Below are 72,089 nucleotides of genomic sequence, written 5' to 3'. Positions count from 1 at the left end.
CGACAACATGTGTATGTGTCGCGTTGGCGTAACGACCAATGGGTTGTCCATGAGGAAATCCCGGAGGTCGAAGAAACCAAGAAAGTTGAACGGGCGGCGAAACGGCTGGTGACAGAGGTGCAGGTAAGCTTCGCTTCATCCCCTAATCTTGCTGTCTAGTCGCAGCTGTCTTACTTAGCTATCTGCACACAGGACTTAATGAAGACTGCAAGGTACCGCAAGAAATGCTTCGACCAGATCGAGGGGATTGCTGCGAGCAACAAGGAGCTGACGGTGGAGGTGGAACGCTTGCGCCAGTGACTTGAAGCCACCAACCATGAAAAGATGGTGCAAGAGTCCCAGAACCAGAACTTGGTCGTCCAGCTCAGTAATAGAGAGCGGGAAAGAACAAGTAAGTAGCCGCTTTATCACAACGACTACTGACAAGTGTTGTTGCGTTGTTGGTAGTTACAGCTGTAGTGCAGGCTTAGAAGCCGAAGTGGTCCGTCTCCGAGAGGAGAATAGTCATGCGGTCGTGGAGTGTGATCGCCTGAAAGAGGACAACAGAAAACTGGCACAAGACCAGACGCAGCTCCAAGACCACACGACCAAGATGACAGAGGAGCTGAAAGGTAAGTTTTCCAAACCCCTTTGCTCATTTTTGTTGCCTACCGTAGTTTGGCGTAATATAGCGTCTTAACAGCATATGTGGTTTGTAGTTATAAAAATCAATGCGAAGAAGCATTTGGAGGCCGTTATAAAAGACCGTGATGGCTGGAAGGCACAATGCCAAGAGATCACCAAGGATCGTGACACCTGGAAAAACCGGTGCTAGGAGGTGGCAACAGGCATTTTGTCGGTCCTTAACCTCGTCGATCCGACGCTAGGAGAAGACGTGCCAAGGACGCCGCAGCTGGGATTGATCGAGAGATGCCAAAGGGCATGGGGATGGTTCTAGGAGTTCGTGAAGGAGGCAGGAGAGTACGTAGGCACACATGTGCTGAGCATGGTACGTGCTCACTACCCCCTGATCGATCTCAAGCGCCTGGAGGCTGGATACCCGAAGGAGATAGATCCAGACAAGGCCGAGGAGCTACGGATGACCCAGCTGGACTTGTTGGCGAAAATAATTGGCGATATTAACCTATGTGGAGGTGCGACACCACCCATACAGGGAACGCCATCAACAAGTCACCTGGGAGCACCGTCATTTTCAAGCCAACCGGCGAAGCCTGCGGTCTCAACCAGCCAGGCATCGGTGGGGCCATCTTCTTTAGCTCAATCAATGCTAGAGTCCTCGAGACCCTTGCACGATGTCAGGCCCAGTGAGCAGCAGGTGTCACATACCCTGACCAGCCAATAATATAGGCTATAGCTGTAGAAGAAGATGTAGTTGTGTTATTGTAAACTTGGACCTTTTCAGGTAAGCTTGTAATAACGTAACTGTATATCAGCATAAGCTTGTTTGTTTTGTAGAAAACGTGTTCAAGCTCGGATATCATGTTGGTGTAACTAAGTTAGAACGTGTTAGCATTCTGTTTAGTTGTACCAGTTTAGTCGACACGTCATCCTGAAAGGTTTGTATGGCCTTGGTTTGTCTTGTGGTCGGGTTGTGAGGTGCGTAGCTTGTGCACACGTAGAAACACACAAGTCAAACCAGAGAGCACCTGCCGATCACCCATAGCGTAGAGAGCGGATCCCATGCACGCGTTGGGAGGAACAGGAGACAGGGCCTGCTCCAAAAACCCGAGAAAGAATGGTGGTCGGTTTTAACTGGTTGAGTTAGAATAACAATAGACTTTGAAGTGACACATTAGAGTGGTCGGAGAAATCATAATAGCTTTATTGAATTGAATCGAGAGTACAAGAGGGGTACATATCTTAGTAGTTAAGCATAGAAATGCCTAAGCTTGTCGATGTGCCATGAATTGGGTATGTCCATACCGTCTAGGTGAGCTAACCTATAAGATGTTGGGTGTGCAACCTCTTTGATCATGAAGGGCCCTTCCCATGGGGTTGCGAGTTTGTGGATGCCGGCCTGATTCGTCTTCCACTTCAGGACCAGGTCCCCAACCACAAAGAACCACTCCTTGACGTTCTTGTTGTAGTACCTGCGCAAAACAGTAAGGTATTTGGCTGTACGTACGCAAGAATCGAGCCGCTTCTCTTCTACACTATTCACTTCTAGCTCCCGTGCTTCATTGGCCTTGTCTTCGTCGAAGTTCTCTACCCGTGCTGATCGGAAGGCTATATCTGCTGGGAGCACTGCCTCAGCACCATAAACCATAAAGTATGGTGATACGCTGGTATTGCGACTGGGCTAGGTTCTGAGACCCCAGACCACGACTGGTAACTCTTTGAGCCATCTTCCGGGAGCTTTGTTATTTTCTCTGTACATCCTCTTCTTAAGTGCGTCCAAGATCATACCATTTGCCTGCTCGACCTATCCATTAGCTCTAGGGTGCGCCACCGAGACGTATTTTACTACTTATGCTCCTTTCATCGCAGAAGTCCCAGAAAGCGTTCCCGGTGAACTGAGTACCCAGATCAGTGATGATGCTGTTGGGTATGCCGAAGCAGTGGATGACTTGGTCGATGAACGTGATGGCCTTTTCTAAAGATGCCTTGACCAGGGGCATGTACTCTATCCACTTGGAAAATTTGTCGATCAGCACGAAGACGCATATAAATTTCCTAGGGGCCGGTTTGAAAGGCCCGATCATATCCAGTCCCCAGCATGTGAAGGGCCAAGAGGCTGGTATTGTCTAAATCTCATGTGCTGGTACATGGATTCTCTTGGCGAAGAACTGACAACCTTCATAATGGCGGACTAGCTTCTCTGCATCGGCTATGGCTGACGGCCAATAGAACCCTGCTCGGAAAGCCTTGCCAACCAGTGTTCTTGAGGCCGCGTGGTTGCCACAGGAGCCAGAGTGGATTTGGTCTAGGAGACATTCACCATCCTCCTAGGTTATACACTTCATCAAGATTTCCTCCTTTGCGTTCTTGCGCCACAATTTGCCATCGACGAGCAGATACTGCTTACTACAACGCATCAGGCGTTCGTTTTCTGTCCGATCAGTGTAACCACTACCATCTGTTAGGTACTTGATGAAAGGTACTCTCCAGTCAGGCTCCTTAGTGGTCAGAGGTGGTTTGGTGGTGTTTGATGCCAGAACCGTAGCCACCAATAGCTGGTCTAGAGGCTTGTCGACCGTGGGATCTTCTTCTTTGATGGAAGGCGTGAGCAGGTCTTGAACAAATATGCCATGTGGGACTTTGGCTCGAGATGATCCTAACTTTGACAGCGCATTTGCTGCTTGATTTTTGTCCTGGACCACATGTGTGTACTTGATGCCATAGAACTTGCCTTCCAGCTTTCTGATCGATTTGCAGTACGTGTCCATCTTTTCGTTGGCCGTATCCCAGTCCTTGTTGAGTTGGTTAATGACCAGCGCTGAGTCTCCGTAGACATAGAGATGTTTGACACCGAGCTCGACCGCAATGCGTAGACCATGTAGGCATGCTTCGTACTCGGCGGCGTTATTAGATGCCGGGAAATAAATCCTGAGGACATATCGGAGCTGCTCCTTGGATGGTGATACGAAAAGGACTCCTGCTCCTGCACCGTCGATGTTGAGAGAGCCATCGAAGTACATCTTCCAATACTCGGTGGGCCCCTGAGAGGTAGGTGTGCTTAAGTCTGTCCACTCGATGATGAAATCGACAAGTGCCTGAGACTTGATTGTAGTACGGCTTGCAAATTCCAAGGAGAAAGGGCATAGCTCCATTGCCCATTTGACGATGCACCCATTTGCATCCTTGTTGCGAATGATGTCTCCTAGAGGGCACTCAGTCATGACCACCACGCGATATCCGTCGAAGTAGTGTTTCAACTTTCGGGATGTGATTAGTATGGCATAGATCAGTTTCTGAATCTGTGGGTACCTGGTCTTGGATTCATTGAGCACCTCATTGACGAAATAAATTGGTCACTGTACCTTATAGACGTGGTCGGGCTCATCGCACTCGACCACCATGGCAGTGGAGACCACTCGATTAGTTGCCGCAATGTAAAGCAGGAGGGTTTCATCTTCTCTGGGAGCAGTGAGGATCGGAGGTGATGTAAGAAATTGTTTCAGCTGTGTAAAGGTAGTGTCTGCTTCCTTCGACCACTCAAACTTCTTGGATGCCTTGAGTAGCTTGAAAAACGGTAGTACTTTTTCGCCTAATCTTGATATGAAACGACTGAGTGCAGCCATGCATCCGGTAAGCTTCTGAACATCCTTCACCTTTTTGGGCGGCTTCATGTCCAAGACAGCTTTTACCTTCTCTGGGTTAGGGCATATGCCATCGTGACTGACGATGTTGCTGAGTAATATACCAGATGGAACACCAAAAATACACTTCTTTGGGTTTAATTTCCATTGGAATGTGTTAAGAGCTGCAAAGGTACGCTTGAGGTTGTCAACAAGGGTGTATGTTTCCTTGGTTTTAATAACTACATCGTCAACATAAGCCTCGATGAGGTCGTCTTTTATCTTGTCTTTGAGGCAGGCCTGTATGGCGCGTTGGTAGGTAGCCCTGGCGTTCTTGAGCCCAAATGACATGGTCATGTAGCAGTAGGCGCCGAAGGGCATGATGAAGGATGTCTTGATCTGGTCGTCCTTTTTGAGAGCGATCTAGTGATAACCAGAGTAGCAATCGAGAAAGGAAACCAACTCGCAACTGGCAGTTGAATCTATGACCTCGTCTATGTGAGGTAAGCCAAAAGGGTCTTTAGGGTAGTGTTTGTTGAGATTAGTGTAATCAACACACATTCTCCATTCATTATTCTTTTTGCGTACAAGAACCAGGTTGGCTAACCACTCCGGATGATACACTTCTTTGATAAATCTAGTTGCCAAAAGCTGTGTAACTTCTACCCTAATAGCCTCCTTTTTGTCGCAAGCGAACCATCGTAGCTTCTGCTTTATAGGTTTGGCCTTGCCATCGACATTTAAGGAGTGCTCGATCAAGTTCTGAGGTACACCGGGCATGTCAGTGGGTTTCCATGTGAACACACTCACGTTGCTCCTCAAGAACCTGATGAGCACGTCTTCCTATTTAGGATCCAGGTTGGCCCCGATAAGGGCCATTTTGCTGGGATCACCGTCGACCAGCTGGATCGCTTTGTGCTCTTTGGACTTGATGTTCTTGCATGGGGCCTCGAGCTCTAGGATCTCTAGGTGGTCGGCTGGGGTCTTCTTGGCGTCGAGCGTGGTCTCAGCCATGTGAATAGAGAGGTCGTGAGCCTCTGCTATTTTGAAGCTGTCATCCTCGTAGGTATAAGCTGCGTATACGTTGCCCCTGAGAGTTAGAACCCCTTTCTCAGTAGGCATCTTGAGCACCAAATACCTATAGTGAGGTATGGCCATGAACTTGGTGAGCACTAGTCGACCAAGGATAGCGTGGTAGGTGCCTTCGAAGTCAGCGACGACGAAGTTGACATAGTCGGTGCGGAAGTGGTCTGGGGTACCAAATTGCACAGGTAGCGTGATCTACCCAAGAGGTGTGGAGCTCTGTCCGGGGAGAACACCCTAGAACTGTGTCTCGTATGGCTTGAGATCGGCCTGGGTTATCTTCAGGGCTGGCAAACTGTTCTTGAACAGTATATCGATGGAACTGCCGCTGTCAATCAGCACTCTGTCGAACTGGACCTTATTGATACAGGGATCGAGAACCAAAGGAAAACATCCTAGCTTAGGTATTGTAGCCCATTGGTCCTTTCTGCTGAAGGAGATCTCACGGTGAGACCAAGGAGGGAGCCATGGATCGGCGATGAGGTTGTCGGCGTTGGCAACGTTCAAGCAAGCACGGGCTAGCAGCTTGCGTTCTCGTTTGGTCTCGATGGACACTTTGCCCCCAATGATGGTGTGGACACGATCAGTTGGCTTGACGTACTTTGTGATGGGGATCTACGTCTTCATCATCGTTATTCTCGTTACGCTGTTCCCCTGCGTCGTTAGGCTTGTCGAATGTATCCGGTGCCTGTTGGCGTGTGTAGATAGATTTGAGAACATGGCAATTCTCCATGGTATGGTTTGACTTGGGATGGAGCTGGCAGGGTCCTTCAATGCTTTGGCGTAGTCTTCTTCGTAGTTGCGACGTCTGCCACCTTTTTTAATGGCGTTGACCTCACCGTCGTCTTCCCAAGTACGCTTGCCCCTATAATCGTCACGGCGATTACGCCGCTGATTATGCTGGTCACGGTGGTCGCGGGAATCATTGCGCTGGTTGCGGCGATCAAAATTGTCGTTCCAACCACGGTTGCCGTGGTAGTCATCGCGGTGTGGGGGGTGGTCGGAGCGCGGAACTCTTGCTACTTCTTCGATGATTATCTTTTCAGCATCATCAGATCCGCATATTTTTTAGCAGTGGCTAGGAGCGCTATGACTGATTCAGGTCTCTTGCGGAGGAGCTTGTCCCTTATGGCATCATGGAAGTGGAGACCAGTGATGAAAGCCTCGATTGCCTCATTGTCAGAGATTGATGGGACCTTGATGCGCATCTCCAAGAAGCATCGGACGTACTCGCGCAGTGGCTCATCTTTGTGATCTCGAATCCGCTGTAGATCATATTTGTTGCCGGGTTGCTCGCAAGTAGCAATGAAGTTGTCGATGAATGCTTGCTTGAGCTCTTGCCAAGAATCAAAATAGTTCGCCGGCATGCTGACCAGCCATTGGTGGTCTACGTGGCCGATGGCGACTGGGAAGTAATTAGACATGACATGCTCGTCAGCCATGGCTGATCTGCACGCGGTTTCATAGAGCATGACCCATAATTCGGGGTTCTCCTTGCCGTCGTACTTCTAAAGTTTTTCGAGCTTGAAGTTCTTAGGCCATATGACTTGGCGAAGGTGTGGAGTAAACTGCTTCAAACCCGGAGGGCCGTGGGTAGTATAATATTCCATACGGCAATAGCTTTCGTGGGATGCACGATCGTTGGCTCTTTGGTTAATGCGATCGCACAGATCGCGTTCTCCGAGGGAATGGCGGAGATCGTTATTGCCATCATGGTGATCCCGATTGCCACCCTAGTTAACCCTGTGACCACGGTTATCACGGCGATTGTCGTGGTTGTCTCGGCGGTTGTCGTTCCGGTGGTCGTGGCGGTTATCGTCTTGGTAGTCGCGGCGGTTGTCGTCCGGACCACCATCATGACCACCATTTCTGCCTTGATGGTTGTCTGATGGGTCATTGTTGCGTGAGCCACGTTGGTTGGGTGGCTTTGAGCGACTTGAGTACTGGCGGCTGTGGCTTGATTCGACTGAGATGGATGGAGTCCGGGCTTGATTTACAATCTCTGCGGTCTGGGCCATAGCAGCCGTCAGGTAAGCTTGTATATCATCATGAACTGCCTGGATTTCTAGGGTATTGGGTAGTCGTTGCATTGTCGCCACAGCAACAGCTATGTTGGCGCTTGGAGTCCTGAAGACCTGCTTGTCCCCCACCCTATCAAAGGCATTGTGAAGGTTGCGTGGCTGGACCCTTATGCGTCATGCCTCCTCTTCTGCCTTGGCTTCGACTTGTCGGTGATTAAACCGGTCAATATTGCGTGCTTCGTGTGCTAGCCTTTCTTGTTCTGTTTCGCCAACTGCCGGTGGTTCATCATTACTGATGACATCGATCAAGTCTCCTCACCTTGGTGGGAAGGATGGGAATTGTGGGAACCCTAGGGCGTGGTCTGGGATATCCAGATTGTATTCAACGCCTTCATTGTCATGATGCTGGAGCTCAATGTGGATGGAGCCATTAGATGCGATGCCGGACGGGGAGCTTGAGCCACCCTCTTGAACTGTGTGGACCGAACCTTCTTGATACTCCTCAATCCAAACCATGTTGATGAAGTTGCGTAGGTCGTAGGGCTGAGCCTGGTAGTTCTCCATTGAGGCTTCGCACTCGGAGAGCCAGAGACCCGTCGCGGGGGCTGGCCGGTGATGAACGGAGCGCCCTTCAGGAGTAGATGTGACCACGAGATCCGTATTGAGTCATGCGGGATGACTGGCCTGAGCTGGTCGGGTAGATCTATTGTGGGTAGTGGTTACCTGCTCATTAGGTTGGCTTTGAATTGAACTTACCAGAGCTAGGGTTTCAGCAAGTTTGGTGCCGACCCGATCGATAGAGTCGAGCAAGTTGGTGTTGTCGATCTGCCTCCCTTTGTAGCGAGGAAGCGGACGACGGGTTGTTGGTGTGGCTGAAGACGATGTTGGCATGGCTGGAGCCAAATCCACCATGGTCAGAGCCATAGCCGATGCAGGTGAAGCAGCGGTCGATGCAGATTGAATCCGTGCTTCCTCCATGGTCATGGCGATGAAGTCGTCGAAGCCAGTGGTCTAGGTGATCTGGCCGATGGTGAACGTGAGACCGTTCGATGTAGCCATGGAACCGGGGATGATGACCATCTTGTTCATCTAGAGAGCAGTACGCACACCCCCTACCTGGCGCGCCACTATCGACGAAATATGGTCGGCAGTCTACCTAGGGGTATGCCCAAGGTAGTAGATTATCGGCAGACAGATACGCAAGCTACAAACAAGATGGTGACGCAAGATAGACACGAGGTTTTATCCAGGTTCGGCTACCGTGAAGGCGTAATACCGATGTCCTACGTCTGATTGTATTGTTGTATGTCAATGAGAGATGTTTTTTAGAGGGGTCCCCTGCCCGCCTTATATAGTCTGGGGGGCAGGGTTATAGATCTAGAAACTAATCCTAACCAGTTACAATTGCCATAAGTAGCCGGATAAGGATCCCTATTCTAACTGACCAGGATCTTGCTTGATCTCCAAATCTGCCTTGATTCCTTGCGTGGGACTCCGAGCAGATTGGCCGGGCTGCACATCATCTTCTAGTGGGCCAGACCCCCTGGTCCGGGCCGGCCCAAGGCTAGCCGTAAGGGTATAGGGGTTAATACCCCCACATGGACCAAATTGGCTATGTCCCTCTCGAGCATTGGTAGCATGTCTTTTAGCCTATTTTGCTCTCATCTGATAAGATTTCTTGAGAACAAATGGCTGACGAGCTTATCTCGCTTTCATCTATATATTCCTTAAAGTTGAAAGAATAGCTTAAAGCTGGAGAGTTAAGTGCCTATATGTGAACAAAAGGAGTCTTATTAGAAGTAGTAAATGAGTTGACAATGAGATGGATGGCGAGAGAGAGAGAGTACCTTTTTTGAAAGAGATCCTGGCTGAGGAGAAGGAACAACCGATGATGTGTCAACATCCTTTTCAACATCCGGTTGAATCGGCTCTGGGTTTTCGATGCTAGTGTCTGCAGGCATCAAGAAGCTTTTCAGTTTATAATTGCTATAGAAGGATAAAGTGAGCATATGAATTTCTTACCATCAATTGTTTGCCAAGCTGGAGAATCGATAGTTTGAGTATCAGTGTCAATAGGGTTCTCTTCAACTGGTGAGTTGTCAGATCTTTGCTCTTGTGGAGACATTTTTCTAGGTGGTGTCTGATAAAAGAAAAGGATCAGAGAAGAGTGAGGACTGCATAAGATTGAAGGCTTGAGGAGATACCTTGGTAGTATTAGGTGGTGAAGTAGAAAGGTTCTCATCTTCTATCGTCTGGGATCTATCAGGGACATCAGTTCCTTCAATTGTAATCGGCTCCTTAGGAGGATTAGCCGATGAGAGATTAGCAGATGCTGACTTAAGTGCCTAGGGTAGCAGTTTGGCACCCAATGAAGATTGAGATGCAATAGTCGATGACTGCAAGAAAGGAATTGAATTAGAAGTTGAATATCATCTTAAGAGGGAAGATAAGTTAATTTACCTGAGCAATTGATGATTTTGTTCTGCAAAGTCACTTCCTAGTGGTGGTTTTTTGAGTTACACCTTGGGTTACCTTGCGTTATGAAGACTGATATGTGAGTATTGTTGGGGCAGATGGGGTTTTCATCAACTTTTTTAGAATGGGTGCAGTTGATCCCATTCTTAAAGCTAGACATGGTGGATAATATTCCATGGGATGCCCTTTCCTGTCCACACTTGGGGGATCAAATTCGGTATCCTGCAAAAAAATTGTTAGATGAACTAATGGAACAACTTGATAATCCTTCTAAAAGGAAAGTGGTGAGTTACCTCACTATCAGAAGCAAAGTCGTCATCTAGGGCTAAACAGTTAGGTTGAATTGAGTGGTAGAAAGAGGTGAGAGTGCCATTCTTGCCACCAGGAGTCCAACAAGTTTGAAGAGAAGGTGGCTATTGTCCATTCATGCAGACAAAGAGAAGGAAGATCTGACCCAATTGAAAGACTCTGGAAGCTTCAATTATTTCACTGATATCTTCTCTTAGCTTTAGAGTATTCCTAAAGAATAGCCAAGGGGCTAGTTGACCAAGGCCAAATTGATGGGCCACAAAAGAGGGGTTATAGAATTCATAAGTTGGAAGATTATCTGGGAGACAAGCACCAGTAGCCATTTTGCCACGACCATGGTGAAATTCGGCAGGCAGCACGCGGGGTTTGATGATGCAACCAAAAATTGCAGCAGCTATTTCATTTGAATAGTATGATTTAAACCGGAATTTAACTAGCAAAACTAGCTCATTATCTTCATCTTCATCATAAGTCAGCCAGGCCAAGATGTTTGCATCAAACCCTCTGTAATTTTTTTTGAAAAGGTGGCTTACATCAACAACAATTGTTATGGCCAATGCAGCTTCACCATAATTCATACACTGTCAAGTTCTTCCTTCTTTTCCTTTATAATCTTCAGCAAAGTTGGAAGAAGGGAAGCTCAGATTTCTGAGATTGGGTCTTACAATGTTATGCATGTATAGATTTAGCCATAATTGTATCAACCACCAAGGGCCACTGATGGTGTGCACTAGTTCATTTTTAGAAATTGGACAACTACTTGGTGCATCAGATGATAAGCAGATCCCAGTAGATATTTTCCAAGGGGGATTTCATTACCGATTGCTAAACGCTCTGCCATGTATTTATGATTATAGGTTGGACCACAGGATGACCCACAAAAGATGAATTTTTCTAGCCACATATTCAAGAAAGTTACATGTTCTCTATCATCAACAGTCGATCCATCTCCAATATGATTCAAAATGTAACTCGCCCATCCTGTGCAGTCTGATATTTTGGCTAATTTCTTGGATCTAGCACTTAAGAAATCATAAGGTTGCATTGATCCTATTATTCTAAGGCCGGTTAACATGTAGATATTGGCCAAATTAATGGTCATTGGACCGTGACCAAAAACAAAAGCATTCAAAGTGTTGGACCAAAAATAAGATGCAGAGATCAAAAGTGAATCATTTCTCTCCATTCCAGATAGTGAGAGTGTCAAGCATTGGTTTAAATCAGAAATTTCCCAATCTCTAGCTTTGTTTTCTGACACCCAGCCCAAGGAAGATAAATCTATTATAGATTGTTTAAAGGGGATTCGATTGGTTTCTTGGTTGATAAAATCAGATGGATCAGGATCGCCCATAAGTCCAAGATAATAGGTATTAGGAACAATAGCTGATGGAATCAAAATTTCATTCCTCATTTCCTAGAAACTAGTTGGGATGAATTTAAGAAGAAAGGAAAATACAGGGTAGTAGCTAATACTTAAAAGATAGAACTCTAAAGGCATACCTCAGGAACGTGATTGTTCATCGCCATTGCAACCAAAATGGATCTGAATCTGAGGAAGGTTGTAGAAAGGTGGCTTGAACAACAGTTTAGCAGAGCAGAAGATCAGCTAGGGTTAAGGCTTTGGTGGTGGCAGTTTTGACTGTTGAAGCTTGCTCAAGAGAAAAGGGAAAAGTAAGCAGACCGAGCAAGTTGGAAATGATACTATTGGAGTATTATATAGAATTTGGCCTGAGAAATTAGGAGTCACGCGTATATTTCAGAATGAGCAGTTGCAACACGGTGAGAAGATAAATAGAATTTTTGGAATAAAATTATTTTTATTCCAAAATTGGGGGGCATGTGTTTGCACCAAAATTTAGGAAGAAGAACGCGGTAACTCGAAGCTTTTAGGATTGTATTATCAAGAAATCGATTAGATATGAATCGATATCAGCTGATTTAGATGCGATGTCAGAATCGTCTATTTTATAGATGACGTCAGCAGAGAGCGTCAATGGGCTATACTTGAATTGCGCCAGGAAGATGTGTCGGACTCTACGAATAAGGAAAATTAGGGTCCAAGTTATTATTAAGTTATGAAGTTTTCTTTTATTCTAAGAATTGTAATGAGTCGTATTTGAGTAGGATTCATATTTGGGTTCTGGTATAAATATTAGACCCTAGTTATTGTATAAAAAAGGAACACTCAATCAATACAATTTTTTCGGCTTTCGCCATCGCATTAAGAGTAGGAATACTATAGATCTCGGCGAGTTCTTCAGCAAACAGGGTTGCATCGACTGATCGACCTCCAGCTTGCTTGTGAGTACCGTCATGACTTGTATTGTGCTTGTAAAGCTGCATTAGCTGATTGATCTTTTATGAGCCATAATATAATTTAGTTATCGATCTATATTGTAGTTTGTAAGGCTACATCAGCTGATTGATCTCTTACGAATCATAATATAGATCAAAGTTATCGATCTTGTGTTAAATAACTTGTTGATTAATACAATATCACAAGTTATCGAATCTACTAAGATTAGTAATATTTTCCTTGCTATTTTTTGGTTGATTCACCAGTTATAGATCTTGTTATAATTAATGTTTTATTAATTATAACAAAATCACATGATTGGGATAGAGATAGAGATAGATCGACATCATATCATCTTAATTGGTCGTTCTTTGATCTGGTCACGTTTTTAAATCTTATAATTGATGGCTTAATTCTGCTAGATCGGCTATTTTATCTCTATTCCAATCAAAGTATGCATCCAAAGATATATTTCAATCTTGAATAAACTCACTAGTTAATGAGATCTAATCTAGTGACACTACCATAGCTGTATTGATCCGGTCGAAACTCACTGGTAAGACTTTAGATTAGAAATTATCGATTAGTGGTCGTGTTCGTGATCAAGATATGTACTATGTTTGTTTGCTATGACTGCATCGGCTATTTTTGCTGATTTGCCTATACTCTCACGCATATAGCATGTTTTCATGAATCTGTCAATATATAGATGATTTTATAGATTCTTTGGCTTTAGTTTGTTATCATTATCATCCTTGCATCGATCCGATCAAACGTCACTGTTGATGATAATAGATTAGATTCAAATATTTGTAGATTCATTTATATTAGACAATCGATTTGTTTGTATGTTATACTCTTTTCATCAAACTCATCGGCTCGACGCTTTATATCGATCATGTTCCATTTAGCCGATGATGCTTTATGATGTTCCATGAGCATCAGTTATTTTGATTCATATCATTATCATATAATATTAGCTGATAATCCTTGATTTATAGATCTTCATTTCATGGATACGCCGAATATCGACTATTTAGTCGATAGCCGTATTTAATCGGCTATCTAGCCGTACATTTGGAACTGTCTGGTGCAACACCGACATGTTCCACTTTAAATTACTGAAAAGATTTTCTCTCCTTGTCAATTGCAGGTCAAATTAACTAGCACGTCGTTGGGTTTTTAGAATCAGCTGGTTCTGTGTTGAAGCCAAGCAGATCTCTAGTCACGTTCCATTCAGATCATCTGGGTTGCTATGTGTTGATCACATCGCCACATTTTTGTGTCAACAAGTTTCTATACCTATCACGTGAGCAAGACACAACCACTTGGAACTCCAAATCTCATGTTTTTATGCATAGGCCCATGATAAATTCAATCAATAACTTCATTTCCCTAGTCATCTCTTCTCCATCAGACTCATAGATGCATTGTCCTTTCCTTCTATTGACAACCAAAATTATCCATTTTGTGAAGTTGTCAAAATGTGAAATGGACCTCACCATTGCGCTCCTCTCGTCGAGATGGTCAAAATATATATGGAACGTCCAATTCAGAGTGTCTAGATGAAGGAGTTACGCTCTCGGGAAGATGCTCCGGCGTAAGCAGTTCCAACGGACGTCAAAACTTTTGAGAAACCTAAGAAACCTGCTTGGGTGCCTGGGGTCATCCCCATGTTGGAAGTTCCAGCAATCGGTGGAATTTCGACAAACCTAAAAAAGACCTGGTTCTATTCTGCCCTTTTGGATTATGATCCGAGCTGTTCCAGACTCGTGGGAAACTTAGAAAATACGTCTTGGAAGGATTTCCTGCTAGGATAATACTACCCCATTTATATATTAGATCATAATGGCCAATTGAGTTATCCAATATCCGATTGAACTTTCACTACTAGGAATATCCACTTCTATGACGAACAACTTTCATCACTGAAGGAGCCAAATTTGTTATAATTTTAGTTTTATGACGAATTTATGACGAAAAATAGTTCGTCATAGAAATTGCGTCATACTTAAACTTCTATGATGAATCTAGAAATTTGTCAGAGAAGTGGATAGATCTATGACAAAAAATTGATCATCATAGAACTGCTTTATCATGCAAGATAGGGTGCTTCCGTTGGAGATGTTTTTCCACGTGTACATGCTATAGCCGGTTGCATTGGAGATGGTTTGAGTACATGTCACCTTCTTACTGCACAATGTAGCCATCTTTGGTTCTTGCACATTTTAGGTTCTTACTGGACCACGTGTTGGCCCCCTGTTGTTCCACATGTCAGTTTTCTATTGGCACACGTGTCGTGTTGTAGTTGGGTCATGTGTCACTTCTTCATTGGACCATGTGTCATATTTTTATTGGTCCACGTGGCGTGACCACAATACCCCGCATGTCTTTCTTTTACTCGACCACGTGTCTCGATGTTGTACATCCACATGTTAATATTTTATTGGGCCACGTGTCGCGCCCTGAGCTACCAAGGTGTCTTTTCTGATTCAACCACATGGCAGGATAGATTTGTACCATGTATTTGGTTTGTATTGGCCCAAGTGTATTGTCCTGGTTGTTACACGTGTCATTCACTAGTTCGTCCATGTTTTAGATTCTTATTTAACAACGTGCCTATGCTGGATCTATCCTATACACACCAATCATTACATAAAAAATGATTTCAGATCTACACTGCTGCACAAAATGAATACTTGCTTAATTATATTGAACCTAAATCAAATAACAACAGTTCAGCTCAGCAGCAAACCACTGACAGAGTTCACATATCAAGCCACCAAAAGTTCACATCAAAACAGCAAACAAACCACATGTTCACTACATGAACAAGACTGAGAGTTACCCGTGCTTAAGAGCATGATATGCTTACGGAGCTTATTGTACTCCTTCTATTGCTATTTCTCAAACTCCTCAAACTCTCTATCAGTGTTTTCTGCCTTTCTCTTTAGTTGATCCACTTGTTTGGCGAGGACAGCTGAACTTTCTTGTTGAGCAGCAAGCCGTTCCTGAAGTCTAGAGTAGCTTGTCTTGCTACCAGCATTCTTCAAAGAAAAGGTGTTGCAGGTGGCCTAGGAGAGGATCTTGGAAACAACATTAGCAACATGTTCTGCCCATAAAGTTTCTATAGCTTCCTACGAAAACAATGGAGTAAACATTAGGAAGAGGACTTAAATTACATAACCAAGAGATTATTTCATTACAAGTAATGCATAGGTCTTCCTCAGCCTACTATCGACAGAGATTCATAAGCACAATGCATAGGTAACATATTAACTATTGTAATATTACAACTTCAAAATGATGGTGCCACTTTAGGCTCCTACTTTTCCTTCTTTTATGCCAATGGCTTCTGCAGATTTCAAGGAAAGCAAATGAAGGTACTTACCACTGCTTCTCTTGCAGCATCGCTCAGTCCTATGTTGCTATTGGTATAGAAGTTGTTGAAGATTCCCACTGCATCAACATCATCATGAGGTCGATCATGTTCTTCAACGAGCACATCTTGTTCGTGTCCTACGTCCTTCCTGTTTTTGTCCTTCTGTTAAAATTGCACATGCATTTCTGTTGATACAAAAGGCATTGCATATTTGATATAAAAAGGGTGACACAACCATCACTTACATATGCATGTAGGTGGGCAACATAGGAGCGAGATCCTGTAACCTGACAGTACTTGACTTTTGCACGGTTTCGCTTGTTCTGCTCTGAGACTGCCTATAACCACAATTGTGTTATACTATAGCACAAGTAGACCACATAAAGACTAGACAAGAAATAAATGAGTTCACACACACACCTTGTTCTTGGAACTTAACCAGTTGTGGACAAGTGCACACCACTGTGTGTTATTCATGCAAGACATAGGAGAGGTCTTTCTGATTTGATCAGCGGGGACGCCATTGAAGTAGGATCGCTTGAACCTATACCATGTCTGCCGTATAATAGACTAGAAAACACTTGCACATGCTTCTTTTGTTGCTTCATCATTGTTATCAATGGCTAGCCTCAACTACAGAAGTGTGAATGCAAATTAAATCCATTACTAAGTTGCTCAAGGCAGAGTTGAATGTCAATAGAGGATATACATACTTACAGATAGCTTGGCCACAAATTCATTAAGATGTTTGATCTGTCGCTCGTAATGTTTCTAGTGTGAAAAATTTGGTACTTGAGACCTGACTACTACACCTACCTCTGAGGCAAACTTCATAGCTTGAAATGGATCATGTGGCCTTCTGTTCCCCTTAACAACCGAGGTGGGCATCCTCATTCCCATTGATTGGGTGGTTTTGTGAAGCCCAACCCCCTTAGTTGCCTACCTTGACTTCCTCGCTTTTCTTTGCAATGGTACTACACAGTTTTCATACATTCAAATTGTTAGAAAAGTAACATGGATATCAAATAGTGTGACTTGATTTATAGACATGTCTAAGGTAGTACCAACCTTCGCAAGTTTGGTCATTCTATGGGTGGGGAGGTGGAGTCTCCTCTTCGGCATGGCTAAGGTCATCTTCTTGTGATTAGTCCCTCATAGGGCTTTGTTCGCCTTGTGCGTGCTGAATTTTGGTCCTATAGTTGGAACTACAAGATGCTACAACTCTGCTGGACTAGTTGGCTTCACTCTCTTGGATTGCCATCCCCTAGGACCCATATCGGTGCTGCATTTTGCCCTGCTGGCAGCGACTTCTCTATGGCTTGTTCAACCCATAGCTTGAAATTAGAGAAACAAACTTAAGCGGCAAGCATGTAAAAATTGCATTGCTATCCACACGGCGAAGAATTGAGTTGCACTGCAACCTAAACCAACCCCCTCCCATCCTAACATGACAAGATAGAACAAACACCTCAATTGCAAGGGGTACTGGCTCTTCTAAATCTATATCTGTATCACCATATCCCTGAACACGCTCCCCTGCTTGAGGGAGATATTTCGGATGTTAACATGTAGATTACAAAGGCATTTATTGAGTTAACCTTGTACCAAATGTCAACAAAATAGAGCAAGAGCGTGCAAATTAGGTGCCTAAACTACAGCTTATATGGAAGCCATTACTTGAATAAAGCACATGTGAACTACAGCTTATACAGAAGCTATTACTCGAATAAAGCACATGTGAACTACAATCAACTAAGAAACATGTAACCCTGTCACTATATATCTACATGTCCTAGGTTCAACCACTAGAAAAAAGAAATTTGGGTACCTCTTCTTATTCCTGGTTACGCTGTGTCATCGGCACTGCCCTCTTACCATCCTGGTCGCAGAAGTGGTGCGGCCGGTATCGACGAAGGGGTAGCAGATCCAGTATGGCAGTCATCAACGATGATGTTGGGGCTCAGTTGTGACTGGTGCCAACATAGGGGGTTTGGATCTGGCGTGTACCGTTGTTGACGGCGGTCCTTCCATCATTAGTGGACCTGCTATTGACGAAGGGGATCAGATCTAGATCTAGTAAGAGTTTGGAAAGGTATGGCTAGAGAGTGGAGAGGGAGTCAAGCTGCTATGTCGATGTGCCTAGCTAGGGTTTGGACCAGGGTGGCAGAGGGGGCTAGGCTTTGGAGCGAGAGGAGAGATGGTGCGGCCAGTCTGGCTGGAGATTGGAGATGGAGGCGGAGACGATGACTCCTTGCGCTTTTATGTGACCATCACAATATCACAAATACCCTTGTCTAAAATTGATGGCGTGGTAAACCAATTTTCCGCAAGGAGGGCAAAAGAGAGAGAGAGAGATCTAATTTTTGGTTCGTGTTGGCGGCACTGTTAGGCGCGGGGATTTTATTTTCGCCCAAAATCAAATTTTTGCGTGGGCAGATTGCCGCCCCATCTGGCGTCTGGTGAGCAAAGACCAAATTTTATATGATGAATGATGATCATATATACATAATAGTATTTCTTTATGTGTACTTTACTTTATTGTGTACAGAAAATACAGTCCTACAATCATAGAAGAAGGTACTCATACCTTTGTTCTATGAACTGGCACGACTCGGCTGCAAGCCGCCTCTGCCGTGGCACACACCTGATCACGCGGATGCCAATGCCACCACGCTCCACCGGGAGAGCCCCGCCATGCCACCAAAAGGATGCCTAAGCCACCATAGTAGACCGGGGATCCTCTGCCTCTGCCTCCTCCGCCGCCACAAGTCCAGCAAGCATAGATTTGTTTCCACTTGTAGGGGATATCCAATTTAGGTCAACATGTAGGGCATTCACATAGCCAATAGGATACTATAGCGACTCCAAAGAGACATTAGCTCAGCCAGGCATCTAATGCAATGGTAAAACGTCCCATTCCTAGATCCAGATCCCAGGTTCGACTCCTAGGTATCAGACCTTTTTTGAGAAATTGAACCCCGACGGCACACATGGTACAAGTGACACGCAAGTCGTCGAGTCCCACAGGTCGGATGGAGATGGAGAAAGGTCCCACAGGTACATGTGACACGTAAGTCATTGGGTCCCACAGGTCAGATGCAAAAGGGTCCCATAGGTACACGTCGGATGGAGAACGGAACGAGTAGAGACTTTTATGACGAATTGCAAGCATCAAGTGACACGTAAGCCGTCGGGTCCCATAGGTCAGATGGAGATGGAGAATGGTCCCATAGGTACACGTGACACGTAAGTCATCGGCTCCCATAGGTCAAATGCAGAAGGGTCCCGTAGGTACATGTCGGATGGAGAAAGGACCGAGCGAAGACTTTTATGATGAATTGCAAGCATCACAGATGAGTAACTGTAGGTCCCACAAGTACATGTCAGATGGATAATGGTCCCACAGGTACACGTCGAGCGGAGAAAGGACCGAGCGGGACTCTTTATGACGAATTGCAAGCGTCATGGATGAATAACTGTAGGTCCCACAGGTACACGTCAGATGGAGAAAGGACCATGTGGAGATTTATGATGAAGTGTCATTCATTATAGATCAAAAACTTCATCACAGATGTGTAATCAGTTCAATGATGAAGCCATGGTCATCATAGTTCTAAAGAGGATCATCACAGATGAGTAGGAACAATAGCGCGAGATTTTGGTAACGAACCCCGTACTGTTCTATGATGTTTTTGCATGACGATGCCTGATTTCATCATAAATTGGGAGGGTTGGAGGATCATCACCACTGATCTATGATGAAACATAAATATTCATCATAAAAAGCGATGTTCTATGATAGTTTTGGATTCGTCATTAAGATTTTCATCATCGAAGTGGATATTTCTAGTAGTGTTTTTTACATCTAATATCTCTTTTACCCTACTTTTCCAATCCCCTAATGTTTAGCGCATCTCTCCATGAGATTCGACAGCATTCTAGGTGGCCTTGTCGATCCTAGGACAACCTCAGTGTGCATCTCCCTGACAGGACTTCGTAGAGGTGTTCTCAAGATTTTGCGGTGAAGGACAAGATCTAAATTGGCCTAGTTGATCTCTAGATCGAATTTGCAAATCTTGGAGTTGCTTGCTACGTGTGATAGGTCGTGTGCGGCCTCAGACATTCTAGCCCTAACTGGTGTGTGATCTGAGATCCAACTCGGCGTCAACACACTTTTTGGGGACTCTGCTGGGGAAGACAGATGAAGAGTTTAAGATGCCTAGAGAACAAGACAACAGTGGGACGAGTGATGTCACTAGCGTGTCTAATAAGAACAATATCATTCATCTCACTACTATTGATCAACTCCTAGAGAATCTTCACAAGGATTTGGAGACAAAGGACATTGCCAACGTGGCGGCTACTCCAACAGGGGTTGCTCATTGAAGTAGCGATCAAGTACTGTGGCTACACAATACAAGGCCATCAACATCTCCACCTACACCTATGAGACTCCATATAGTTCTTCATCTAAGGTAACACCGTGTGTCAGTGAATCATCTGTTGTGATTACTTTGGAAAGTGAATCAATTGATGGATGAGTAGGAGGCAAGATTGGTTAATCATGTTTCTACTTTGTTTCATAATGCTAATCTTAAGAAACTGGCTTAATGTTGCATATGTCATGCCTAGTTTTCCTATGCCGATGTCATCGACTCTGATCCTAAGACCATGGATTTTGCCTATTGCATGCTGATGAATTTCCCTAAGGGTGAAGTAGTCCTTCGGCCGGTGTTGTGGATACTAATGCTTTATCTATTAATTCTACATATACAAACCCATCACTAGTGTTCCTCAAACATGGAATGTGGAAGACTGGGTCAATGATGACCTTAGTGAAATGACAGGTTTCAAGGCTCCTTTTATCGCCATAGCTTATTATGGGCCTAGTATAACTCCTGAGGGCACTGTTGAGCCAAACCCTGTTCCTCCATATGTATTTAATCAACGGTGGAATGGCTAGCAAGAAAAAACAAAACTATGAAAGGCCGGTTTAAGAAATTGGCCAACATAATATGGGGTCATCGGCTAGACGACTTTTCAAGTCAGACATGTCGATCATCCTCAAGGTAGGGTGAACTTGCCGGAAGTAAAAGAGATTCTTGCTGGTCACAAAGCCTCTATGGTTAAGAGGATAAAACAGAATCTTGGTGTTGATATCCGGGGCCAAACATTGATTTATCAAAAGCCCTATCCATCTCATTTTGATTGGACTTCGTCTCCTAATTTTTTATTGTCTATTTTTGTGAAATTTAATGAGGAGTATAGTGTAACACCCTAGGTGTTAAGCTTGCATAATTTGACTTGCATTGCATGAGCATGAGCATGAGCATCAAGCATTCATATTTAAGCTTTTACATTTGAAGCATGTGATTGAAACATATGAAACATGCTTGATATTTTATGTTTCTTGGTACATATGCATATGATCATGAGTGAATACATGTAAATGGCCGATGTGAGTCACTAAAACATATTAGCTACACTTAGGATGACTAATGGAACATGGTTTATGAAGATCACTTTGCATGATCAAGTACTTAAGTGATGCTAGGATGTTGATCTAGAAATCTTTCTGTGTAACCCATGTATGAAATGATTGTGTGACCTTATCAATAGCTTAAACATGTTTAGAGTGTCATTATGAACATCTTTGGTATTGGTCACTAAGTCATAGTTCAAGTACAAGTCATCATTTGAATGTAATGGGTTTGACCAAGTTTGAACTATATGATAGAGACCTTGCATGGATGTGGTCACTAAAGCAAAGTTGTAGTATATGATGAGAGGAGCAACTTTTATGTTTGGGTCATAGACTAGTTTAGCTCCTAACATGTTTGAAATTGGCTCACAAAAATCAGTTTTTCACTGTTTCCTACACTTAGCAAATTTTTTCTAAGTCAGTTAACTGACAGTGTTGACGCAGCTAGCTTTGAGATGATTTTACTCATTAACCATTTAGAATTAGGCCATGATCCTTAAATAAGAATTTTAGCTGGTACATAGGGCTACAACTTTGGTTTAGATCGTTGGTGTTAATTCTTCACAGTTTAGAAGATCAAGCTTCACGAAATACCGCTGTTAGGCTCAGGTTCAGGCGCTGATGGACGCCGTGCCGCGCTCTGTCATGGCCGACCATGGACAGAGCATGGCCGCCGCCATCGGCTGATGCCTGGCTCTCGACACCGCGCGCTGGCAGCTAACATCTGCATGCCTCGTGCTCCATTTCCACTCACTCCCACCCGCTCTCTCACTCTCCAGTGCACTCCCTTGCTCTCGCCGTGGAACCAAGCAACGCCTCCAAGCACAGCACCACCTCCACCGTCGCCTCGCGTGCGCTCCGCCGCACCGCCATTGCCTCCATCTCGCCCATAGCTGCGCCACATCCACCTCCACCGCCTTGACATAATTGTAGCGGTAGAAGCGCTTCGGTGAGGGCGTATTCGCCAGTTCCCTCTCACTAGAAATCTTAGCTGCCATGGCCGCCTCTACGGCAAGCTCGCCGCTGCACTGCTTGCTCAAGCTTTTGCCTTGTTTACTTGTGTTAGGGCTTGGTTAGGGTTCATGCTAGCTAGTTGCATGAGGTTACTGTGTTTGGTCGCCTCGCCGGCATGGAACACGGCAACCCGCGCCACCGCGCTCTCACCTCCGTGCCACCGCGCACGTGGCCGGAGCATGTTGGAGCACCTCGCGTCACCTAGGTAGTCATAATAGATCCGTGTAGTCACCATGGTTCTTATGCGCCTCTTGCTGAGCTTCGCCGTGGCCTTCCAGGGCCGACGCACCGTAGCACCACGCCACCGTGCCACCATGGCCGACGGCGAGCACTCTCCTGTGCACGCACACCTTCACCACCTTGGTCACCTGACGCGCCTTGGTCTGTAGGACACGTCAGTGCACTTCGTTCCGCCGGCGAGCTCACCGGCGACGAACTTTGGCCGAGCCGCGTCAATCCAGCGCCGCTGCCCTATTGTCTCGCTGACATGTGGGGTCGACTGACCAGCGGGTCCCGTCTGTCAGTGACTGTAGAGTTGTAGGATAGCTCAATTAATTCCAGATTTCGTGCTGTTTTGTAAAATCTATATCTGGAGCTTGGTAGATCCAAATTTGGTGGTTCAAATTTTGTTAGGATCTTGGTGAAGTGTAGTATTTAGGAAAAATATAATATTAGCAATTGTAGTAGGGTTTCTAGAAGAATTAAATTGAAACTTGAAATGTGTTTTTAAATGCATGCAAACTTGTTTATTTTATATCTAGAGTTCCTGTGCTCCAAAAATTATGAAATTTATATGGTGAGCTTTTCTTGATAATTATAAGCTCTGGTAAAAATTTGAGGGTCAGTGCATGAATAGTTTTTGAGTTATAGATTTTCCTTTTATAATTAGGTGATCCTTGTGTGAATTGTTATAAATTATCTATGAATCCAATGCTCATAAAATTTATTAGAGGTTGTCCTAGTATTTTATGGATGCTAAGAAAAATATAAAATCTGTTGCTTGACACTTTTCACAAGGGTTTCCTATTTATGTTATTTTAATCCTTTATACCTTGTCATTTTTGCATAGGATGTTTTACTTGGTAAAATGGCATAAAAACTTTACAGTAGTCTATTGGTAGCAATAGTAAGCCACTGTAAATTTCTAAGAATTTATGATGTACATTTGGTATATGTTTATTATTTAACCTAACTATCTTAGTAAATTGATAAAGGCATTTAAATAAATAGTTTGGTCATGGTCATTATGTTTTCTTGAGTGTATTTGATGTCCTTGTACTGTTGGTATGAGTGGTGAGGTCAAATTTGGAATGTTTATATGCAATAGAAATATCGTTGCTTTATAATTCGGGTGAGAAGCGTTTTCGGACAGATTCTGTGGTTTGGTATGTAGCATAGCAAGAATGATGTTTGCTGTAAAAATGGTTAATAACAAAGTTGTAGGTGACTTCTTCATATATCATCTTGTGTCAAAATTTCTGGACAATAGGCCAAAGGGTTTAGGAGTTATAGCTGTTTAAAGTTAGTATTCCAAAATGCTCGCTCTCTAGAATTTCTGGACAGCACTGGATTAATTGTCTGTTTTGGTTAAGATAGATTGCGAATTAGCTTTTGGTGATTAAATAAGAGTTGTAGACAATTTTATAATATTTCCAGAAAGTCCAAGATCACAACATTTGGATAAGTAGAACTTCAGTTGTGAGTAAAACAAGTAGCTGCTGTTTGTGGTATAGTAAATGAATTGTTGAAGTGTTTGATTAAGTAATCAGGAAGAGATATGCACATACTTAGTAAAATGTGATACACTTGTTATTACATTAATACCATGCTATTAAGAATACTTACATGAATGCATTCATCATGTATCATCATACTATACTTGTCAACATGTATGCATTCGCAATATCTCATGCCATACTCATGCATCTAGGATCGACAGAGGAGATAACGTTGCTGGAGTTCAACGAAGGAGAAGAAGGGGACCAGCAGGAGATTCCTCAAGCCGCAGCTCCCGAAGAAGAGGAGCAGACCCCAGAAGAGCTTCCAGAGTGCCCTGACCACCGCCCCACTTCCTTTCTGAAAGGCAAGCCCCGGAGCATTCTAAGTCTCCCAGTATTTTATAAAATATTACTCGAGTCCTTTATGATTGATGCATTAGGTTATAAGAGTTGATTGGAACCCCTCGATGCATATATTTTCATTGTCCAGAAATATACCTTTAACCCTATGTAGGTCCAGGATCGAATATAAGCTTAGCCATGCTTAGACCGGTAGAAGTCGGGTGATTTCCTGTCACCTGCGAGATATAGGTGGATACCGAAGCACGGTTGACTATATTTTTGCTATCATGGAAAAGAACCATGGGGTAATATAAATCAAGGCCGAGCGGAGTCTATGGTAGGTTAACTCATGTGATTTCGTCTGTGCCAATTAAGGACCGTACCGTTGTTGGACCTTTTGACAAGATTGAACGCATGCCTATCACTTAGCTGGTCGGATAACTCATTCTGACCACGAAGCCAAGTAGCTCAACTCAGGCCGGGCCCCGCTCTGTAAGAGTGCACACTCTGGATGGTAGTAAGGATGTGCGGGGAGCCAGACTGAGCCCAAGGGCAGGCTGGCCCTAAATGTCCTGGCATTTGGTGTCCCTGATTGTGCGGCGCTGGGCGAACCCGCGAAATGTGTACTTGAGTTTTACCAAAGGTGACCTAAGGCTACCGTGGCTGGTAGATCCGGGTTTGTGTTAGGAATAAATTCCCAACTGGTTGAAATCGATTCGAATCGCCGTCTCTCCCGGATAGTGAGAAACTTGGCTAGCTCCAAACTCGTAGTAATTGTATTATGGAATATGATGGTTCAGATGAACATGGAATTACTATACCTGCTATGGTTACTATTATATGCTCTTAAAATGATTTACCACATGTTTGGCACAGAATAGTTGCTAATTTAGAGATGGATAGTCATGATGAACATGATAACGGGGTCATAATTGTATAACTAAGTTAATCGCTTTTTACGCAAAATGTTGTCAAGCTACAACCACTTATATAGCCTTGCATAATCCTTGGAGTCAATTCATTTTTGGTTTATGATGGGTAAGTCTAGCTGAGTACCTTCTCGTACTCAGGGTTTTATTTCCTATTATTGCAGATGGCATAGTATATCATGGTTATTGCAAGAGTTGCTTCTATCCCGCTATGGATGAGGTGTAAGCCTTGGGCAGGCTTCTTTATTAATCCTTCTATATGCTTTTGTGGATTGTGATCGTATGTAGGCACTGTACTAAACTATGTTGGAAAATGCTACTTTCAAACTTAATTTGCTTCCGCTATTATCTATCAAACTTGGTTTGTAATAACTTTATTTTCATACTCTGATGATGGAAATGTATCTGCGAACTTTATGTAATATGTGACATGTATGTTGAATCATGTACGATCTTGGTTGTTTGTGGATCGTTTATCGAGACCCATCGTGGTACTCGACAGACTACCGGGTTTATATGGGCTCAAGCATGACAGTGCGACCGCTTGCGGGCTGCCATTGTACTTGTGCTCTTATAAATTGGTCGGTTCTGTGACATATAGTAGGAGCACTTGGGAGCATATGTAAGTCAATACTCACGTGGCTAGCATATACCTACGGTGCACCACTTAACAAGTTTAGAGCCAAGAAATGTATTTTTAAAGTTCATGGACCTATATAACACACCCTTACAAGTTTGAGTTCCGCTGGTGCATTTAACTCAAAAGTTATTGTCAAGTGTTGGGTTGTAAGAGAATATCCAATAGTTTTTCAAAATCGCTAAGTAAAGTAATGAGTCTTCCAAGTGACCAAAAAAAGTTAGGAGCATATTTGTTGGCTTCCTCCAACAGTTTTCAAAATCTCGCTTCTAAAAGATAGAAGGTAATTTTATATTAGAAATTATGAACTATTTCTAAATCGCTCACAACCACTTTAATACTTTCTTTCTCTTTTATACATTTGCATCAGGAACCCTATCCTACTTCTTATTCTTCTCCACGTCCTTCGACCTTCGGATTGGCGCGATGGATCCATGCGCGTATTATATATGTGCGACGAGATCGATTTTTCCAAGTATAGGAAAATTGGGAGTTGAGATAGTGAGTTTTTGGAGAGCAGTTTTTTTTTCAAAAAATCTAGATTGCGAATGGGTTTTGGAAACTCTTGGAGATGCTCTAATAAGTTCATTTGATTTCTCTTTGAGAGGACGAAACCGAATACTTCTTTCCATTATCTAAAAAACGATTAAGTGCTAGAAACATGAGAACACCCCAAACCCAACACACAACCCCACCCCACACACACAACCCAAAAAAATTACACTAAACTTCAGCAGCCAACTTAGAACGAAGACATAAAACATTTAACTATAGGACGAGCCAACCAGATCCATAAAGCGACCAATTATTTTTATTTCGTTGCCAAGAAATTCTATTAGAGAAACTAATAATAAACTAAATATATATGTATGCAGAAGACACTAGTGAATCTCCGGTTCTCTAAAACAAGTCATTTTGGACATCGACACGGTCTTTAAGAAACGACTTTGACTGCAACTTTTTGCTATAAAATATTTATAAAATATAGTCAATATATACTTTTATGAAACTACATTTCGAGATGAATCTACTTACATCACTTTCATATTCCCAAACTCAACCCAAAAGAAGTTATTTGTAGTCAAAGTTTAAAATGTTTGACTTAAGACAACCTCAAAACGACTTGCTTTAGCGAACCGGAGCGAGTAAACCGGAGGGAGTACGTAGCAAGACAATTAATAAAAATAGAAATAATCCTGGATTCTGTGTGGGAGTGCCTTTTGTCGAGGATACTGTGTATACAAGCGGAGCGGCATGCCTGTCCACTCTCAATATCAAAGAGACACGATCCACTATGGGAAACACGTGATTTGCCGTGTGCAAAAATCTTTGCCGAGTGCCAAATTTTGGGCACTCGGCAAAGACCTGCTTTGCTGAGCGCCGCACTCGGCAAAATATGACACAAGGCAAAGAGGCTTTTGCCGAGTGCCTAGCACTCGGCAAAGGCTGTATTTGCCGAGTGCCTGGCACTCGGCAAAGGCAGACACTCGGCAAAGATTGGTAGGGGCTTAACGGCATCCAGCGGCGTCCTCTTTGCTGAGTGCCCCCCGTTTGGCACTCAGCAAAGAATTTATTTTGCCGAGTGCCAAAACTTGGCACTCGGCAAAATAAAATTTTTTTGGTTTTTTGCCACCAATTTTTTTTTGAAGCTTTAGTACACTACCACAAACAATATGTTTAAATTTGGGACATTTTCATTGCCTTTTGGCATATTTCTATAGTTTATTTTGTTTTGTTGAATTTTTCCAGAAAATGTAAGTTTGAACTACAGGTGCATCGAATAATGGATTACATTCGTTCAAAAAAGGGGCTCTTGTGTTCTTGCCCCTACTTTGTTGTGAAATTGTGATTTTGCCCTTGTTTTTCTAACTTTGTGATTTTGCCCTTAACTGTTCACAAGTCAACGTGATTTTGCCCCTGGTCAACGCGAATTTGCCCCTGTTTTTACCGTTGACAAGGGGAAAAATCGCGTTGACTTGTGAACAGTTAAGGGCAAAATCACAAAGTTAGAAAAACGAGGGCAAAATCACAATTGCACATCTGTGTAAGGGGCAAGAACACCATTTTCCCTTCAAAAAATGTTATCCTTGTTTCTTAGTGTACATTTAGGCTAAATCCAGGAACTATCTCAAAATTTCGATCAACGTGCTCACGGGGCAACGCCGCCAACTTGCGTGGGAGTGGTTTTTTAATTGTATAAAATGTGAACGAATTCTGAAAATCATGAAACTTGTCGAGTTGTCGCCGTATCGTATGCGTATGCCGTGGAAAAAATTTGAAAATGTTTCGAGCACGTTGTCACGTACGATGCTCACAAACTAGGACATTTCCACCATGCCTCCCTGCCCCGGCCACCGTGCCTCCCCGCCTCGGCCACCGCGCCACTGCAGAAGAGAGGAGGAGGAGGTAGGGGAGAAGAGAGGAGAAGGGGAGAAGAGAGGAGGAGGGGAGAAGAGAGGAGGAGAAGGAGAAGGAGAGGAGAAGGAAGGTGCCGGCCTAGGCCCGTCGACCCTCATGCCGCTGCGGTCGTCCCCGCCGTCGTCGCCGACCCTCGTTGTTGCCATTCTCGTCGTGAAGGTATGCCCTACACCTGTAGTAGTTAGTAGTAGTACTTAGTAGTGTTAGTAGTAGTTAGTAAGTAGTAGTAGTTAGTAGTATTGTTAGTAGTAAGTAGTGATAGTAGTAGTGTTAGTGTTAGTAGTAGTTGTAGTGGTAGTAGTACTTGTTGTTGTACTACTTCGATACTTTCATCTGCATGGAAAAAGAACTAAAGTACATGGTTTGTCTTGGTATATATATATGTTTGTTGGCCTTCGTGCCTATGTTTGGTATATATGTGGTTGTTGGCCATCGCGCCTACGTTTCTTGCAGGTTTTGGAAACCTCCCCGTGCAGGGGAGGTGCTGCCAAAATTTTCAATGGATTCTAACCTATTGCCTTTTTATGTAGGAGAAGGACTCGTGGGAGCGACTCGGTGACCCCGATCATCTTTGTCAGTGCTGCTGGTCTGCCTGCACCGCATCGCCTCGCCACTGCACCGACATGCCACTGCCCCGCTAGCCTGACTCCACCGCCACCCTAGGTATAACCCCCTCCTCCTTTGCATGCATGTTTTATATGGTCACGTAGCCCAGTTAGGCATCTCCCGTTCGAAAGAGATATGGTCAGAGGTATGCAAATCTTTGCATATCTACGACCGTATCTCTTTCGGATTCTCCACGTATTTTGGACAGCCCGCAGATGCATAGATGAGGTTAGTTTCCATGGTTCGCTCTGGTCCGAGACAGACTTTCGGCATCACCTCCCTGTTGTTCTCCAGATACACACTCTCCCTTGCAGGACGTGTATCGGGAGAACAGCAGGGAGGTGCTGCCAAAATTCTATCTCAGATAGGAGCGGAGCATTGAAACTGACCTCATCTACGCATCTGCGGGTGGGATTAGGACCTATCCTCACCTATTAGATGGTAGGAACGCCGTGCAGATGCAATTGCTAGTTATATTACTTGCTTACATATGTATATGCCAGAGGATGGAGAACCGTGATTGGATGTACACGGGCCACGCAAGTATGACCCCAGAATGGATGACTAAGACTAATGCTTTCTTGGAGCATTCATTTGGCGAGGCTGCTAGAGGGTCGAGTCGGATGTCGTATCCTTGCAGCAAATGTGACAACCGTGTAAGAAAGAATAGGAAGAACGTGGGGGAAGATCTTTGCAAGTATGGATTCACGCCAAACTATACCTACTGGATCCACCATGGTGAAGCCGATCGTATTAGAGAGGAGGTGGTGAGACCACGCCTCGAGGCTTTTGATGGAGATGCCGGGGTAGCAGACTGGATGGATGACTTTCAGGAGGCACGATTCGGTGAAGGATTAGAGGATGAGCCAGAGGAATCCGCAAAGGCGTACTACGATATGTTGTCTTCGGCATAGAAGCCCCTTCACGAAAAGACAATGGTTTCGCAACTAGATGCCATTGGACGCCTAATGGCGTTCAAGTCGTAGTGTAGCATGAGTCGAGACAACTTCGATGGTATGTTGGTAGTTGTTGGATCCCTGCTTCCGGAGGGTCACATTCTGCCGAAGAACTTGTACGAGTCACAGAAACTTCTTCGTGCCCTTAAGATGTCGTATGAGCACATCCATGCTTGTCCAAATGGTTGCATCCTATTTAGGAAAGATCACGAGAAAGCAACACACTATCCAAAGTGCAAATCCTCTAGGTATCTGGAGGTCGACACTAGTGATGGCAAGAAGGAACAGCTTGGTATCCCCGCGAAGGTCCTACGGTACCTTCCTGTCATACCGAGTATCCAACGGCTGTACATGACAAAGGAGTCCGCGAAACAGATGACATGGCACAAACATGGCAAAAGATACAATGCTGACAAGATGGTACACCCATCAGATGGTGATGCATGGACCCATTTCGATGGCATACATCATGGTAAAGCTGAAGAGGCTCGAAATGTACGTGTAGCGCTGGCAACAGATGGGTTCAACCCCTATGGATTGCTGGTGGCCCTGTACACTTGTTGGCCCATGTTCGTGATCCCCCTCAATCTCCCCCCCCCCCCCGGCATCATGTTTCAACCCAAGATCGTATTCTTGTCACTGATAATTCCTGGACACCCGGGGAACAAGATGGGTTTGTTCATGGAGCCTCTCATTGATGAATTGATCCTTGCTTGGGAAAAGGGGGTACTAACATACGACCGAGCTACAAAGAAGAACTTCACAATGCATGTGTGGTACCACTACTCCCTGCATGACTTCCTAGCATATGGCATATTCTGCGCGTGGTGTGTTCACAGGAAGTTCCCATGCCCAATATGCAAGACAGCTGTGAGGTTCACTTGGCTGAAGAGGTGTGGCAAGTTTTCTTCGTTTGACCAACATCGTCAATTCCTCCCTCTTGACCATCCATTCAGACGAGACGTCAAGAACTTCAGGAAAGGGGTTCAAGTCACCGACCCTGCACCTCAGATGATGACCGATGTCGAGGTCCATGCTGAGATAAAGGCTCTCAAAGATGATAAAGAGAAAGGTGGTTTTATTGAATATGGTGAGGAACACCAGTGGACTCATAAATCAGGCTTGACAAGGCTCCCCTATTTCAATGACCTTCTTCTTCCACACAACATTGATATAATGCACACAGAAAAGAATATCGTCGAGGCGCTTTTTGCAACACTCATGGACATTCCTAATAAGTCAAAGGACAACGTTAAGGCTAGACTAGACCTGGCAACGATGTGCGATAGGCCAAAGCAAGTGATGAAGCCTCCCGTGCCTGGCAAGAAATGGAGAAGGACTCCGATCGATTTCGTCTTGAAAAAGGACAAAAGGAAGGAAGTACTGCAGTGGATCCAGACGTTAATGTTCCCTGATGGGCATGCAACGAATTTGAGTAGGGGAGTGAACTTGTCCACTATGCGAGTCTTAGGGATGAAGAGTCATGACTACCACATATGGATTGAGTGGCTCCTTCCTGCGATGACCCGAGGATACGTCCCTGAACATGTGTGGCGCGTGCTGGCAGAGTTGAGCTATTTCTTCCGCCAGCTTTGTACCAAGGAGTTATCTCAGGACGTGATTGATGACTTGGAGAAAGTGGCACCTGTGTTGCTCTACAAGTTGGAGAAGATCTTCCCACCCGGCTTCTTCCTAGCGATGCAGCATCTAATTTTGCACCTATCGTACGAGGCACGAATGGGGGGGGGCGTGCAGGCCCGTTGGTGCTATACAATTGAGAGATGTCTAAAGATTCTTTGGAAAAAGTGTAGAAATAAAGCCAAAATTGAGGCTTCTGTGGCAGAGGCATTCATTCTGGAGGAGGTGTCAAACTTTACAACAGCATACTATAAGGATGGCCTTCCCAGCGTGCACAATCATCCCCCTCGTTACAACATGGATGAGAGTTCATCGAACCTCAGCCTTTTCAAAGGGCAACTCGGAAAGGCAAGCGCGTCGGGCACCAAGACCTTGCGGCATGATGAGTGGTGCACTATCATGCTGTATGTGTTGTTGAACCTTGACGAAGTCAAGCCTTATGTGCAGTAAGTTCTCAATGAGCTTGTTACATACGCCCTTGTCACTATCCTCCATCTATCGAACCCCCTTATCTCTTGTTTTTTCAGGAAATTTCTGAATAAATACTGGAGAGGGAATAGGGCTCCTTCCCCTCAAGAAGAAGATAGTCTTCTCAAAGATGGTGTGCCTGATTTCATATCCTGGATCGATACGAAGGCACCGTCCAATTTACCTCGTTCAATCTTTGACATCCCACTTTGCTCCTACGAGCGAGTAATGTAACGATCTATCTGGCCTCACCTTGCAGGCCCGTAAGGATGCGGAAATGGATGCTGAGTTGAAAGGGCTCGCCAAAGGCTTCGCCTACAAGGTCAAGTCATTCACCATTTATGATGTGAATGGCTATCGCTTTCACACAAGAAACTACGAGCGGAGTCGGCCCAATCAGAAAACCACGAATACCGGAGTTCGTACGCCCGGCACCGATGAGCGCGACTACTATGGCATAGTAGAAGAAATATACAAGCTCAATTTTGAGTGTCGCAAAGCTCCTAATCAAGTCATATTCAAATGTCATTGGTTCGATCCTAATGTCACGAGAATAGCCCCTGAGATTGGACAAGTCGAAATTCAACAGGATTCTATCTATCAAGGAGAGGATGTCTATATTGTGGCTCAACAGGCCACGCAAGTTTATTATCTCCCATGGGTGTGCCAAAAAGACCCCAATCTTATCGGTTGGTACCTTGTGCAGTTGGTATCGCCGCACGGTAAACTGCCTGTCCCAAACGATGAGGATTACAACTTTGACCCAAACACACGGGAGTTCTATCAACCAGAGGGGCTAGAAGGGAGGTTTGACATAGACATGTTTTCACTGATGGGCATGGAAGTAGACAATGACATTGATTAGGACGATGGAGATGAGGACGACGGAGAAGAGGTGCAAAATGCTAAGGACTTACAAATGCTTGAGCGATTACAGTTAGGCGATGGCAATGATGACAATGATGGAGATGGGCCCGATTTACTCGATAATATTGATAGTGATGATGACACCTATGATCCAGCCGCTGCCGATCGTGAAGAATATTTCTAATTCATGTAATACTATATTATTATTATTATTATTATTATTGCAATTATGTTTCGTTCATTTTGCATCTCTTTATAAGTACTTGTAATTTAACTATGCTAATTGGTTTACTCTTTGAAATTGCAGGCACTCGACAAAATGCCGGGCGGAAGGCAGGCCCGTCAAGGGGTCAACTCCCTCTACATGAGGGAGCGTTCACCACCCCATGCTGAGGAGGACCCTTTGCCGGAGCCGCCGACGAGGAGGACGAGGAGCGGCCGCCCCTGCAACCGTCCGAGGACGAGGGTGTAGCCGGCTGCCACCCTGTCGGTGGACGAGGATGACCAGGCAGTGGGCCTACACATAGGAGGGGGTGGCACTTCCTCTGACTCATCGGACCATGGGGAGGTGGCGATAGCGATAGCAGGGGGTTCCACTAGCACTGCCTCTGGCTCTACCTCGTCGGGAGTCTACTTGCGCGGGCCCTCGTAGCTCCCGGCGCGGCCGATCCCACTTCACCAGCGCCCGGTGATTCGACCCAGCGGCGACAAGTAAGTATTATTTCACTACTATTTCATATGACATGTTGAAAATCGAACTGGAGACTAACAATTCTTCTTAATGACTCTTGCAGCAACTGGGAAGTTGTGTTCGGAACGGGCTGGCACATCAATGGCACCCTAGGCCTTCTGATTCGGTAGCACTACCCTGGCATGGTCACCTATGCCTCGATGACTTCGTTGCCCTGGACGTGGGACCACTTCTACGCCGCCGAGGACAGCGAGTTCAGCACCGTTGCGGCGTGGATCAAGGCTGAGTTTTGGGTGAGTCTTCATCGCACTAAATTGGTCAATACTATGCATTCATTGGCCGTTCTTGAAATAATGAAATGATACATGATGTCTGTATGCAGGACTTCTTTAGGTGCGACGAAGGGTTTGAGGACCGGGTGGCACGAGTGCAGGACAAGGTCTGTAGGTCCCGACTCTCGGACCTGTACCACGAGACGCGACTCCAGTGCATCATCAACTACAGCGCCGACGTCCTTGGTCAGGTGGTGAGGAAGGCCGATGCCAGGACTAGGACGCTCACCAAGGAGCAGTACCTCTCGGTAAGTATGAAACATTAATACTGACTCCTTCCATGAAGAATAGATAGGCTTCATTTCATCTTCTGACATATCAATAACTTGATGGCATGCAGCAATGTCCTGATTGGTGTGCCAGGCACCGCCTCTGTTGGGAGGCCATTGTGGACAGGTGGCTCTCGGAGGAGTGGGCGAAGAAGCACAACATCCGTCGGGACTGCCGCCTACAGATGGGTGGGGCGCCACACCACTAAGGCAACCGGAGCCTTAGCACGTACGCCCAGACACGGGTAATCTTCTTTGTGTTTTCATCTTTCTTTATTTATTCTAACGCTCAATTCTCATTACTTGTAATCATCTTTGTGTTTTCCTCGTAGTCCCAGGCACACCAAGGCCAGGAATGCAACGAGTTCATGGCGTACGCCCTGGCACACAAGGGCAAGGCGACGGCCCCGGAAGTCACCTACAACCCGGCGGATGGGCCCGAGGCGTACACCAGCGCGAGCGTCCACAGCAAGCTTAGCGAGTACACCTCGGTGGCCCGCGAGCACCATGGGGAGGACTTCGATCCGGCCACCCAGCCCCTGGACACAGACCTCCTGATGAGGCTGGGAGGAGGGAAGCAGCACGGCCGGTACTGGATGGCGGACAACACAGTCGACTCCGCCTCTGTTCCCAACCTCGCCGAGATTTGAGCAAGGAGCACGAGCTCCTCCCTCCCCATACGCTCTCGGCAGCAGAGCTCATAGCAGCAGATGGCGGAACTCCAGGTTAGTACTGTTTTATTCGTCGTTCATTGCTTTTACACATCTACCTTGCCTTTGCATTGTTTAAACATTGCGGGTGGAATGTTGCAGGCCTACTTGCGGAGGTTGGAGGCCCAGCAGGCGGCCTAGGCGGAGGCCCATCGGCTGGAGATGGAGGCTGTACAAGCCCAGAGGGCGTCCGAGACGCAGAGGCTGCAGGACATGTTTAGCTTCATGGCGAGCCTTCAGGCCTTGCCAGGTGTGGTCGTGCCCCAGTCGCTGCTTGCTCCAGTTGTGGCTCCTCCTCCTCTTGTAGGGACTCCGGTGAGTATATATGGTTGTTTATTCCTTTAGCTTGTGCGGTCCTCCTATAGATACTCATGAATTCGCTTCTCCTTTATGCAGCAACAGTCGGTGGGTTCGAACCCGACTCCTCAAGGTGGCCCTTCTCCACAGGCCGGGTGGACAACTGGCCCTCCTTAAGGTGGCGGTTCACACTCCGGGTGGGGAGGCTGGCAGTAGGTACCATTTATTTGTTTCTTTTCATGTTGCATGGACTTGTGTTAGACTTAGCCTTATGTTGGACTACTACTAGAGACATATATATATTATGATGGATATTGTCATGGATGATGCGAATGTATGTGATGAATTATGGACAATGGATTTGTATGTGATGTATTATGGATGGTGGATGTGTATGTGATGGGTTATGGATGTGTATGTGATGGAATATGGATGTGTATGTGATATATCCTGTGCTGTGTGTTGATATATATGTGATTTTTTTGTTTGCGCTGATGTAAAGCAAAAAACAAAAAAAAATAGCATTTTTCCTCTCTTTGTCGAGTGCCACACTCGGCAAAGAGGGCTTTATCGAGTGCCGTGACCATGGCACTCGGCAAAGCTGGGAAGCAGAGACCCAATTTCCCAGCTTTGCCGAGTGCCAGAGCCATGGCACTCGGCAAAGATTTTTTAAAAAAAAAGAAAAAAAATTCTTTGCCGAGTGCAAGAGTATGGCACTCGACAAAGAATTTTTTTTTTAAAAAAGAAAAAATTCTTTGCCGAGTGCCGCTGAGGTGGCACTCGGCAAAGAGGCCGTCAGAGTTGACGTCGGTTTTTTTTGCCGAGTGCTGACGTGACACTCGGCAAAGGCTTTACCGAGTGCCCGATATGTGGCACTCGGCAAAGAAATTTTTGCCGACGGGTTCTTTCCTGGCTGCTCTTTGCCGAGTGCAGCACTCGGCAAAGCCTTTACCGAGTGCGGCACTCCACAAAGCCTTTACCGAGTGTATTTCGGGCTTTTCCGGTTTCCAATAGTGATCTGCGTACGGGAAAGCGCGTGGTTCCGATCTGCGTACAGAAAATTGCCTGGTTCCACGTGTCGAACATCCGGTCCTTGTCGCACCAGGCACTGTGTGCGGCGGTGCCGCAGAAATATTTTTTCCTGCATGCATGTTGTGACACCAACTTGCTCAGGCGCCCAGGCTATGACATGAGTAGTAGCATGAATCACGAGCCAACTGCATTTTTTTTACCTTTCTTAGAAATTGATTTAATATTATTTATCATGGTCGCCGGAGTTGTTTGAGACCTAAATTCATAACGAGCTTAACAAGCCGAGCCAAAATCAAAAGTCACTCAAAATCAACTCCTCTTCATTTTGAAAGAAAAATGAGTTCAATCGGACCATTTTTAGAACGACCCATCGAGCCAGCTCAACGAGATTTTTGTGAGTCCAATAAAGTTTTGTAGCTCCAACCTAAAAACAAGAACGTGAAAAGGTGAGGGACAGTGGATTGAAGGATGAAAGGATAAAAGAGTGGTGAGGGGCGGATGGATATGCATTTCATTATGTTGGTAAATGTGATTGATGGGTTTCGTCTCTTTCCTCTTAAATATCATGCCAACTAAGCAAACTTGTTGATATATCATAGCTTTAAATGAGAATGAAAACCCACTTAGCGATATTGGCCTAAGAAGAGAGAGAATATGTGAATTTCGTGTAGATGAAACTCCTTTGGCTTGGCTACCAACTTGATGAGTCATGAAATCAAATTTCTATGAAACAAAATAATGAAACTACACATTGAAACTGGTTGTTTCATTCATTTTATACTCTTTGAAACAATGCCATGAAACTCTTTACTAAGAATGGCCTTACGAGGTCTGGCAATGGTTGGGCTCTGACTAGCCCCTTTAAAGGCATTTGTAAACAAATTAGTATTTGCAAAACAACTTATATGTGATTCCCATGCGTGGTCTTTTGGTTACCCAGTGTCCATTAAGTAGTATGCATCGGGTTGGGAAACGGAACAAACACTAATAAACATACGATATTGCTACTGTGCGGGTATCTCTCCCGTCTGGACGCCTCGCAAATGGGCTTGCGGCCCAATTAGACCAATGCAGATACCACCGACCGAAGAAAGAAGACCGCATCGATTCCTCCGACGCCTTGTCATTTCCATTCCCCTTCGCGTGCCCCGGCCGCTCGCTGTTTGCTCTCGCTGCTGCGCTCGCTACTACTCTCCAGGACGGACGCGCACGCTCGCATCCAGCTCGCCGCCGCGCCCGCCTGTTCGCGCTCCCTCCATCCCTCCCTCCCTCCCTTGCTCCGCGACCTCCATGCCACCGGAGAGTAGGCGACGGCGGCGGCTTCCGGCGAGGTAGATAGGTCATTCTCTGGATCTGAGCCCTCCTTCTCCTCCTCCTCCTCCTCCTCTGGATCTAGATCTGAGGGATGCAGCGTGGCTAGGGTTCCGGCGAGTTCTGTTGCAGTAAGCTTGTTTTGCTGTTGCAACAAATAATTTTTCTTTGTTGTATTAGTCTTTTTTCTGATGTTGCATCTCGCATTGGGCTTTGTTTCTTGGTGTTGCAGTAGCGTTGTTTTGTTGTTGCAACAAGTAATTTTTCTTTGTTGCATTAGTCTTTTTTCTGATGTTGCTTTCTCGCATTGCGCTTTGTTTCTTGTTGGTGCAGTAGCTTTGTTTTGCTGTTGCAACAAGTAATTTTTCTTTGTTGCATTAGTCTTTTTTCTCTTATGTTGATTTCTCGTATTTGCGCTTTTGTTCTATTTTTGTTGCAGTAGCCTTGTTACGGTGTTATAACAAGTAATTTTTCTTTGTTGCATTAGTTTTTTTTATCTTGCATCTTGTATTGTAGTAGCTTTGTTCTGTTATTGCAGTCACTTTGTTCTAATGTTGTAGTAGACTTGTTCTGATGTTGCATCACGTATTGCGCTTTGTTTGATGTTGCAAACAAGTAATACTTCTGATGGGAGCGTGGTGAGGAAGCGACGCACCTAGCGTGGGCACAGCGGCGCGGTGAGATGGCGGATTGGCGGCGCCTGCGGGACGGAACGAGACTACTGTTTCGTGGGGCGGCAGGCGCTAGGTGCTCCGTTGTTTTTGGTCGGGGATCGAAACGAGTCTACATTTCCATGGGGTGGCGGGCGTGGTTTCATGCATGGGGGCTGGACACTCGGACGGGGCCTGAGGTGCGTCCAGACGCGCCCTTGAATCCGGGCGTCCGAGCGCTAGGAGCGTCGATAAACATATATTAATAATGTCACATGAAAATCTGACTGTAGATAAGGGCCTGTTTGAATTATATACCTATAACTAAAGCTTTGGTGGAACAAAGTTTAGCGGGCTAAAGTTTACTTTCTCCATTCTTTTTTACATGTCGTGTTAGCTATGCCCAAAGTCAAACATTTCTAATTTTGACCATCAATTTTTTTTAAAAAATGTACCTGTTGAGAACATAAGATTTATGATTTTATATTCACCGTGACAAATATTTTCATAATATATAGTTTGCATGTTATGAATCTACATGATTTTCTAAAATTAATGGTCAAAGATGAAAATACTTGATTTAGGACAAAGCTAATATGACATAAAAAAGAATGAAGGGAGTAGTTCAGTGTTGTTTGGATATAAACTAAAAGCGAGTTTTCTAGACAAAGACTCATGTGCATCTTTTATCCCATATTAGTTCACATTTGCTAGCTAACGAACTAACAGGTAATTAGGTTAAAAACTAAAAAAAAATAGTTCATTTTTAGTCCACCTGTTTGATACCTAAGACTAAAGTTTAATCTCAAACAAGTCCTAGATAAGGCAATAGTTCTAGCCTAGAGTGGATAGGCGTTGCGCGTTGGTGTTGTAGGGCAATATCTTCAAATAAACATGTGAGAAAATATAGTGATAAAGATTTATACTTTTCATAGAAGGAACAAGTTAAGATTCTAGTGGTGACTATACCTATCTCAAGCTCCGTCGATTCAGTTTTTTTAGATACTAGTAGAGGTAGAATGTGCGGTGAATGTGCTTGTTGAATGTGCGCGTGTGTCTATCTCTCACTACTACAGAATGGACTTGTTGTCCCGGGCGGTAACGGCCTTTAGTCCCGGTTACCGCGCCAGGACAACGATCCCGGGACTAAAGGTGGAACCTTCGGTCCCGGGTCATAAAGCCGGGACTAAAGAGGGACCTTTAGTCCCGGTTGGTGTTACCAACCGGGACTAAAGGCCCTCCAGCCGAGCAAACCTGGCGCACCCTTTAGTCCCGGTTGGTAACCCCAACCGGGACTAAAGGTTCACCCTTTAGTCCCGGTTGGGGTTACCAACCGGGACTAAAGGTTCCTTTTCTTTTTCTTTTTTTTTGTTTAATTTGTTTTCAGTTCAGTTACACATATTTGTTTAATATATAATATGTTTTTATGTACGTATTCTACGCTGCTAATATAAATACACGCACGCATATAAATACATCTAATTCTCATCTCAAGCATTATTCGAATAAAGTATGAAACTATATATATTATAGATATATATGTATATATACAACACTTTCATAATCTTGTTGTCCCGGGAATAACGATATCAATAAACATTTAATTTACATCATTAGTTCCTTAGATCAAAGTAGAACTCGCCGTTGGGATTTAGCACTTTTTCTAGAAGATATCCTGCTATTGACTCTTGAATTGCTTTCAGATGGTCTTTTTGCATGACCCTTTGTTTCAACCATTCAGTCTTGCATTTGAAATAAAAGGAAAAGTATTAATACATATATACATATATATAAATATATATATTCATTTAAAAATAAATAAAAAATGATATATACATACTCTGAGGACATCTTCAGGAGTTCTTCTTATGTATGCAGTGATAAATTCACAAACGTAGTATCCACACAAGTTATTACCTGGTTCCTGCCGCAAACACCACTATACGAGAAGAAGATTATTCTCAGCATCTCACACGTAAATTGAAGTACGATATAGTAATTAAACATGTGGGGAAGTATATATAGTACTACTTACTGGTATTTCAACTACATTAAGTGGTGCCTTGCAATCCTTACGGTGCTGCCGAATAAACTCTTTCCAAACCCTGTGCGACCAATAATGTACGATCGTTAATAAATTATGGCAAAGTCTATTCAATAATAGTTGTGCGCGAGAGATCGAAATTACCCCTGGATAATGTCTATCATATCTTGGTATTGTGCTCGCTCTTTTCTCAATGAGTCCAAGATTACTAACTGACTTGAGTTTAACTCAATGACAATGAGTATCCAGTGAAACCTGCATTGGTTTATACACACACGTACATGCATATAAGTTGTATTGATATTACATAAAATGTGTAGACTACATTATTATTAACACTTACTCAAAGTTGTACGGGAAAAGTATTGTTGTCTTGTCGTGCTGCTTCACGAAGAACTTCATGATATTCGTCTGTGCTTCAGATACCCAGTGGTCCTTGACAATAATATCGGTTTTGAATACGATATAAGGATCAATGAAGCCAACACTGGTGTCTTGTATTCTTTGGAGCTCTGACATCTGGAATCTATATATAAATATAAGTTACATGTGAGGATAATTATATACACGTACGCATGGAAGTGAGTTTATTAAATAAAAGTAAGAATCACTTACAAACAAAAGGAGCTCATGATTGATTTGTCCAGAGCGTCCAAGTGGAATAGTTGATGCAATTCTTCGAAACTAATATGTAAGATGTCATCGCCACGGAAGTAATGATGGTCTCTAAATCTGACAAAGATCCACTGCTCACCCCTGCCACACGCCTGCATGTACCACTTGTTGAGCAAGTACATTTGCGTACCCAATTCATTCAGAGCCGCAGGGTTGTACAGACTTTTGCCATATTTATAAGTCTTCCAGGTATCAACTTCCAGGTTCTGGATTGGAGCTTTGCCCGTCAATTGATCCAAGGTTAAACTAGTATCTTTAAAAAAAGCATTAAGGGCTTGAACCGACACTTCTCTAGAGTTGTCTGGTCGATAGACTTCTATGTTGGAACCATATTCATTAGCAACAACAAGATTTTGCATTGGTTGCTTCTGTTGTCTGAGCTATGGGACATCCTTCCCTGATGCTCTTTTCCTTTTCTTATCTACATCATGTGACTTCACGAGGGAGCGGTCATAGTCTGATAGTGGCGAAGGCTTACGAAGTTCAATCATCTTTTTCTTGTGAGCATCGACCTTCTGCCTCAGCACATCTCGTGGTATGTAAAAGTACGGCTTCTCCTTAAGCTTTGCTTGACTCTTGTTTTTGATATCTATAAAAAAATCTTTTACTTTTTTGTCTTCTTCAGCTGCTATTTGCTCATCAGTCTTTTCAGGAAGTATTTCTTGAGAAATAACTCTTTTTCTCGGGGTCTTCTTTGCCGCCGGGACCTTAGACGTCTTTGTAGTGCGTCGCTGTGGAGGGGGTGGGGGCGGTGTTGGAGATCGGCGTGGAGGCGATGAGGCCGGTGTTGGTGGAGACCGGCGTGGAGACGTTGGAGATCGTTGTGGAGGCGGTGGGGCCGGTGTAGGAGTTGGAGATCGTTGTGGAGGCGATGGGGCCGGTGTAGGAGTTGGCGATCGCCGTGGGGATGAAGTCGTCTCGCCCCCCGCGACGCTGTGATGAGATGGGGAATGAATGATTAGGCTAGGCTGGGGAGAGACCCTGCTATAAAAACAATTTGTGTGTCAATTATTTTTGAAGCCAATAGAAAATTAATGGAAAATAATATTTCATTCACTTTCATTCGTACCTAGGGTGAGGTAGGGGAAGCGGTGGCGCCCTAGGAATGATGATGAAGCGTTTGCGCCATTGAATAAATGTCTTCTCTGTTTCTCCTAGTGTCTTCTCCCCATCACCGCCTTCAATGTCAAGAGGAACATTGCTGTAACCTTTGAGCACTCTATCGACCGAGACGCTAGCATATCCAGGTTGAATAACTGACCCATGGATTCTTGGTGTCTTCGTTCGGTCTATTGGAGATACAACCCCGACAGCCACCATGATTGATGCATTACCATCTGGAATGTGCAGCTCACATTTTGTTAGAGGCTCGGTAATGTCATCAACAGGGAAGCGCAACCCAGCGTCGTCTTGAATAACTGGCAGCTCCGTAGAAGCACAACTGCTTTTCATCTGACCAACGGGGCTAATGGTGACTCCCGGCGTTGATTGCGATTGCATTTGACTCATTGCTAGCTGCACTTGCCTCTTGATCTCCTCCTGCATTCTTGCCTCAAGAGATTTTTCTCGTTCACGTGATTCAAGCAATGCTTGTCGTGACTCATCAACATAATTAAGTATTTTATTACACAACATAAATGACACACACGGTTGATTAATTAACTAAGCCTGGCTACAACGTAAGCAATCCCAACTATCACTAAACAAACTAAAACTACAATGCACTTCAGTAACATAATTATTTTGTGATCGTACGCAACTAAAACAGACAAATCATTCTTCTGTTGAATATCAATAAGCTTCTCCTGCTGGCTCACTGCCTCATCAGTAGCAGCCGCTACCTCAAGCGCACCCAAATTCTGCACGTATGTAGCATAATCTTCCTCCCAGTACCAACCATCGTATCCATTGCCCTCCCACTGAAATTAAAGCCAAAAAATATTTAGTCAAAAATATTCAAGAAAAGCAGGTCAATTAGCCATAATTATAAAATACGTAAGAAACTCACATCGCGATCCGGGCACTTGTAGAAAACACGACCCTTGTTGGGTCCCTGTCTCTTGACTCGGTACTCCATCACAATCTTCTGCTTACACTTGCCGCAGATAATGAGAGGGAGTTCTGGCCTCAGTCGTTTCGCAACCGAACGAGAGGCCGAGGATCCGGTAACAGTTGTCATCTACTTTCTATACTTATTTTTGCAAACTAGTGTAAATTTCATATTTTCTAAAATGATATATTTAAACAAAACTAGTACGGATTTCACATGTTTCAATAAATAACCATCCGTACTAGTTGATCTTGCTTACGTGATCAACTCGGCGAGCATTTCTCCACCGGACGGCACCGTACTTGGCCAAGGAAGAGCTCCGATTCTACGAGAAAGGGAACACGGTCTTCCACGACCGTTGCCGCTCTCCCTCATAGAATCAAAGCTCCTCCTTGACGTCCGTTACCGCTCGACAGAGAACATGCTCGCCGACCTGAACACGATCCGCAAGTTCAACTAGTACGGATTTTCTACATTTTTCTAACCATTTTCTAAGTTTTTCATTTCATGGAAAATTTAATTCTAAAAAATAAAAGGCATGATTTCTAAGTATTTCATTTCATGGAAAAAATAATTCTAAGTGACCTGCTCGATATCGGCGAGCTCGTGGGCGTTTAGGTTGCCGAGGATAGTAACATTTGTAGATGACATTTGTAGGTCTGAAGTTATCAAATATCCATCAAATTATAGCTCAAAAACATGTTTCAATAAATAACCATCCGTACTAGTTGACCTTGCTTACGTGATCATCTCGGCGAGCATTTCTCCACCGGACGGCACCGTACTTGGCCAAGGAAGAGCTCCGATTCTACGAGAAAGGGAACACGGTCTTCCACGACCGTTGCCGCTCTCTCTCGTAGAATCAAAGCTCCTCCTTGACGTCCGTTACCGCTCGGCAGAGAATATGGTCGCCGAGATGAACACGGTCCGCAAGTTCAACTAGTACGGATTTTCTACAATTTTCTAACAATTTTCTAAGTTTTTCATTTCATGGAAAAATTAATTCTAAGATCACGTAAGCCACCGGGGACGAGGATGGCGCGTGCTCCAGCGAGGACGAGCGAGGTGTGATTTTGATGAACTAATTTAACTTTTGTTTATCCAAACATATATGCAAATCATCATGTGATTTTGAGCTAAAAATGACATATAAAATCATAATAAAGTCCAACATATAAAGTTACACATGCATCTACATCGCAAAATGAGATAAGCTACTGATAAAACATAAGAGGATTAAGTTTGTTACCTCCAAAATCGAAGAGCAACACCAATGGAGGGGGAGAGTGCAAGAACAACAGCAAGCTGAAGAACAGAGGCAGTGAGTTTGAATAATGGAATGGCTCGGGCTCGGGGAGGAAGAATTGAGCAGAATTATAGGCCGGGATAATTAGTCCCGGTTAGGGGTCCAAACCGGGACTAAAGATTAATCTTTATTCCCGGGGAATCACCCAAACCGGGACTAAAAGATTTAGTCCCGGCTGGTATTACCAACCGGGACAAAAGGTAAACCTTTAGTCCCGGTTGGTAATACCAGCCGGGACTAAAGATCCCTGCCCCGCGGACGACCGTTGGGCAGGGACCTTTAGTCCCGGTTGGTATTACCAACCGGGACTAAAGGGTCCTTTAGTCCCGGGGGCACAAAATGCCGAGGCTAATGCTAAATTGGGACATCGTTTTAAAGTCTGTTCTCTAGTAGTGTCTATATATGGGCGTGAACGTTCACGTAAAAATGAAAATTGTACGGATATTTTTCGACTGTATTTGAGACCGAATCATTTTAGAGGAGTTTAAATCTGTCCGTATCCGAATCCGGATATTTAGCATCCGATAACATATCCGTATCCGAATACTTAAATCACATATTTATGATGTCGATATCAATCATATTCTATCCGGTATAGTTGATGCTATCCATATTTGAATCCGAATCTAAATAAAAATATAAAAATGAATATAATATCAATGATATCCGAGGTCCGTATTCAATCCATTTACATCCAACTCTGTATGAACCGCACGTCGTTAGGACGTCTATATATATTCCCATCACGTGTAGTGCGCTGGTGCGCACATGCTATACTAGGTCTGCGGACAGGATTTAACAGAAAAGTGCGTGGCAGAACGCTTCCGCACGTCGCTATCCAAATGTGTTGTCAATGCCAGGGTGCAAGGTCGGCTGCATATACCAAAAACGAAAAGAGAGAGACAAAAAAAAGAGACTTTTCCCTGTGTGCCATTATAAAAGATTGTAATCCCCTGTGTGCCCTTGAAAAAATTCAGCGGTCTTCAGCGCCACTACTCCAACTTTTTCGTGTCATCCATGCCACTTCCGTCAGTTTGGACTCTAACGCCGTTAAACTGCAGGTGTGAAAAGACGAAAATGCCCTTAAGTTCAAATATGTTATTAATTATTTTTGAGCATCTTAACGACTTCAAATGAAAAAACTCAAAACTAGAAAGTTGTAGATCTCGTCGAGATCTATAATTTTCATATAATTTTTTTTTTCATTTAATTTCGCAAAAAAAAATGATTTGATATGATTAATATATCTTAGAAAAATCATATTATTTTTTTTGCGAAATTAAATGAAAAAAAAAATTTATATGAAAATTATAGATCTCGACGAGATCTACAACTTTCTAGTTTTGAGTTTTTTCATTTGAAGTCGTTAAGATGCTCAAAAAAAAATTATTAACATATTTGAACTTAAGGGCATTTTCGTCTTTTCACACCTGCAGTTTAACGGCGTCAGAGCCCAAACTGACGGAAGTGGCATAGATGACACAAAAAAGTTGGAGTAGTGGCGCTGAAGACCGTTGAATTTTTTCAGGGGCACACAGGGGATTACGATCTTTTATAATGGCACACAGGGAAAAGTCTCCAAAAAAAAGGGCACGCAGAACGGGAGGAGCTCAGAAGCGCATGCATGCGGCATGCCTTTCTGTCCGTTCCCGTACGTGATGCTCCTGATGACAAAGTCTATACATAGTATTTAGTATGTAATACGTCCATCATTTTATTGAGAATATCTTAACTACTTTTCGTTATAAATTATAAGTCGCTTTAATTTTTTTTTATACATAGAATTTGCTATGGATCTAGACATACATTATATCTAAATAAGTAGAAAATGGATATACAAAAAAAAAGTAACAGCGACTTATAATTTAAAACAAAGGAATGTTATCTGTTCGGATGATGGTTTTTGCGGCTCATAAGCCGGCTGATGCTGATTTGTTGTGAGAGAAAAACCCTGTAACATGCAGTGGCGGATGCAGAAAAGGATTGAAGGGGGGCTGGTCTCTTCTTCTTAATCTTTCTCTCCATTTTTCTTCTTTTCTCCTCCTCTTCTTCTCCCTCACCCTCCCCATATTTTTATTGATGCACCAGCTGTACCCCAACCCCCCTATAGATCCGCCCCTGGTAACATGGCTGATAAGCCGAGGTGATAAGCTCAAGCGAACAGAGAAAACTTCTCTGTTTCTAAGTTGATTATTTCTTGTATTTTTATTATTAGTATATCAGTGGGAGCAAGAATGAAGGGAATGAAAAGGCCAAATGTGGCGGATTAAGATGGACGATGCTCCTAGCAGATGGATAGACAGATAGATGTCGCCATATATGTGATTGTTGGTTGCCTTGTCCGCCATCTCTCTCTCTCTCTCTCTCTCTCTCTCTCTCTCTCTCTCTCTCTCTCTCTCTCTCTCTCTCTCTCTCTCTCTCTATATATATATATATATATATATATATATCGGATCATAAAGTCGACTGTGAAAGTAGGGCATATGCTTGATGCAACGCGTAATTTCCATGTGCCAATGGACCCGTTCGCTTGGAGGAATTTTAGAGTAATCTGTGAGAGAAAAATACTATTCTGGATGAAAAAAGAAGTGGATCAAACCGGATTTAAAGACACGTGAACGGAGCCATTACTAGTTGCTAGGTAGGATCAGAACATTCCACATCAGCCCTACCACTCGACAGGCAGGCGTCTTAGGATTATAGGATATGCATGTGCGTACGTGTGGCCACTCTCAGGTCTCAAGCTTATGAGAGAAACGATTTTTTTTATGAATCGCTATCGACGGACGACGACGACCATTATACTATTCCGACTAATTGCGAGCTCTAGTGCCGACAGATTCTACGCGCGGGAACGCCGCAGGTGCCACTAGCCCACTAGCCCACTAGCAGCAGGGGCCACGGAGCCTATTCCGTTCCGTCGATTTGAGCCGACAGGCCTGCGAGGGTGGCCCGCCATTCAAGTGAATCGGGCTGACGGGGGAACTTGGTCGGGCCGCTGGTGCAGAGCTAAGGACGGAAGCCTTATTGTAACATGCGCAACGAAATAGGCCCAGGTGGCTTACACACAGAGTAGACGAATTTGGTTTTCAGGGCTTCTATTTTCTAGTCTAGTCTAGATTCAAAAATTCCAAGTCACAACTAAAAAAAATTACACACACATTTGTCTATAGAACTGTGGTTTTGAACGGTTTGCGTTCACATCATTTTTTACATTTTCAATTATTTGCATTTATTGATTTTTGCTTCATATATAGGTCTATGAGCATAAAAAATGGTTGTTCTGAGTTTGATTTTATTATCAACATGCCTATAGGCGAAATATGCATAAACATCAGTGTAGTTGGAAGCACTATAAGGAAGATCTCCAAAGCAATTCTAGCAAGAAACACCCTTGGGTGAATGATGTAATGATGATGGACTGCATAATGGTTGACCAGCAAAAATCAAGGCATTTCATCAAAAGAACATGCAAAATATTGCCATACGAAATTAATTATCAACTACACCTTTGTTGAGTCATGATATTTTTCCTATCCATACACGTGACTATCTGGTCTCAACTTTTCCTTTAACTTGTTCATGGATTGTTCAACTATTGACGGTTGCTAGGGACACAAGTTCTAATTACTTTGGGTCATTGACCTAAAAAATTACTTAAATGAAATTAAAGGACCGAGACGGTGACTAGAGAGGGGAGGGGGTGAATAGGAGCCAATTAAAAATTCTTCGTAAGAACTTGTCCTATATCTCAAATTCAACCGAAAGTGTCCATCTCCTAATTGTCAGCGTCACAAGTACCAACTCGTGATATGTTAACCCTTAGGTGATATGTCATGGGGTCCCGATCTTAGGATGAACACCGGATAACTAGCTTCAAAGAAGCCAAGATAACTTGCTGCAAGCAGCGATAACTAGTGCAACCTGACAAATAATACTTGAAGCCAACCACCGTCTTTAACCGGCAACCTGAATCGAGGATTCGCCCAACCACACTCTCTAGGAACCGACCAACACAACCTACAATCAATCAAGAAAACCTCAAAGGGAGTAGGAGCACCAATTGGGAGTGGATGAAGCCGCCACTTCTGTAATCCCGCGAAGGAAATCACAAGAGCAAAGGGTAGAGATCACTCTCTCAATATTTGTTAGCACACAACTGAACAAAGGGCTTCTGTATTTCGATTATCAAAAGTCTGAGAATGCTATAGAGCAATGGGGTATTTATACTAGGAACAGCCCTCCTAGATAGGTGAAAACACGAAATGAAAAAAGATAAGATAGACTATGTGAAAGGGGTTCCACGAAATGAATTCCTGTAGAGTTACCGCATGGCTGTTGGTCTTCTGCGTAGTATTCAGTGTTTTGATAATAACTTCACCTTGGGACTTCCAAATGACGTGTCGTTGGATGCGTTGGAAAGTTAACTTGATAAGCTTTCACACCATGTGCAGAATGCATCACGAAATAATGTAGAATGGTACAGTTTTGCATGGAAAGTTGAACATCATGCAAATTGTTGACCTGCTGACCTGTCTTCACTAATGCAGTCGTATCTCAACATTGGAAAGTCGAAATCAGTTGAGACCACTTGGGATAGAAACTAGACTTGACAAGCTTTCCAACAAGTCCTCATGGGCCTTCATAGATTTTGAGAATAAAAAGTTATGACTGATTCTTCTTGACGGTTCTATCATGCTAGGCTGGACCGAGCATGGCTCTTCTACGTAATCATCTATTGATGTGTGCTTGTCTTCCTCCTTGGTGAACCTGAGCAATAGTAATGTGCATGACTTAGGTAGTATATAATTCTCATTAATGTTAAAATGAATCTCATAAAGTACCACGTTCACCTCTTATTGTAGCTTCTTTGCTCGACTACGTGTAACCGGTCCATCAATGACTTGGGCTGGTGTCGATGTAGGTGAGACTTGAGTTGGTGTAGCTTGAATTGGAGGTTGTAACATGTTGCTCGATGACGTGGTCATATCATCCTCCCCCCTTGAAAAGGATTCATCCTCGACTCTAAAGGGTCTTCACTTGTTAATGGTAATAAATCAGCAACTTTGAAGGTGTTGCTCACCCCGTAACTTGCTGGAAGATCTATCTTGTATGCATTATCATTGATGTTCTCAAGAACACGAAATGGACCATCTCCTCGTGGCAACAATTTTGATTTGTGCTGATGAGGAAAGGGATCCTTGCGCAAGTGTATCCACACCAAGTCCCCGGGCTCGAATAACACTTTCTTCCTATGCTTGTTCATACTTGTAGCCTTGCGTCTTTCCTTGAGTTCAATTGCTTCCTTGGTCTTCTCATGTATCTTCTTTACATATGCAACACGCTTGGAAGCTTCCATGTTGGTTCTCTCCTGCAATGGAAGGGGAAACAAATCTATCGGAGCAATAGGTTTGAAACCATATACAATTTCAAAAGGACACATATTAGTGGTAGAGTGTACTGCCCTGTTATATGCAAACTCCACATGTGGCAAGCATTCCTCCCAAATCTTCAAGTTCTTTTTCATCATTATTCGTAGCAACATTGACAATGTTTGATTCACCACTTCAGTTTGTCCATCGGTTTGAGGGCGACAAGTGGTGGAGAACAAGAGCTTGGTTCCAAGTTTGGCCCATAACGTTTTCCAAAAATAGCTCACGAACTTGACATCTCGATTAGACACAATGGTCCTGGGCATTCCATGTAGCCTCACAATTTCCCTAAAAAATAAATTAGCAATATGTCAAGCATCGTCGGTCTTGTTGCAAGGGATAAAATGAGCCATCTTTGAAAATCTATCAACCACAACAAAAAATAGAATCCTTTCCTCTCTGAGTTCTAGGTAATCCCAAAATAAAGTCCAAGCTTATGTCTTCCCAAGGGATATTAGGAGCAGGTAAAGGAGTGTATAAGCCATGAGAGTTCAGTTTTGACTTAGCTTTGTGATAGGTGACGCATCACTCCACAAATTTGATGACATCTCTCCTCATCTTGGGCCAATAGAAATGATCACCTAGCAGTTTGTAAGTCTTCTTTTGTCCAAAATGACCTGTTAGTCCACCTCCATGTGATTCCTGTAACAAAAGCAATCTAACCGAAGAATTTGGAACACAAAGCTTGTTAGCTCTAAATAGAAATCCATCATGTATGTGATATTTTTCCCAACCTTTTTCATCTTTACAATGATTATATGGTTCTCAAAATTCAGGATCATTATTATACATATCTTTCAAACTTTCAAGACCCAAAACCTTTACCTCGAGTTGGTTGAGCAACACACTTTTTCGAGACAAAGCATCGACAACCACATTGTCCTTACCTTTCTTGTATTTCACAATGTATGGAAATGTTTCGATGAACTCAACCCATTTGGCATGGCGACGGTTCAGCTTAGCTCGACCTTTCAAGTACTTCAAAGCTTCATGATCGGAATGGATAACAAACTCTTTTGGCCATAAGTAGTGCTACCATGTTTCAAGTACACTCACCAGAGCAAACAATTCTTTGTCATACACAAAATAATTCAATTGATCACCTCCCAATTTTTCACTAAAATATGCTACTGGTTTTCCTTATTGCATTAAAACTCCTATCCCAATTCCACTAGCATCACATTCTACTCCAAAAGTTTTTGTGAAATCAGGAAGAACAAGTAATGGTGCTTTAGTCAAACGTTTCTTTAATTCTTGAAAAGCATTTTCTTGTGAGTTTCCCCATTTAAAATTGTGGCAGAACCGCCCAAAATAACGCGCTTTCGGAGACGCTCATCTTCCACTAGACAGTAAGCACCCCAAAAGTTAGCTACATCGGACCGTTCCGTTGAGCCCACCCCAAGGGAGAACTCGAATCAATCCACGTTTGACCTCTAGAATTCAATAATGAGTACAAGTTTATAATACTTTGTCTATTTCATACAGCAAGAGTTCTTGGAAATTATTTATTACAATACCAGAGTTCAGAGTGCGATAATTAAACAGCGGAATGAAAATAAACATCTAGCGGAAACGATACAAGGATCCGTCTGTGCCCACCAGAAAAATCCTCCACATAAGAGCTACTCCTCAAGCTGCACCTGCAACAGGGGTAAATAAACCCTGAGTACACAATGTACTCGTAAGACTTACCCGACTAGAGGGAATAGTTTCCCGACTCCAAGGGGTATGATAGGCAATATGGGTTTGTTGTTTTCTTTTTGTTTGCGGAAAGTATTACTAATTTTTTATCCTTACAATCAAGTTTTATTAGCAGTCATGATTACTTCATTAGCTAACCATTCTAGGTAAGCACATGTTCTACTTTCAAACAAGGGTTGAGCAATCAGAACTAATTTACCATCTTTCATATTCCAGTTCTTACTACAGTATTAGACCATAGCCAAGTCGTACCATCTCACGGAAACAGTGATTCATGAACCAATGTATCCCAGCTGGGTACCCCAAAACACACGCTTCGTTTGTACCCCAGACACAAACAAGACCAACCCATTCCACTCCTGTCGAAGGGTCCAAGTCCCTGTCCAAACTTGGACTCCAAGCCCCCACACTTGTGACCTAGTCTCAGTTTGGTGCTTAGACCTCCACTTTTCCCCACCTCCAATCAGTCAGTCCAAAAAGAGCTGGAACCCACGATAAGAGTGTAACGAGCTTTCTCGCTCCCATAAGCAAGTATGTGCTCAGGATAATAAGTATGTGACCTGACTATCATCCACAGCAGTGGACGATCCTTAATCGACATGGACAAGGAAAATAGTATAACCAAGCTAAGCCCCATGGCCGCGGGACACAACTCGTCACACCCACCATAACCCATACCATATCCTTGCCCAGTCTCCATTTTCCTTTCATCATTTTTATCATGAGAGTAATTATAATAATCACCTATTGTGAGTAATGGTAGGTTACTCACGCTACCGAAAACCTAAGCATAGCAGCTACTCGAACCTGCACTAGTAAGACTCATAGGATAGATATATCTATGCATGTGGTTTCCATAAAATTCCGGTAATGTAAATGCACATCACATAAAATAAAGTGCAGAATATTAGGGGTTATGCACCGGGGCTTGCCATGGGTAGGCGCGGTGTCAGCTGAGTCAGTCAGTGGTGGTTCTAGGACCTCCTTTTGCATGAGAATCTCCTCGTACTCCTCGATGATCTCCTCAAACTCGTGCTCATCGGTGGGCACGATCTCTGCCGACTCGTTCTCTATATGCATGCGATGACGATGATGTAGCTATTTAGTATTTAGGCAACAGCAACTCTTAAAATAGGAATACGCATATAAAGCTACTAAACTAACTCTAATGACTAAGATACTAAGCTAACTATCATCTTCATCAAGCAAAGTATTGAGTTCAACTAACAAGCACCTAGTTTCACAAATTAATGGTATGCCTCTATTTCTATTAAAGCTTTAATGTAGATTTAAAAAAGGAACATTTAACTACCCTAATGTTTAGTCTAGTCTAAGGCTACAAAAATTATGGTCAGCACATAATAATACAATGAAGCTACTGTAAAAATTTTAGGATCAAAGCTATCACCAATTTACCACAAAAAATCCTACAATAATTAACCTAACAATATTAAACACTTTCAAATGATTTAATAGCTCTCCACATAAACACAGATATGTATGAACCAACTTCACTAACAAATAGACAATAATTTGTGGAACCTAATAAAATTAGTTTCATGATTTTTTTGACACCTATACGATTTTATATTAATTAAACAAAACTGGCTCACAATTAAAAATAAAAAGCTATTTCTAATTCTTTATGAAAAAGAGGAAGCGAACTGGCCCAGCGCGGCCCAACACGGGCGTGGTCCACGCGCGGAAGAGGCCCACGGCGGGGGAGCCTCCGCGCGCGCTGGCATTTTTACAAAAGAGACCTCATACTTGCTCTAAACTACATCACTATCTTTTTAGTATTTCTTTCTCTCTCTGACCTTTGCACTTAATCCCCTAGGCTTTTCTTAATTCTTCCACACACACACACCCCTGAGGCAGGGCGAGTGGCGGTGTGGCGAGCACTGGCACTGGTCGGCCATGCTGGCCATCTAGGGTTCACGTGGACCTACCTAAAGGGTCAACCGCCATCTACGACCTAAGCGCCTACACTAAGTGGCAGTGAGGGGCAGCAGGACACACTAGTGCGGGTGGCAGTGGTGCACGACCATCCACGGTGGCGGTGCTGTCATTTTGGTGCACTAGGGTAGCTACAGACCTAACCAACTAGCGAGTGAGCATCAGGAGCTTACCGTGGACCTAGTTGAGGTGATGGTTTGGCCAGAGACTACCTGAGCCGGGCTAGCCACGTGCGTGCGGTGTGCTCGACGATGAGCCACGCTGACATGACCACGCTAGCGGTGCTGGGACAGCGGTAGAGGTATAGCTGACGACCATAGGATGAAGAGGGAGTCAAGGTGAGGCTAGTGATGTAGCTGGTTGAGCACGAATGGCTACTAGGAAGGGTTGCCACCATGCTGGTTGAATGTGGTCAGAGGGAACGTGCACGTGTGTCCCCAGCTGAGACCAAGCAAAGTGCGGCACAAAGCCATAATGGTGAGAAGACGGTGCAAGGAAGCAAGGGCTAGCCCACATGCGCGGTAGCGAGTTGTAGTGGTAGCAGCAACAGCGCGGCATTGCGAAGCAGGGAGGGCAGTAAAGTGCAGGGCAGCGGCGGTAGTAGGTAGGGCAGTGGTGGCCTACGGGGCACCATGGCCCACGGCTAGTCGGCAGCGAGCGCTATGGTCGGAGCGGCCAAGCCATAGCAGGGCCACGGCTAGGCCAGGTCGGCCTCGGCTGGCTAGCATGCAGCAGTGCGGGCATGCAGGGCATGGCTACATGGCGACGTAGAGCAGCCACGTGTGGAGACCTCGCGCGTAGGCTAGTCAGCCAGTGACTGTGTGCATGCATGAATTTTAAAGCATCCATAAAAACTAAACTATCGGAGTTGAAGCTAAACCACCTTCACTATGCTAAAGAGGGCATATCAGGCTATCCATAATGGCTAGAACATGGTACCAGGTCTTAGCTAGATTACTCAAAATTAATTCGTGAACTTGGTGTTGTCAAACTTGTATTTAGACAGTAACTTCTCAAGTTTGGCTGATTTTAAATTTCAAGCTCCATTTCCAAGCCATTGGAAATACTATCTAGCAATATTATTTTTCTATAGCAAGAGTTGCATTGTCATCTACAAAGTTTGTGCTTCAAACTTTATTTAGGTGTCACACACATGTTCTATAATGTTTTTACTCAATAAAAATTGGTTTTCAACCCTACTTGATACAACATGAGCTTTGAATCAATTTTCATTTAACCTTTTTATTGGTCATTTTAGGCTACAAGGAATTTATCTACACACTCTATCACATGCATTATCACATAAACATGATGCTTATGATATGATTTGGTAGTTTGTTTAGGGTGTAACATCGAGGGTGTTACAGCTCCTCCCCCTTAAAGAAAATCTCATCTCGAGATTTCATGTGTGTGCCTAGTGTGGGAAAGAGATAAGAAATAAATTTCAATTTACATAATTGCCTTGGTGAACTAGAAAGGAGATAGGGATAATGCTCCAAAATATAACTCTCCTATTCCCAAGTTGCTTCGTCCTCTGAATGATTTTGCCATTGGACTTTATATAATTTTACCACTTTGTTCCTAGTGACTCTCTCTTTTTCATCCAATATTTTGACAAGGTGCTCAATATAAGAAAGATCAGGTTGGAGAGAGAGTCCTTCAATTTTCACTACTTCATCGGGAACCCTCAGACACTTCTTTAACTAGGAAACATGGAATACATTATGGACTGCTAACAAAATATCTGGGAGTTGGAGACGGTAAGCAACAGTACCACACTGTTCGAAAACTTTATAAGGTCCAACATAACGAGGAGCTAACTTTCCATGGACTCCAAACCAATGCACACCTCTCATCGGGGATACCTTTAGGTACACATGGTCACCAACTTCAAACTACAATGGTCTTCTTTTGTCTGCATAAGCTTTCTAATGGTTTTGAGCCACTTTCAAATAACTCTGAATAACACTGACTTGCTCTCTTGCTTCCTTTATGAAATCAGGTCCAAAGTAACCATGGTCACCCACTTCAACCCAATTAAGAGGTGTTCTGCATTTCTTCCCATACAAAGCCTCGAAAGGTGCCATTCGAATGCTTTCTTGATAACTATTGTTATAAGAGAACTCAGCTAAAGTTAAGCATTCATCCCACTTTTCTAGAAAAGAAATGACACAAGCTCTCAACATATCCTCAAGTACTTTGTTGACCCTTTCTGTTTGACCATCAGTTTGTGGATGATAAGCTGAACTTCTGAGAAGACGAGTACCGAGACATTTCTAGAGATGCTCCTAGAAGCGAGAGACAAAAACTGACCCTCTATCGGAAACAATGGTAAGAGGAACTCCATGTAGGGTCACAACCCGATGAAAAAACAACTTGGTATACTTTTTGGCTGAATACCTTATATCCACTGGGAGGAAATGAGCGGACTTGGTAAGGCGGTCCATAATGACCCAAATAGAGTCATACCCCTTTGCCGTGCGGGGCAAACCCACAACAAAGTCCATGGAAATATCCTCCCATTTCCAAATAGGGATAGGCAAGGGCTATAGAAATCTAAGCATACGCATATGGTCCACCTTAACCCTTCCACAAATGTCACATTCTAAGATGTATTTGGTAATATCCTGTTTCATATTTGGCCACCAATACAAATGACGTAAATTATGATATATCTTGTTACTTCCAGGATAAATGGATAATTTGGAGTTGTGGGCTTCATCCAAATCTTGTCTCCTAAGCTCATCACTTGAGGGAACCACCAATTAGTTTTTGAACTTCACCACACCTTGATCATCAATACTAAAATGAGGACCACACCCTTCGGCAATTAACTTCTTGATATGGGGGATTTTTGAAGCATCTTACCTTTGCTCTATAATAGTTTGCTCAAGTAAATTTGAGACTAGAGCAATATGGGCTAACACTTTAGAATGGGTGAGGGACAAAGATTTTTCTTCAACTTGATGCGACTTTCGACTTAAGGCATCAGCTACCAAATTAGCTTTTCTAGGGTGATAATGAACTTCTAAGTTATAATCTTTGATTAACTCAAGCCACCTCCATTGTCTCATGTTTAGCTCAGATTGAGTGAAAATATATTTGAGACTCTTGTGATCCATGTAGATATGCACTTTATTTCCCAATAGGTAATGTCTCCAAATTTTTAGAGCCTGCACAACTACAGCCAACTCTAAATCATGGGTGGGATAATTCAACTCATGCTTTTTCTGCTGACATGAAGCATAAGCGATCACACCTCTATCTTGCATAAGCACACATCCCAGTCTAGTCCTAGAGGCATCACAATACACATCAAACAACCTATCAATATCTGGTTGGGCAAGAACAAGAGCAGAGGTAAGAAACTTCTTTAGGGCTTGGAAAGCTTCTTCACAAGCCAGACTCCATACAAACTTGACATCCTTCTAGAGCAACTTGGTCATTGGTTGAGTTACTTTAGAAAACTCAGGGATGAAGCATCGATAATAACCAGCAAGACCAAGGAAGTAACGAATCTGATACACTGACCTTGGAGATTTCCAATTTAACACATCCTGCACCTTGCCAGGATCCACAGAGATGCCTTCATGTGTCAGGACATGTCCCAAAAATTGCACTCGATCCAACCAAAACTCACACTTGCTGAATTTGGCATACAACTTGTTTTTCCACAATCGAGTCAAGACTATGCTAAGATGTTATGCATGCTCTTCGTTGTTCTCGGAATATATCAACGTGTCATCAATGAACACTACTACAAACTTGTCTAACTCTGGCATGAAGACTGAATTCATGAGATACATGAAGAATGCAGGAGCATTGGTGAGACCAAAAGACATGACTAGGTATTCATAAAGGCCATACCTAGTAGAGAAAGCTATCTTTGGTATATCTTGTGGCCGTATCTTAATTTGGTGATACCCAGAACGAAGATTGTCGATGAAATATGGTCGATAGTCTACCTAGGGGTATGCCCAAGGTAGTAGATTATTGGCAGATAGGTGCACAAGCTACGAACGAGATGGTGACGCAAGACAGACATGAGGTTTTATCTAGGTTCGGCCGCCGTGAAGGCGTAATACCTACGTCCTACGTCTGATTGTATTGCTGTATGTCAATGAGATGATTTTTGAGAAGGGTCCCCTGCCCGCCTTATATAGTCTGGGAGCAGGGTTATAGATCTAGAAACTAATCCCAACTAGTTACAATTGCCATAGGTGGCCAGATAAGGATTCCTATTCTAACCGACTAGGATCTTGCTTGATCTCCAAATCTGCCTTGATTCCTTACACGAGACTCCGAGCAGATCGGCTGGGCCACGCGTCGTCTTCTGGTGGGCTGGACTCCCTAGTCCGGGCCGGCCCAATCCTAGCCGTAAGGGTATAGGGGTTAATACCCCCACAGCTAGTCCCCGAGCACCATGTATTATGTTGCGACACGCCGTTTGATCTTCTTCCGCTAATGCGGTCTGTCTTTATGTCATCTCCAACTGGTTGAAACATTGACTAAGCAGATGTGCCAGTATTTTGGTCAGCACAGAGAGCAGTAGACAACGATTATAGCCGAAGATTCCGGTTGTCCGAAGAATGCATGGTGCTCTAAAGAAAAAAGGAAAAAGATTTCTTTCCTGATCAAGTGTGCCCACTTGTATTTCTAAAAAGAAATGTAAGTGACCCTTGTACAGTAGTTATTGCCAACAGTCAGAGCATAGAGGTCGATAAAATAAGCACATTCACCGCAAGGTGAAGTGTGCACACTTAGTCCCCGAGCCTGGTAGTAGGTGACGTAGGCGCGTGGTGCCAGGGTCTAAAAAGAATTCCTAGTTAAGTTGAGAATCCAATCGTCATACAAGCGATACGAGCTGCACTGGCAGGTGCATCGTATCGATGTGGTCCTCGAGCTTGCTGGAAGGCGAGGTATCAGCCTTGTAGCAAGGTCTAAGTGAGAAAAAATAAATGCCTCTCAACTGTATGTGAGTACAAATCACATGTAGCCGAGGAGAGCGGTCCCCGAGCAATGGTCGGAGAGTGGTTGGGGTAGTCCCCGAGCACAACATGAGGAAAACGACGAATCCCCGAGAATAACCGTAGTTAGGATAGTCCCCGAACACGATGGCAGTCGAAACAGTCCCGAGCACGAGAGTGGTCAGAACAGTCCCCGAGCACGATGGTGGTCGGGACAGTCCCCGACCACAAGGATAGCCGCGACAGTCCCCGAGCACGAGGGTGGTCGGGATAGTCCCCAAAGCACAAAAAGTGTGGCAAAAAACCATATGCCACTTTTACTATTATTTTATGTATTTATTTATTTGTTCTGACAAGTCCGATCTGACATGTCTGGTCAAAAAAGTAGACGGGTATAGCACGTCATACTGCCTTTTTGTCTTGTCAAGCAAACAGTTGCATGGCACCTGTCAGTAGGTGCGTCAGCATGGGCCCTCCCACACTGGCAATGAAGAGGCGCATATATTGGCGTAGATCTCGAGGCTATAAAAACAACCGTCTGTGGCACATGCGCATGTCTCCCAAGAGTCCCGAGCAGACAAAATGGCATAACTCTTGGGTTAAAGATGGTATATGATAGGTTAGTTACTATTTACTGAACCCCATTGCCATTCGCAATCGTAGCTTTCGTCTTCCTCTCGCCAACCAACCCTAACACATCCGAAATCGCCGCTAATCAATCCGCCACCGCTTCGACTACCAGCTCTACTAATCCCCCACTATTGTTGAAGATCAGAGCACTCCCCGTTCACCAGCAAGGCCGGAGTGAGAGGTGGAAAACGAAAGGAAATGGCGAAAAGTGATGCGCAGAAGAAAACAGGGGTCATGGCGAAGGAATGGTGGAAGTCAAAAAGCAATGAGCAGACCATTGAAGACCTCGTCACCATGGGGGTACTCCACAATAAGGAGCTCACAGGATGGCATGTGCTGGAGGGCGAGGGGTACCCCGATCCACAACCAGGTGAGATCGTGGTGTTCGAGGATTTCTTTAAATGGGGATTTGGAGTTCCGATACATCCGTTTCTTCAGGGGCTCTGTCTTTACTATGAGATTGGGATTTGCAATCTGCATCCCAACTCGATCCTCCTTGTCGCCACTTTTATTCATCTATGCGAAGCATATGGCGGCTTCCAGCCCCATTTCGATTTTTTCGCCATCTTTTCTGTCTGTGGAAAAAAGGAAGCGGTGGTTCGAAGATAGCCGGGGGTGTATATCTCAACCTCCATGATGGCATGAAAGCCTAGTACCTGCACTGTCCATGGAACATGTCGCTCGATGACTGGTACAAAAAATGGTTCTACATCCACGAAGAGCCGAACACGATTACACTGTGCGACGTGGGCTACATTCCGGAGAAGAAGACGAGCTGGTCGGTGAAGCCGAGCATCTAGGACAGATCCTAGAAATATTTGGAATGATCTCGTGGAAAAAACTAGATGGTCTGAGCGTGGTCAGGAGTTTCATCAGCCGACGGGTCCAGCCTTGCCAGAGGAGGGTACATCCTGCCTATGAGTATCAAGGGAGCGTAGACCCGACAAGGACGAGGCAAAGGGCGCTTGACAAAATCGAAGTCAAAGCTAGAATTGGCGAGCTATTTAACTTAGCCGATCCAAATTATGCCAGATTGAGCAACATCGAGCATGCTTTCAAGCTTGTCCGACCTCCCCCAAAGGTAACTCGTCTTGCCGCGTACCCGTAGTCTTATATTGTGGTAGGGTAAGTGGAAACTTACTGTGTTCACTCCCTTTTGTTACCCAGGTTAATGGTCGGGATAGAGCGACAGTGTTTGTGTCGCCACCCCCTAGAGTAGAGTGGCCACAAGGAGCTGATCCCACCACCCAGACCAGCGTTGAGATCGAGGACGAGGATGTCGACTGGGCGGTGCTCGGAGCTGGAGAGGAGGCGGTGGCCAAAGCTACTGGTAAGCGGCCGGCTACCCCCAAACAGTCGAAAAAGAGATCAGTAACCACCCTGCTCACCGAGGGAGCGCTAAATATCAATGAGCCCGAGGAGTACCCAGAGGAGAACCCGGCCAGCAAGCGTCGGCAGGCGATTTCTTCTTGGTCGGACGATGATGCAGAGGAGGGAGAAGATGCAGACACCTGTCAACTTGTCCCTCGAAAAAGGAGGAAGCAACTAGAGTCGATGGAGCAAGGTGGGTCCTCTGTGCCTATGGGACCCACATCGCCGACGGCAGTGAAGGTTGTAGCCGGGTCGACCTCGGGAGTACCTGGGCAAGGAACGCAACCGGCGATGGGAGCGACAACTCAACCGAGCACGCCACCGACTACTGCAACGCGAAGGACAAGTGGCGGAGGGGTCGAGCACCAAGGCCTAGCGATAGTGCTGGATGTAGAGAGAGACCAGGAGTTACCCGTACAGCACGTGGAGCAAGTATGGCTAAAGAGACGCGCCTTCTCCACATCATTCCGTGCTTCCAACATGTAAGTATTTGTAACCTTGATATAAGTTAGCAATTTGCATTTAATATGATTGCTTTCTGAACTTATCTCGGATGTACTAGTTCGGCGTCCACAGAAAGTCTAGACCAGCTAGGCAGAAGTGGCATGGCGCCGCCAATAAGTATAGAGCAGACTACCAGAAGCCGGCCACCGAGGAAGCCATAGTAGAAGATCCGTCGGGGCCTCAGCAAGCGAGCAGTCAGACAACAGTCCCCGAGCAGGTGGTCGAGGGACCAGTGGAGCTGGGCATGAGTGCTCCGAGCGCTAAACCTGTTGAGGGCAACACCTCAGCATCGAGGGTAACAGAGCAGACCGAGGAGCAGCGGCCGGAGGTGAGAGCACAGACCACATTTACTGATGCTGCAGCTCATGGAATGGCTGTGGTGATCATAGATGCTGCTGACGCCGGGCCAACACCAGGACCCGAAGAAGAGCCCGAAGAGGACGAGGTGGAGGAGGTCCTGGGCCATCCGCAAGACAAGCGACAACATGTTTATGTGTCGCATTGGCAGAACGACCAATGGGTTATCCATAAAGAAGTCCCGGAGGTCAAAGAAACCAAGAAAGTTGAACGGGCGGCGAAGCGGCTTGTTACGGAAGTGCAGGTAAGCTTCGCTTCACCCGTTGGTCTTGCTGTCTAGTCATAGTTGTCTTACTTAGCTATCTGCACATAGGACTTAATGAAGACCGCAAGGTACCGCAAGAAATGGTTTGACCAGATCGAGGGGATCATTGCAAACAACAAGGAGCTGACGGCGGAGGTGGACCGCTTGCGCCAGCGACTTGAAACCGCCGATCATGAAAAGACGGTGCAATATTCCCAGAACCAGAACCTGGTCATCCAGCTCAGTAAGAAAGAGTGGGAAAGAACAAGTAAGTAGCCATTTTATCATACCGACTACTGATAAGTGCTGTTGCGTTGTTGGTAGTAATAGCTGTAGTGCAGGCTTAGAAGCTGAAGTGATCCGTCTCCGAGAGGAGAAAAGTCGTGCGGTTGGGGAGTGTGATCGCCTAAACGAGGACAACAGAAAACTGGCGCAAGACCAGTCGCAGCTCTGGGACCACATGACCAAGATGACAGAGGAGCTGAAAGGTAAGTTGTCCAACCGCCTTTGCTCATTTTTGTTGCGTACCTTAGTTTGGCGTGGTCTAACATCTTAATGGCGTGTGCGGTTTGCAGTTATAAAAATCAATGCAAAGAAGCATCTGGAGGCCATGATGAAAGACCGTGATGGCTGGAAGGCGCAATGCCAAGAGATCACCAAGGACCGTGACACCTGGAAAAGCTGGTGCTAGGAGGTGGCAAAGGGCATTTTGCTGGTCCTTAACCTCATTGATCCGGCGCTAGCAGAAGATGTGCCAAGGACGCCACAGCTGGGATTGATTGAGAGGTGCCAAAAGGCATGGGGATGGTTCCAGGAGTTCATGAAGGAAGTAGGAGAGTACATAGGTGCACATGTGCTAAGCATGGTACGTGCTCACTACCCTCTGATCGATCTCAAGCGCCTAGAGGCTGGATACCCAAAAGAGGTAGATCCAGACAAGGCCGAGGAGCTATGGATGACCCAGCTTGACTTGTCGGCGAAAATAATTGGCGATATTAACCTGTGTGGAGGTGTGACACCACCCATACAAGGAACGCCATCAACAAGTCAGCTGGGAGCGCCGTCATTTTCAAGCCAACCGGCGAAGCCTGCGGTCTTGACTAGCCAGGCATCGGCGGGGCCATCTTCTTCAGCTCGATCAATGCCAGAGTCCCTGAGACCCTTGCATGATGTCAGGCCTAGCGAGCAGCAGGTGCCACGTGCCCCGACCAGCCATTAGTGTAGGCTATAACTGTAGAAGATGTAGTTGGGTTATTGTAAACTTGGACCTTTTTAGGCAAGCTTGTAATAACGTAATTGTATATCAACATAAGCTTGTTTGTTTTGTAGAAAACGTGTTTAAGCTCGGATATCGTGTTGATGTAACTAAGTTAGAACGTGTTGGTGTTCTGTTTAGTTATACCAGTTTAGTCGACACGTCATCCTGAAAGGTTTGTATGGCCCTGGTTTGTCTTGCGGTCAGAGTGTGAGGTGCGTAGCTTGTGCACACGTAGAAACACATAAGTCAAACCAGAGAGCACCTACCGATCACCCGTAGCGTAGAGAGCGGATCCCATGCACGCGTTGGGAGGAACTAGAGACAAGGCCTGCTCCGAGAACCCGAGAAGGAATGGTGGTCGGTTTAACTGGTAGAGTTAGAATAACAATAGACTTCGAAGTGACACATTAGAGTGGTCGGAGAAATCATAATAGCTTTATTGAAATAAATCAGTAGTACAAGAGGGGTACATATCTTAGTAGCTAAGCATAGAAACACCTAAGCTTGTCGATGTGCCAGGAATTGGGTATGTCTATGCCATCTAGGCGAGCTAACCTGTAAGATGTAGGGCGTGTAACCTCCTTGATCATGAAGGGTCCTTCCCATAGGGTTGCGAGTTTGTGGACACCAGCCTGATTCGTCTTCCACTTCAGGACTAGGTCCCCGACCACGAAGAACCGCTCCTTGATGTTCTTGTTATAGTACCTGCGCAAAACAGCAAGGTATTTGGCTATACGTACGCAAGAATCGAGCCGCTTCTCTTTTGCACTATTCACTTCAAGCTCCTGCACTTCATTGGCCTTGTCTTCATCGAAGTTCACTACCCGTGCTGATCTGAAGGCTATATCTGCTGGGAGCACTGCCTCAGCGCCATAAACCATAAAGTATGGTGATACACCGGTATTGCGACTGGGCTGGGTTCTGAGACCCTAGACCATGGCTGGTAACTCTTTGAGCCATCTTCTAGGAGCTTGGTCATTCTCTCTGTACATCCTCTTCTTAAGTGCGTCTAGGATCATACCATTTGCCTGCTCGACCTGTCCATTAGCTCTAGGGTGTGCCACCGAGACGTATTTTACTACTATGCTCCTTTCATCGTAGAAGTCCCAAAAAGCGTTCCCGGTGAACTGAGTACCCAGATCAGTGATGATGCTATTGGGAATGCCAAAGCGGTGGATAACCTGGTCGAGGAATGTGACAGCCTTTTCCGAAGATGCCATGACTAGGGGCATGTACTCTATCCACTTGGAGAATTTGTCGATCAGCACAAAGACGCATGTAAATTTTCTAGGGGCTGGTTTGAAAGGCCCGATCATATCCAGTCCCCAACATGCGAAGGGCCAAGAGGCTGGTATAGTCTAAATCTCGTGTGCTGGCACGTGGATTCTCTTGGCAAAAACTGACAACCTTCACAATGGCGAACTAGCTTCTCTGCATCGGCTACGGCTGACGGCCAATAGAACCCTGCTCGGAAAGCCTTGCCGACCAGCGTTCTCGAGGCCGCGTGGTTGCCGCAGGAGCCAGAGTGGATTTTGTCTAGGAGATGTTCACCATCCTCCTAGGGTATACACTTCATCAAGATTTCCTCCTTCGCATTCTTGCGCCACAATTTGCCATCGACGAGCAGATACTGCTTACTGCGACGCATTAGTCGTTCATTTTCTGTCTGATCGGTGTAACTGCTACCATCTATCAGGTACTTGATGAAAGGTACTCTCCAGTCGGGCTTCTTAGTGGTCGGAGGTGGTTTGGTGGTGTTTGACGCCGAAACCGTAGCCACAAATGTATGGTCTGGAGGCTTGTCGACCGTGGGGTCTTCTTCTTTGATGGAGGGAGTGAGCAGGTCTTGAACAAATACGCCATGTGGGACTTTGGCTCGGGATGACCCTAACTTTGACAGCGCATATGCTGCTTGATTTTTTTCCTAGACCACATGTGTGTACTCGATGCCATAGAACTTGCCTTCCAGCTTTCTGATTGCTTTGCAATATGCGTCCATCTTTTCGCTGGTCGTATCCCAGTCCTTGTTGAGTTGGTTGATGACCAGAGCCGAGTCTCCGTAGACATAGAGAAGCTTGACACCGAGCTCGACGGCAATGCGCAGACTGTGTAGGCATGCTTCGTACTCGGCGGCGTTATTAGACGCCGGGAAATAAATCCTAAGAACATATCGGAGCTGCTCCTTGGATGGTGATACGAAAAGTACTCCTGCTCCTATGCCATCAATGTTGAGAGAGCCATCGAAGTACATCTTCCAATACTCGACGGGCCCTTGAGAAGTAGGCATGCTTAAGTCTGTCCACTCGACGTTGAAATCGACAAGTGCCTGAGACTTGATTGTAGTATGGCTTGCAAATTCCAAGGAGAAAGGGCATAGCTCCATTGCCCATTTGATGATGCGCCCGTTCACATCCTTGTTGTGAATGATGTCTCCCAGAGGGTACTCGGTCATGACCACCACACGATATCCGTCGAAGTAGTGTTTCAACTTTTGGGATGTAATTAGTATGGCGTAGATTAGTTTCTGAATCTGTGGGTACCTGGTCTTGGATTCACTAAGCACCTCACTGATGAAATAAATTGGTCGTTGTACCTCACTGATGAAATAAATTGGTCACTGAGCACCTCACATGATATCCTAGTTCTTTGAAAACACTTTTGCACTAGCCAACTGATCAAACAAAGTATCAATACAAGGTAAAGGATACTTGTTCTTAATGGTTACTGCATTAAGAGGGTGATAATCCACACACATCCAAAGAGTATCATCCTTCTTCTTCACAAAAATACCTGGACAACCCCGTGGTGAAGAACTAGGATGGATGAATCCCTTCTCCAACAATTCTTCTAACTATTTCTTCATATCAGCCAGTTCCTTTGGAGCCATGTGGTAGGGATGCCGTGAAATAGGAGCAGTACCAGGTTCTAACTTAATGGCAAACTCCACATCCTGGTCCAGTGGTAACCTAGGTAGATCCTCGGGAAAGACATCTAGAAACTCACTGACCATAGGAATAGAAGCAAGGTTAGGAGAAGCTTCAGCATGAGCCACAACTGGCAAGGTGGGGACTGAAGGCATAAGGAGAGACATTCTATCCTCAGAAGAAGGGAGCTTCAGCTCAACAATTCTTTGTCTAAGGTTCAGGACTACCCCATAATTTCTCAATCAGTTCATTCCTAGAATTGCATCTATGCCTTGACTAGGCAGCACCATGAACTGGAGATGAGAAGGGTGAGTCGCTAGCACTAGTCTTATTGTGTCTGTCTGAGTTTTAACGCACAACTGCGCACCCGGGGTTCTGATTCTATAGGCAATAGGAATAGTCATAGTAGATATATTGTGCCTTTGTGCAAACCCCATACTCATGAATGAATGTGATGCACTAGAATCAAATAATACATATGCTGGGTGAGAATCAATGGTGAATATACCAGCCATCACAAACTCTCCCTGTGGGATCTCCCTAGCCTTAGTGAAGTTAACCTGTCCCGAGCGGCTCACGGGCACCTTCTTACTGATGATAGTCCTATTGACCAAACGAGAGTTGGCTGAAGGCTAAGAAGACTGAGTAAGCTGGTTCTAGGGGCACTCACAAGCATAGTGGCCTTCCTTGCGACACATGAAACAAGCACCCGGCTTGTTCCCTTGTCCCTAAAGAGGTAGAACCTGCTGTCCCTAAGGCTGCTGCACCTATTGAGTAGGTGCACGATACTGAGTGGAAAGTGCCTAGTGAGCCTACTGAGTCTGGCAAGACGACTATCCAACCGGAGAGTGATATAACACCCTCCTCTAAGACTGTGGGTGACTAGAAGACCCAGTGATCACCCTCTTGCGCTTCCACTGAGCCTGAGAGTCATGCTGAAGTCCCTCCATAGCAATGGCATCATTCATCAAAGCACCAAAGGTCTGATAGCCCCCTGTATATAGCTTCTCTTGCAAGATGCAAGAGAGACCACGATTGAAATGGTCCATCTTCTTCTCATCAGTATCCACATGAGTCCCAGTATATTGTGCAAGATGGTTGAACTTGTTCACATAATCCATCACAGTCATGTTTCCTTGCTTCAGCTCTAGAAACTCGGACAGCTTCCTGTTCAACAAACCAGCAAGAATATAGTACTGATAGAAAACAGTGGTAAACTCCCACCAAGTCACATGGTGATCCACAAGCTGCATGGAGTTGAAAGTGTCCCACCAAGCACTGACAAATCCCAGAAACTGTTGTGCAGCAAAGCGCACCTTCTGCTCGTCAGCCACATTGAGCAGCTGAAACTTCTACTCTAGAATATAAAGCTAATGCTTCACGTCTAGTGGCTCAGCAGTTGGTGTGAATGTGGGTGGGTGTGTCCCTAAGAAGTCCTGATAGGAATAGGGCCTCTCAGGACCATGGGCACCACCCCTGTTCCCGCCATTGCCACCGGGGCCTCCATGGGCGAAGCCACCAATTGCCTGTGCCAGTATCTCTAGGGCACAGGCTGACTCGTGATGAGTAGCCAACATTTCAGCCATCATCTCTACATGAGTCATCGAAGGCGATGGTGGTGGCGGAGGAGGAGGACCAAGGAGTGGGGCCTCGTGGCTCTCGCCGTTAGCATTGCCATGATCATCGCCACGACCATTTTCGCCCTGGTCTTCACCAAGACCACGGCCCATCCTAGCACTGGTGCTCCCGCGACCAGACCTCAGGTTCATCTGTAAATAGATAGGAACCCACCATTAGGGACCAGGCCTCCATACTTAGAAACAAATGGCTAGAGAGATGACAAGGCCTAATAAATGGTTACAAGCGAGAACTTTTTTCTTAAGAGTTAAAGCATTTCTCTTTATTTATTATCCTATCAATTTACTACCCAAAAATTATACGTGAAGGGGAGTTTAGCTTAAACAAGATTCTCTTTTCATGATGCATGGATTGACCTATTCGTTCGCTCAAGCTAGAATATAGCGGCATTCGCATATAATTTTTGGCACAGCACACATCACTTCCCATACGCTAAACGATGCTTAAGCAGCGTAAGTTAGTGTACCTGTAGAAGATTGATTAGATAAAAACCAGTACCACTACTCTAGATAGACCGTATTTCTGGGGCTTATACTTACTTACATAAATTTATCACATCCTATTTTTCGCAAAGCTTTTGTTGGTCAAATTTTAGGTTTTGAAAAGAGTTTTTAAACTCATAGACTCATTATTGGTTTTGATACCACCTATAGCAGAACCACCCAGAATAACGTGCTTTCGGAGGTGCTCGTCTTCCACTAGACACTAAGCACCCTAAAAGTTAGCTACATCGAACCATTCCGACGAGCCCACCCCAAGGGAGAACTCGAATCAATCCACGTTTGACCTCCAGAATCTAATAATGAGTACGAGTTTACAATACTTAGTCTATTTCATACAACAAGAGTTCTTGGAAATTATTTATTACAATACCAGAGTTCAGAGTGTGATAATTAAACAATGGAATGAAAATAAACATCTAACAGAAACAATACAAGGATTCATCTGTGCCCACCAGAAGAATCCTCCACATAAGAGCTACTCCTTAAGCTGCACCTGTAATAGGGGTAAATAAACCCTGAGTACACAATGTACTCGCAAGATTTATCCGACTAGAGGGAATAGTTTTCAGACTCCAAGGGGTATGATAGGCACTATGGGTTTGTTGTTTTCTTTTTATTTGCGGAAAGCATTATTAATAGTTCATCCTTATAGTCAAGTTTTATTAGTAGTCATGATTACTTCATTAGCTAACCATTCTAGGTAAGCACCTGTTCTACTTTCAAGCAAGGGTTGAGCAATCAGAACTAATTTACCATCTTTCATATTCTAGTTCTCACCATGGTGCTAGACCATAGCCAAGTCATACCATCTCACGGAAACGACGATTCATGAACCAATGTATCCCAGCTAGGTACCCCAAAACACACGCCCCATTTGTTCTCTAGGCACAAACAAGACAACCCATTCCACTCCTATCGTGGGGTCCTGGTCCCCGTCCAAACTTGGACTCCAAGCCACGACACTTGAGTCCCGGTGTCTGTATGGTGCTTAGATCTCCACCCTTCCCCGCCTCCCATTAGTCGGTCTAGAAAGAGCTGGAACCCACGACAAGAGCGTAATGGGCTTTCCCACTCCCATAAGCAAGTATGTGCTTAGGATAATAAGTCTATGACCTAACTACCATCCACAACAGCGGACGGTCCTCAATCAACATAGGTGGAATAAATGCAACCCGAGCCTTGCTCAAATGCCTAACCAAGTCCAGATCCAAAGTACCATTCTGCCTGGTCTCCAATTATGATCCTGATATATATATTCCAGTGATAGTAATATGATAATGACAACAATAATATCGTTCCTATCTCTCGCGAGTGACAGGTAATCACTCGACTTCTACCGGATCCTATAGCATAGCAATCTACATGATCCTGTCATATGAGTAGGACTCATAGGATAAGGATATATATATATATACAAGTGGGTTTCATTCAACTCCTCAAAACTAAATGCACAAGCATAAAATAAAGTGCAGAATATTAGAGGTTATGCACCGGGGCTTGCCTTGGGTAGGTGCGGTGTCAGCTGAGTCAGTCAATGGCGGCTTTAGGACCACCTACATGAGAATCTCCTCCTCGTACTCCTCGATGATCTCCTTGGACTCGTGCTCACCGGTGGTTGTGATCTCCGCCGACTCGTTCTCTATATGCATGCGATGACGATGATGCAGCTATTTAGTATTTAGGCAACAACAACTCTTAAAATATGATTACGCATATAAAGCTACTAAGCTAACTATAATGACTAAGATACTAAGCTAACTATCATCTTCATCAAGCAAAGTATTGAGTTCAACTAACAGGCACCTAGTTTCGCAAATCAATGGTATGCCTTTATTTCTATTAAAGATTTAATGTAGATTTAAACAAAGAACATTTAACTACCCTAATGTTTAGTCTAGTCTAAGGCTACAAAAATTACAGTGAGCACATAATAATACAATGAAGCTACTGTAAAAATTTTAGGATCAAAGCTATCACTAATTTACCACAAAAATTCCTACAATAATTAACCTAACAATATTGAACACTTTCAAATGATTTAATAGCTCTCCGCATCAACATAGATATGTATGAACCAACTACACTAACAAATAGACAATAATTTGTGGAACGTAACAAAATTAGTTTCATGATTTTTGGACACCTATATGATTTTATATTAATTAAAGAAAACTGGCTTACAATTAAAAATAAAAAGCTATTTCTAATTCTTTATGAAAAAGAGGAAGTGAACTGGCCCAGCATGGCCCAACACAGGCACGGCCCACACGCGAAAGCAGCCCACGGTGGGGGAGCCCGTGAGTGTGCTGGCGTTTTTACAAAAGAGACCTCATACTTGCTCCAAACTACATCACTGTCTTTTCGCTATTTCTTTTTCTCTCTGACCTTTGCACTTAACCCCCTAGGTTTTTCTTAATTCTTCCACATGTGCCCCTGAGGTAGGGTGAGCGACAGTGTGGTGAGCACAAGCATTGGCCAGCCACGCCAGCCATCTAGGGTTTGTGTGGACCTACCTAAAGGGTCAACCGCCATCTATGACCTAAGCGCCTACACTAAGCGGCGGTGAGGCGCAGCAGGACGCACAAGAGTGGGTGGCAGCAGTGCGTGGCCATCCATGGTGGCGGTGCAGTCGTTCCGGTGCACTAGTACAGCTACAGGCCTAACCAACTAGTAAGTGAGCATTAGGAGCTTACCATGGAGCTGGTCGAGGTGATGGTTCAGCTGGAGACTACCTGAGCTGGGCTGGCCACATGTGCATGGCGACCTCGATGATGAGCCATGGTGACACAGCCACGTCAGCGGCGCTGGGACAGCGGTAGAGGTATAGCTACGAGCACAGGATGAAGAAGGAGTCAAGGTGAGGCTAGTGGTGTAGCTGGTTGAGCATGAACAGCTACTGGGAAGGGTTGCCACCACGCTGGCCAAATGTGGTCAGAGGGAACATGCGCGTGTGTCCCTAGCCGAGACCAAGCCAAGTGTGGTGCAACGCCATAATGGCGAGAAGATGGCACAGGGCAGCAAGGGCTAGCCCACGTGCACGGTAGCGAGATGTAGTGGTAGCAGACACAGCGTGGCAGTGCTAAGTAGGGAGGGCAGCAGTGGCAGTAGGTAGGGTAGTGGCAGCCTACGAGGCACCGTGGCCTGTGGCTGGCCGACAGCGGGCGCTGCGGTCAGAGCAGCCAAGCCGTAGCCAGGCCAGGTCGGCCTCGGTCGGCCAGCGTGCGGCAGCGTGGGCATGTAGGGCACGACTGCACGGTGATGCAGAGCAGTCGTGCATGGAGACCGCACGTGCAAGCTAGTCACCCAGTGACTAAGTGCATGCATGAATTTTAAAGCGTTCGTAAAAACTAAACTATCAGATTTGAAGCTAAACCATCTTCACTATGCTAAAGAGGGCATATCAGGCTACCCATAAAGGCTAGAACATGGTACCAGGTCTTAGCTAGATTGCTGAGAATTAATTCGTGAACTTGGTGTTGTCAAACTTGTATTTAGACTTAGTAACTTCTCAAGTTTGGCTGATTTTAAGTTCCAAGTTCCATTTCCAAGCCATTGGAAATACTATCTAGCAATATTAATTTTCTACAGCAAGAGTTGCATTGTCATCTACAAAGTTTGTGCTTCAAACTTTATTAAGGTGTCACACACATGTTCTATAATGTTTTTGCTCAATCAAAATTGGTTTTCAACCCTACTTGATACAACATGAGCTTTAAATCAATTTTCATTTAACCTTTTTGTCAGGTCTCGATATTAGGCATACTCAAAGCAAGGAGGTTAGCACCCACGCTAACTTCCTCGGATGGAGCAAGATGTATTAAAAGGTCTCGCCCGACCCCAAGGCCATGGGCTCCATCTCACCTAGCCCCTTGGGTGCGGGCTCTGTCTCGCCCGACCCCAAGGCCGCAGGCTCCAACTCACCCGACCTCAAGGCCGCGGGGGTCTCGCCCAAGGCCATAGGCTCTGTTTCGCCTGACCTCAAGGCCACAGGCTCTATCTCACCCGACCCCATGGCCATGGGCTCCATCTCGCCTAACCTCAAGGCCGCGGGCTCCGTCTCGCCTGACCCCAAGGCCACGGTTTCCATCTCGTCTGATGGGGACCCATACTACCGCCAACCACTCTAGGTCCAGGCATTTGGGCCTAGGTCAAAACTCTGACATCGGGGAAGAGACTAGCAAGCATCGATGTAACCCATTCATGAGGATTCACATCAAGAACAGTGTTAGGTGTGCCGGTGCTATTCTGCCTAACCCTTGTACGAACGCTGACAGGCATGTCAGTTCACCACGACGTCCACCGGGATGGAATGGCAAGCCATGACTGGCAGATGACGCCTACGCATGGTGCCAGTGACG

The 72,089-nt window shown here is 44.7% G+C and overlaps 1 long non-coding RNA gene across 1 annotated transcript; it reads right to left on the bottom strand.

The window, feature by feature from the left end:
* Nucleotides 1-39,732: 39,732 nt before the first annotated feature.
* Nucleotides 39,733-40,251, bottom strand: LOC136497668 (uncharacterized). Its single transcript, XR_010769376.1, has 3 exons — nt 40,207-40,251; nt 40,012-40,110; nt 39,733-39,913 (listed from the first exon to the last, which is right to left on the bottom strand). It is a non-coding gene; the product is annotated as an uncharacterized lncRNA (long non-coding RNA).
* Nucleotides 40,252-72,089: the final 31,838 nt, after the last annotated feature.

This window comes from Miscanthus floridulus, chromosome 1 (genome assembly GCF_019320115.1).
Source record: "Miscanthus floridulus cultivar M001 chromosome 1, ASM1932011v1, whole genome shotgun sequence".
Lineage (NCBI taxonomy): Eukaryota > Viridiplantae > Streptophyta > Magnoliopsida > Poales > Poaceae > Miscanthus > Miscanthus floridulus.
Note: the sequence above shows the minus strand (reverse complement) of the source record. Positions and strands in the feature narration are given on the sequence as shown.